Source organism: Pyxicephalus adspersus, chromosome 3 (genome assembly GCF_032062135.1).
Source record: "Pyxicephalus adspersus chromosome 3, UCB_Pads_2.0, whole genome shotgun sequence".
Classification (NCBI taxonomy): domain Eukaryota; kingdom Metazoa; phylum Chordata; class Amphibia; order Anura; family Pyxicephalidae; genus Pyxicephalus; species Pyxicephalus adspersus.
The window spans coordinates 32,742,006-32,814,094 of NC_092860.1; the positions used below are offsets into that span (position 1 = coordinate 32,742,006).

At 38.3% G+C, this 72,089-nt stretch overlaps 2 protein-coding genes across 3 annotated transcripts; one reads left to right on the plus strand and one right to left on the minus strand.

Moving 5' to 3' along the window:
- Window positions 1–14,084: 14,084 nt before the first annotated feature.
- On the minus strand, window positions 14,085–36,042 carry C3H9orf85 (chromosome 3 C9orf85 homolog). Of its 2 annotated transcripts, XM_072404159.1 has the most exons (5): window positions 35,734–36,042; window positions 34,702–34,757; window positions 22,858–22,964; window positions 18,084–18,197; window positions 14,085–15,575 (listed from the first exon to the last, which is right to left on the minus strand). In XM_072404159.1, the coding sequence occupies exons 1-5, from the start codon at window positions 35,837–35,839 to the stop codon at window positions 15,407–15,409; spliced, it is 552 nt and encodes a 183-aa protein (XP_072260260.1). In that variant the 5' UTR covers window positions 35,840–36,042; the 3' UTR covers window positions 14,085–15,406. The 2 variants fall into 2 exon arrangements, with proteins under 2 accessions (XP_072260260.1, XP_072260261.1); XM_072404160.1 differs by lacking the exons at window positions 34,702–34,757; window positions 35,734–36,042 and adding an exon at window positions 34,036–34,396.
- Window positions 34,429–59,575, plus strand: ABHD17B (abhydrolase domain containing 17B, depalmitoylase). The gene is made up of 4 exons (XM_072404158.1): window positions 34,429–34,871; window positions 47,989–48,463; window positions 55,209–55,388; window positions 57,095–59,575. Exons 2-4 carry the CDS (start codon window positions 47,997–47,999, stop codon window positions 57,312–57,314), a joined length of 867 nt encoding a protein of 288 aa, XP_072260259.1. The 5' UTR covers window positions 34,429–34,871; window positions 47,989–47,996; the 3' UTR covers window positions 57,315–59,575.
- The last annotated feature ends 12,514 nt before the right edge of the window (window positions 59,576–72,089 follow it).

Below are 72,089 nucleotides of genomic sequence, written 5' to 3' on the forward strand. Positions count from 1 at the left end.
CACTACTTGCTGAGGAGCCTTCCTAGAAGCATCTCCAAAGCATTTACCCTGAGATTTTGTGCGAATTGCAGATTTCTATTTGTTTTGAATCCCCTACAGGAGCATCTGATACCATCTGGGTGCCAACGCAGATTGACAGAGGCCATCCACGGCCCAACATCCCTGAAATGCCCTCACACGAGGAGGTAGGCCCAACAGGCCAATATTCTCCGGTAGCTCTCAGGACCAGATCCAGAGTTACACTTCGCGGCAGAGTTTCTGAACATCAGCTGCCTGAAAGAAGAAGACAAAGTAGAGGAAGAGGACGTCCAAACACCAACTCCTCACAAAGTGACCAAGGCCATTTTCCAGTCAGCCGTGGGGATGACTACCATCCAGGACCCCAGAATGACCGGACCCCCCCTGCCAATGACCAGATTGAGGACCAGCCAAGCTGCAGCATCTGCTTGATGGAGTATGAGCAGGGACAGCAAACAGAAATACTCCCCTGTGCACATGAATTCCACCTGGCCTGCATTACCACATGGCTAGGGACAAGTCGTACCTGTCCCAATTGTCGGACACTTATTCCTGAAAGTGACGATGAAGATACGGAGCATGTTTTTGTTCGTCCAATCATTCAGGAAACTGGTAACGAACGCACGCGGCGAGTTATCATTTGGTCTGAACATCTGGATCGAGAAATTACATTCGACGTCGCTGCAGAAAATGTGAGTTCACGGTCACGGATTTTCTTTTTTATAGATGAATATGAGGATCTTTATATTCAGCTGTCACCAACTCTAATCTTCTGGGTAGAAAATATAGGGTATAGAAGTACAGAAGAATAGAAAGATCTGTTGGCTGGTTCCCTTGTCTGCCATTGCCTCATCCCAATCAGGTAAGTGCTGATTTATTTGCTTTATACATAACCCTAATAAGTGGTATCTTTTTTTTTTGCAGGGTGGTGAAATCAAATTTGCCATATCCCATATTTAGATATCACTGGGCCCAGCAAAGGTAAATATTAGTTAGTCTGCTTTTGCCAGAGGGAAGGGGGTGCTCACTTATGTACTCCTGTACTCATTCCACAGGGTGAAGAGACAAATATTTGGGGGCCACATAGTTGGAATCTCATTTTTGGACAACGCTGGAACGTCCAAGTTAATTCAAAGTATGGAGTAGAATTCAAGTTTGAAATGACCAATAAGTTTCATTCATAATGGATATATACACTAGTGAGATGCACACATACAGATAAATAAATTAGCATAGAGTAGATAACACATAAATATACACATATATACACACATCAAAGCACACCCACAAACCCAATGCACACAAATGCATACACACATCTAAACACAATCTAGTTATTAAATAAGGTCTAATATGAACACACATCCAACACTAGAAGAACGATGACTAGCATCAAGTAGTGTAGCGCAGTGTAGATTAGAGTAGGTCCTGCCCTTAAGAGTCTACCTTGTCGTGGTGGGCAGGCTTGTAATCATTTGGCCGAAAATGTGTCACAGAATGGGAGACACAATCATTTCCCTCAGTGACTTTCATTTTTGGCCAGATGATTAAACCAAAGGACTCTTGATCAGGGCTGACACAAAATAGAATATGTTTATATGTTAATCATCCAGCAATAAACTTCTCAATATAACACTAAAGAAAAAACAAATCACATAAATGAATTCTTGTTTACTATGTTTTTTATTTGTTTGTTTTTTTAATTAGCTAAACTCCAAATCAAATATAAATGGTACAGATTACTGATACTTTGTATTTATTAACCCCCTAGCATTCTAATTCTGTCTGTATTTCCACACAAAAAGACTTTTTTTGCATGGAAATTGATTTTACACTGTAGGTCTATAATTCTTAGGAATAACTCATCGAAATATGTTCAATTGTTTAATAAATTTAAAAATAATTTTAAATTAAAAAAACACACAAACCTGTTTAAAAAAACCTGTAATATAACTATACAGTAGCATGTATAATAAATATATAGTCCTATAATTATAATTATATATGACTACTTTCACAAGATCCAGTTTAATATTTATTGTTTCTATTGACAATGGAGCTTTGCATTGTATTGTAGATCAGCACTTGACAGTAGAAATATGTCTAAAGAAATACCAGTGCCAAAAAAATAAAAACTGTATTAAAACTGTCATATTCACATCATCAATCAGCTGGAGCTAAATTGTAATAAATAAATGAATAAATTGAAATAAAAACACATTTAAAAAATCACCTTTTATTTATATAGCATCAACACATTACACAACACTGTACAAAATCCATAGTCATGTCACTAACCATCCTTCAAAGGGGCTCACAATTTAATGTGCCTACCATAGTCATATGTCCTTAATACAGTTGAAAATTCATTTTGGAGGGGGAGCCAATTATCTAAAGTGCATGTTTTTGGGATTTGGGAAGAAAGGGGAGTACTTGGATCCGCACAAACTCTGGGACCCTAGTACTTATATGGCATTACATATTCTATACAAAAAAATTTAGAACCCCACACAAACCGAACTACTAAAAACTTGAGACAGTAAAGCTAAATAAAGAGATTATTGTCTAATAATTGTATTGCTTTAAACAACCTATTTTACAAGATTTATAAAAAAAAAATGTATAATACCTATGCTTACTTATAGTATATACCTACCTAAGCGTTACAGTTGAAGAATAATAATATCCCCATATATAAATACAGGTATAGAAAAGAAGGACAAAGGTGAATAAATTGCTTTGTAATGAAAAAAAAAAAACTTGATATACAGCTTATTAAAGTAAGTGTGCTGCTCATGAGATAATTGTCAGTGAAGGGTTAAATTTCCCAATACTGAAGAGCTTCACATAGCTGTAGCCTAACAATCCACAGAATGAGATCACCATGGCTGCATGCAAATAATATTGCAAATACACTGAGGCTTACAAAGGTTGGTTCTCATATAGCAATTTGTATACTGGTAATGTTTAAAAGAAAGCGTGTTTAATAGCTTTAGAAAAATAAATAAGAGTGGCTGGAAAAGTGCTGATACTGAGCTCTATAGACGTGCCATGTGGTCAGTATATAAGATTGGGATCCTTTTTGCCTTGAATTTTCCTGGTAAGAGTTTTGGAGGAAGACTACCAAAAATACTTCTGTTATATACAAAGGCAGAACAGATATTATGAAAGAAGCCATTCCTGGGACTAACACAGCTATAACTATGTAACATCACTATGGGGCTGATTTATTAAAGCTCTCCAAGGTTAGAGAGCTGTTTGGCGCTATGGCTTAGGACTAGCAAAGTTGTCAAGTCAGAAGTAAGGAAGAAGAGTGGATGCAAGCCAATTCCTAGCAGTAGTGTTTATATGATCTATAAAGGACAACTCCTAGGATAACAATATAAAAAGCCATTCCTGGGTTCAGAACCATCAACATTAAGGGCTTGATTTAATAAAGCTCTCCAACGCTGGAGAGGATGCACTTTCATCACTGAAGCTGGGTGATCAAACAAACCTGGAAAGTCATTTTCTTGTCATTTTGTGTTTTCCATCCTGGACCAGATCCATTCCAGGTTTTCTGGATCACCCAACTACAGTGTATCCTACCTAGTATTGGAGAGCTTTAATAAATCAGACCCTATAACGCTCCCACTCTTCCTCCTTACTTCTGACTTAACAACTTTGCTAGTGCCGAGCCATAGTGCAAAACAGGTCAGGGCTATTTCGCTGCTGCAAGGAGCACTTATACTCTGCTCCAGTTTGTGGGTTCTATCTACAAACTTGAGTACTGTCCAAGATACTTTTTTATTAGCATTAGCAGTTAGATTTTCAGGACAAGCTTTTGTGAGTGACGCTCATTTCTTCTCAGGTCAAAGCTATGAATCTTTATGTGTCCTAAAAATTCAATGCAGTCACAAGGCATTTACAGACCAGTAATATATGACAAGATTTCTAAAAGTGGTTTCACTGTGGGAATTGCACATTTGTATTGCATGTTTAAATTACCTAGCAAATATGGACAGTTAAACAAAATAGGGAAATTTGGAATAATTTCACTAATCAAAATAAAACAGTCACCAACAAGCCCCAGGTACAATTGCCTATGGCCCCACCAGCAAAAAAGGAAGATTAGGAGAAATAAATTCTAACTTATTAACTAGCTTATTAACTGCTGTAACCAATCGTAATTCTGATCTATTTTGAGTTTATTTGAAGTCAAATTGCTGATGCCTGCTTGACTTCACCTCCATGCCTCTCTCCATACCACTGCTCAATGCCCCTCTGCGAAAACTGCACTTGGTTTTGCTTTGTAGAATGTGACTGACCAGCCCTGCTGGACTTTGTATGATCTAAAAAAAATGCTGGGAAGGGCGAAAGGTTCCATCCCCTTTTCCCTCAGGGGTGGTGCCTAGTTGTGAAACTACTACAGCTCCTGTTTCTACACCACTAGCCAAATGTTACCATGCTTCAGGGTTTTTGTTAACAAATGACACATTTATGTATTTTAATTCTATTATTTTCTTCTTGCTTGAAGAATAATAAAAACAGGCACCAAAAGTACCTTCTGAATCCTACATTACATGTGCTCAAGAAGGCCCCTACCCCTGTCCATAAAGGCCATGACTTCTGAAAAAAGTTGATGCTAAGGACCACCTCTGCCAAAGTTATGCATCACTTTAGCAACCAATCATCAATCTAATTGCAGACAAAGCAGGACTGAAAGCCTAGGTAGATAGCATTCCTGGATAAAACAATATTGGGGGGGGGGGGGTACGTTGTAGTGTGCATAGGTAAAAGTGAAGGTGCTAATCCCTAATTTCTACACCTCTATACAGTAACAATAAAGAAAACATGCATGCACAAATATAAAAGTCACATAAATAAATGTTCTTCAGGTGAGCTCTAAAAAGGAGAAATATTAGAGGAACCTAAGCTATAACAGGTTCTATTTATTAGTTTGAATAATAAAGTGTCTGCCTCATTCATCACACTGTGCACACATAAAGCCATTCGTAATATATTTAATAGAAAAGTTGCAATTTGTCTAGACTAGACTGAAAACTATTTTCCATTCATTATTTCTCTTTAGAATCTAGCATCATAACACATGGAGATCTTCCAGGTATAATCCTGGCTTTTAGTGGTAGGTGGAAAAAGCTAAAATTAGACCAATTTGAGGCTTTAGGATCATTTAGTGTCCAATCTACTTTTATTTATTTCAAAAGGGCTTTTATATTCTGCTATAAAAATGGCAGCAGAAAAATTTGGTGTTACAGTAAATGAATCAGCTGCTGATTTTACCACTGTACATAGGGTAGCTGTGTGGTTCACCTAAGGACAATGTACAAGCAGTTTTCTGCAACTTACGTAGTTGCTTCTGTATACATCCTGAAATGTCAATGCGTGCATTTCCAGGTCTTACATGACCTACTTACTTCCTGAGTAAATGGAAAAGTTCCAACAGCATCTGTGCCAGTAAATGAAGAAATATACATTAAAAAGGGAGTGCTGCCTACAGGACTGCCATTTCACATTATGATTTAACATCTTTTATTAAATGTAATCAGTTCTGGGTCTGCCTGAGTCAGCAAATCCACTTTGGTGGTTGACTGATTACCTGAATTCTACCCCTTTGGAAATGATGAGGAACATTGACATCAATGGTGCGCTTACCCAAAATGGGGGTAAGATAATGCACTGCTTATTTTTAAATGTGAGATCTAAAAGCATCTACATTAACGTTTTTGCAGTTCATCTGGTTTCTTGTCTTAAGCTTGCCTGGACCTTGCACTGTCAACACCTTGATCCTCCTTTGACGCCTGCCCCGACTTTAGTGTGTCTCAAACTTGTCTCTTGCCGGAAACCTACCCATTTCCTAATTTGTGGCCGTCCCTACACCAAAACCATCTCTTCTGCTCGCCGGTGATGGGGAGAGTCTTGGGTATGCGACCTGGTGTGCTCCCTGCAGCAAAGTAGCCTGGTGGCCAATAGGGTTACTTGCCCATCACCGCTTGCAGGGATCTCTGGTGAAAACCACGAGACACTTCGACTATGTGCCCCAGGTAATCCTACGACAACTGCCATGGGGCGCAGCCCTAACACCACCATTCCCTCTGTTTTTGAAACCCTGTGATCCACAGAGGTCAGACAGTACATAGGTCACGAAGCACAAATAAGAAAGCTTGTGCATCACATATTATCTAGATTGGGAACTAACTGTAGAAAAACAAAAAAAAAAAACCTTTTCAGGATGTCATTGTCATTAAATTTTTGGGGCAGCATTTGTATGTTTTAGTACTCTTTTCTACCTATTAACAATATTTTTTAAAGAGCTGCAAGTCATTCCTAGCCAGATTGCCATACTAACCACTCACAAGGTACTACAAATTTATAAAAATTTTTTTATATCTAATTTTTATATATTTTATATCCCAATCTTTTCAAAAAAATTCCCATTTGTGTATTAAGGTACATTATAGTCAAAACTGAAATTATGTATTTGTTTAAAGATCTTGCTTGTATCTACTGGTTATCCAGGCATCACAGAGTGTACCAATCTAACCCTTCCCAAACCCCAAATCTGGAAGTACCCATTTAGATGTTTGTGTTGTAACATGTATTGCCGTGTTGCAGTGCCATTCATTTCCAGGCATTAGAAAATCCTCATCACTCAAAGAAATTGTTTTAAAAACCCCCATTACAAGTGGGAGGAAAGACAAAAGGATTTCCCACCTGTGCCGCAACTCTCCATCAAGCAAGTTGGGAAGAAATTGCGGCAACATCCAAAATATTTTAGCAGACGTCAAACCAAATATACTTCTTGGTAAAGCATCTGCCTATCTCTGGCCTCTGTAATCATTGTAATGGGTTTTCATTTACGACCTGAAGTACTGCTATCCAGGTATTAATGAACATTGGGTCAGTGATCCACAGAAATCATATAAAATTTAGGTAAAGCAATATTAAAGCAGATTTTTTTTACAAATCCTAGTCGTCCTAACAACATCTTAACACATAAAGATTCATAAATACAAAAGTTTAAAGCCATCACCTTTGTGATGTATTAAAAAAGTAAGTTACTATACCAGTCAGTGATGTACCCTTCATTTTTAATGCCCCTAAAATACACCCTTTGGTGTGCTTGGAGTGTTGTGATGCCTTGGCATGTCATTTATTATAAATAGGTCTCCTTACCATAACTCTCAATAAAACCATAGTTCTTGGACCAGAAATCTGGGCCAGGACCTCCTTGAGGAACAATGGGAGGAAGTCTGGATGGGTTCAGCTAGATGCTCTTAAAACACCTTAACGGTGGAAACTTCTTACAAAGTTTTGTTTAGATGGTATCTGACTCCGTTGAGGCTATCTCAAATATACCCCTCATCATCCCCCTTATGTTTTCGGGGACGTGGCAAGGTGGGCTCTATGCACCATATTTAGTGGGATTGGCCTTTTGCTCGAAGATTTTGGGCAGCAGTATTCCGTTATGCCAATGTGATTTTGGGTTTATCACTCCCACACACATATACTTTGGCCCAGCTACAGTTAGGCCCGGGGATCACCCAAGAATGGTGCAAATACTGTTACTGCACATAATAAATGCGGCAAAACCTATTATAGCCAGAGCCTGGAATTCCCCCAGGCTTAACTTTGGAGAAGTCAAAGCGCATATTAAAAATGTCTCTGTGAACGAGAAGCTGGCGGCTCTGGTCCTGGACTGTTTTAAAAAATTTCAGCTGATATGGAAACCTTGGATCGACTATAATTTCCAAGGAAGGTTTGATGATCGACTTTTGTGACTCTGAGATAAAATGTGCCTTCGCCCCCCTATTTTTTTCTCCTTTTTCTCTTGCTGATGGGACAATTTCAGGGCTCCAAGGAGGCCCAATCCTAGGACGCTATGCTATAATTTATTGGGGGCACTTATAATCATACGTTAACATGCTATGAAATCTTTGGTCCACTGAATTTTACGATATGTTACTGTTCATTAATAATCACTAAAAATCCAGATGCTGTAACGTTTATTGGTTTTTGTACTTTACAACATGATTCTAAGTGATTTCCTTTGTATCAAGCTATTATTGTCCTGTACAGATTGTTTGTAATTTTCTTGTAAAAACTTAATAAAAAATTTGTAACAAAAAAACAACCCAGTCATTCACCACTGGCATTACAAGCAAATAAAGCAATGTCCCTTGTTACTACACTGAAAAAGACAAATTGCAGTGCACATTGTAAATTTGTTTTTACAGAAGAGTTGACTTTTATTCTGGAAACAGGCCAAAGTGCTGTTTTTATATTGCAATTTAAGACATCCTCAATTTCCCTCATAATTAGTTCTAGGAAACAGTTGATGATAAAAATGGTTTCCTTCCTCCCATTCACCACCTTCCAATGTAGTGGGGAAAAACAGCTATGTATGCAATGTCTGACCAATGGCAAAAAAAGCAGTACTATTACATCCTCTGATAAATCATCCAGTCAACTTTCAGTTAATGAGTTCATTTCTCTTTCTTTTAGCAATTCTATCATAGTTGTGAGCATTTGTTTTCCGTATTTAAATGAATTCGGATGACCAAGTTGTATTTTGATCACTATATCCTTGGATATTAGCCTAGCAAGTAGTGCTTGTGGTTCCCAAAGTGCACAGCCACTCTTCTTCATCCCAGAAGGTAGAGTAAGGAAGTGGTGGTGGTTTTTCCCACAGTATAAGTCACTTTTTCCTCTCCCGTGATTGACGGGACAGTTGGTGGTTCCAGTAAATCACACAGAACATAGTAATAGTCAAACTTCCTCTCATCAGATAATTAAGGGGACTACATGTGATTAACATAGAATTTCCTTTGGTCCTTATAAAACTAAAAGTCAGTGACACAAACAAAAATAAAAACTTGTGAGACATTTTAAATCCCATCTCTAGGCAAAACAATATTTACATTCATTACTCCCATCCCACTGCACCCACAGATCTTTCAGACTACATTTTGCTTATTGGAGTCTGCTGTCAAATTACCCATCAGGGCACTTCTACCTCTACAGTTCAGGTCAGTCTGGTGGTCTTGTTTCCACTCCTCAGAAAGTCTTCGGACCCAATGAAGACCTCTTTTGACAGCCCATGGAATGGGTCCTCCCATCCCAAAATGATCATGAGCAGGAACACCAGAAAATACACTATAATAGCGGTTGTCAACCTTTCAGACCTCACAGACCACTATCTTCATAATTTTAATTCCTGCAGGCCATTATTATGATTTTTTTTTTAAAAGATAAACACATATGTAAAATAATGATCTTCCTAATGGTGCCTGACAAGGACTGTGGAGGCTCTGATTTATCGACCAGCTCACGGTTAAGTGAAATATTACTATTGTTATTATTAACATTAATTGCATTATCTTTGGTATTACTAAAAAATGCAAAATATTAGTTTGCTTTTTCTAACTCATTATGAGTTTATTTCATTCAAATCTAAGACCAAACAAGAAATGATAGATATCAGAATCAAACTATTTGATTCCTTTAAATATAACAGTTAAAATCATACTTACCCAAAAGATTATCTGAGAAATAAACAAATAAAATAAAACAATCGGATGAGAATTGGGATTCATGGAGCGGGCTGACTGTTGTACTGGTGGAAACAATACTGAAGTTGCCTCATACAACTTAAGACTACAAAGACGTCACGCTGCGCCTCTCTTGTTTTTCTTTCTTTAGTACAGTTTGTGAATTTAGTGCAATATAAAGGTGAAAATTCTCATTCAGAATATAAGAATTTATTAGAATATTATTTTTGTTTTATTTTTAAAACATAAAAATTGCAAATAATGTCCAAATTTTTCAGTGGACCACCAAAATTTTCCCACAGACCACTGGTTGGCCACCACTACACTAGAAGGTAGACGACTTGGGAACTGGCTTGTTATGTGGCAGTGAATTCAGGCAAAAAAGTTAGGCTTTATTTTTTTTAATTAATAGAACCCATTCATTTTTTAAAATGTGGGGTGGCATCATTTTTCGATTAGATTTCGATTAGACAAATAGGTTAAAAACCAGGAGACAAAACATGGGAGCACAATTTATTATTTCCCCTTACCTGGGAAATGGCTACTGAGAAACATGGAAAAAGACACAATGAATTACATTATAACATCCTGAATGTTGAATGATAGGTCACAGGAGTAAAATAATGACTAATCAAAATCAAAAAAAGTTTTCCTGTTTGTGATATTGTTTAACGTCATATATGCACAAGGAACAGTTCAGCTAGAAATCACATGAGGCTAATTGCTCTTTATGACACCAACTCAGCGTCTCTGCGTCTTTCACCAAACTGGCCGGACACTGCATATCAGAGAACTCGGACAGTTGCAGACAGCTCAGTGATGTCATCTCCTTCCTTTTAATATTTTCATCTGCTGTACAATTTCCTTTTTGCCTTTGGGTACAAGACCTAATCAGCAACTATTGTATATCATGGATCTCCTGTTAGATGTAGTTGCACACACAGTTCTCATGGTGGAAGCCAAGACTTATCTATCTCCACCCGCTACAAACTGATACAGCAACCAGCTCTTGACATTCTAATTCCCAGATATGGGATAGTATATGTGAGCTGTTAGCAACCTATTCAGCTGGCTTGATAAATGTAAATTGTCTATGCACACAAAAATCATAGTTTTAAAAACTAGTATTTATATCCTAATTATCAGAATAACCTAAAATATATTTGTGGACATTTCACATTAGGCAAGTTCAGATCTGCAGTGGGAACAAGTGATCCTACCTGGTTCCCAACATCTTGCCTGCTTGACTGCGCACACTGAAGTGCTGGTTCCTAAAGAACCAGAGTCTGCAGATTTGACATTTGTACTAAACTGCTCACTGACCCCCATTCATTCTCTATTTGACTGCCACAGGGAGATACTACATGTAGCACCACCCCCAAGATGGCTGTTTACTGGCATGAGGAAGGGGGAAACCTCACTGCCAATCTGAACATAGCCAAAGTTAATTTGTCCAACAATTATTCTTGTTTATTAATTCTCGGCAAATGTACATGAATACATGACAATACAAGACAATTAGATATAGGGGAATGTACCTTAATATGCATGAAAGGAATAGGCAGACATGGGTGAATGTACCGAGAAGTGAACTGCACACAAAGCGTTATTCTGTGTATATGATTATGTGCTTTAACTTTGATGTACTAATATGTGTTTGTGATTGTAGCAAAGGCACAAGTAAGGAAGTATGCTATGTGTTCTATTCACACCGGCAGGAGGTAAAATAAAAAAAACATATACCGTAAATATCTGCATTATTTTCCCATGTTTTCTAACTTTAAAAGACTGCAAAGACTTCTTTCTTCTGGCTACGTCACCCAATCTCGCACTGTGCAGGCACAAGATGGGGTGGCGTAGCCTGCTGTAAATGGGAAAATGTCTGCTGATCTCACTGCTTGTGTGTGAGTTTCACATTTATTTTTCCCATGTAGGAAAAACTCCAATCTCGGCCATGCGCAGAAAGAGCAGCCAGAAGTTTCCTGGGATTTGTAAAGTAGGTATCCCAGGAGGCTTTGCACTTCTATTCTGTCTTTAGCACTGCGGCAGTAAGGCCAGAAAGAGAGGGGCTTCACGCTTTTTTTTAAAAAATAAAAAGTATGTCAAAAAATAAAAAATTTTGATAAGTCCACTTTAAGACGGTGTCAGCCACTCCTTTAGAAACACCCTGCTAAACTGTTTTGTATGTGACTAGAAGGAAGAAACTTTATTCCTTATGTGACCGTAATGGACAGAGATATCTACAGTAGGACATAAGCAGTAAAAAAATGACACAATCTATTCTAAACCCCCAAAATTACACTACAGTACCCTGCAACTTCTTTATATCCACTGGATCACCTGATTTGAAATAGAACTTGGAGCTTTTTTTTATCATTAAAATAGTTTTTTCTCTCTTTTCACAAAGTCAGGAACATTCCAGTAGATATTCAAGTTATACGTAGATATTAAAGGATGCTGCTTATCAGAAATAATTCAAGTGCAACTAACAAATTAACCACAAGGTGTCACTCTAAACTATTAACAGTGTAAACTTTTATTGCCAAGAGACTTGCTACAAATTATGCCCTACATATCTGACACATCTTAGAATTTTAAATATATAAAACACGATTTAACATACTCAGCTCCACTAAATATCGATTGGCCTTCAGTAGCTCCATTTACAATGAATAATGTTCATTTACAGGTACTTGACTGGGCACACATGAAAAGCTGATCAAGTTTGGCAAGGTATACAAATGCTACATTCAAATTAGCAGGTACCTTAGTTACCAATAAAAACATAATACAGGCAGTCTCCAAGTTAAGGAAATCCGACATACATGCGACTCCAATATACGAACAGGGGGGCTTCCCTGCCTATTTGTGTGCTGGGGGGGGGGGGGGGGGGGGGGGGGGGGGGGGGGGGTGCTGTTCGCATGACTTGCAGAAGAAGTCTTATGCTGTTCTGCAACCTTTTGTAACTCTTTAATGACCAAGACAAAAGCACAGCTTGAATAATTAGGCTCCATAAAGTTTAGTTTTTTTTTTCTTCTTTTTTTGTGATTAACTTTCAGTGAGGATTTTATACAGTAACTGACACCATGCCGCCTAATATGTTGAGACAAACATCTGTCCTTATTGCATTTATTAAAATAATGTACCTGTTCTGACTTACATACAAAATCATCTTTTATTATTACATAGTATTTATATCGTGCCATCATATTACGCAGCGCTGTACAAAGTCCATAGTCGTGTCACTAACTGTCCCTCAAAGGAGCTCACAACCTAATGTGCCTACTAAAGTATTATGTCATTAATGTAGTCTAAGGTCAATTTAGGAGGAAGCCAATAAACCTAACTGCATGTTTTTGGGATGTGGGAGGAAACTGAAATACCCGGAGGAAACCCACGCAGGCACCGGGAGAACCTGCAAACTCCATGCAGATAGTGTCCTGGCTGGGACTCAACCTAGGACCTTGCGCTGCAAAGGCCGTAGTGCTAACCCCTGAGCCACCGTGCTGCCCATAAGAACAAACTTAAGAACAAACCTACAGCCCCCATCTCGCATGTAACCTAGGAACTACCTGCATGTTAGATGTATGGGGAATCAGTGGATGTAGACAGGAGGTGACTCTTCTTCATTTACTACATGTAACAGCAGTCACCTCTGCAGAAACTTTAGTTCCAAATTTTTAAATAGTGGACATGTCCAAGTTAGGCTAAAAGGGCACTTAAGTAAGAAACATTCAGTTTTCTTCCACATGCAATTCTAATACTTCCAAGAACCGCAAACAAATAGCCTGATTTACTCATTGGCTCATAGATGGATTTTGATTTTGCAGCACAGCTTGTGTAATCATCTGATGTAGATTTCTGAAATGAGCTGAAGGTTGCAATGAAGCTTGGACCAAGAATGCCCACTTAGGTGAACCTACAGAAAACAATACAAGGTAGGGGGAATTTGTGTCTTGATCTCAAGCAGTTGAAGTATCTGATAGAAGACATATATCAGTAAAATGGAAGGATTGAATGGTTTCTTTCCTAAATCTATGCAGCCATAAAAACCGGAAGGTTGGCTATACCAAAAAAGTAGGAGCATTCCTTGACACATCTCCAGGAAGGTTTACCAGTACTTAAGCATTTATAGCAGCAGCTTTTAGAGTTGTTTTGGTGGAAGAGTTTTATTTAAACATTACAGAGAAAATTTTTATGTAATATAAATCTGTAACATGGTCATAAATGATAAATGAACCAAAAAGTGCCACATTATATCTGCATTGCCACAGCCCAGCTCTTCTGATGACTGCTGGTGCTATAATTTATATTCACATACCTACTTTTGGTAAGTTAGTGATTGGCATGGCCTTAGGCACATCCTCAACACCACCGCTTCACATACCCAGTCAGGTATTATCAATCCCTATAGGAAGCGGTTTGTAGTGATTGTTTGATGTATTTGCTCCCTAATTTTCAGGCAGCAACAAGAGGAAGTCTGTAACTTATGGATTTTGCTAGCTAACCAACGCCTTATTTTACCAAGTGTCCCCACACACATCTTTATTTAAATGTATTACATTATCACAATATGAAGCAATGTTTCACAGCAAAAAGTAAATCTTAAAAACAGACATGACAAAGATGTAAATATAGCATAAGAAAGCTAATGAACAGTTATGCCAATTTAATAATCTCAGTAAAACATATCCCTGAGAGGCTGATGGGTTTATAAATTATGGCTATTAATATGTCTGTCTACAGACTGACAGTCTCAGTTCTCTCATGCCTTTGAAATAGCTTCATTATTACTGGGAGGGATGTTCTGCTCCCTACCAAGGAAAAATCACAGGCAAGCAAGCAAAGCCATCTGTACTGGATGTAAACATGCATTAGTCACCTTTTTATTCAAGGGGCTTAGGGAAATCACCATACCTAGGAAGGAGTTTGCTGGTGGTAATAAAAGCATTCCTATATTCAGCACTCAGTTTGTGATTTTCATCAGGAGCAAAGGATAAGCTGTGTGTTGTGGTCACAGTGTAAGCATATGAATAAGGCTTAAAGAAAAATAAGCACCACACTATTTAAAGGGGTCCTATGGATAATAGTTCTAACTGAAAAACACAAAAAAGACATAAAGGCATTGTTTGTGTTTTTCTTTCCCGAACATATCGGAAATAATATTTCCACAGGGTAAACACCATTCTTTTGTGATTCTGCATCGTATTGATAGTGTCCTGCTAGTATTTCCTCGCTTAATTGAAGGAAAAGCAATTGGGCTTATAGGTTTTCAGTCCATGTAGAAACAGTGCAAAAAGATAACTATGATTACCCAAAATGAATCATACACCATGGTTTCATTTGTCTTTGATATGAAAATGATTGATCTGTGATATTTGCTTTTTTTTCCACTACATAGCACACATACCTTGTAACACATATTCCACAAGATAAAGGTAGTGAGTCACACTACCAGCTTAGCTCTAATTGCAGTCTGCTTCATGTAGATAATATCAGAAACTGTACAGAAGTGTTAAGTCCCAAGGTATATATCCGTTGTAAAATTACCAAAGGTTAAGTATGATCTCAGCACTGGATGTGGGTAAAAAAATACATACCATGGATGTCACAACTGCTCTTAGAGCATACTTTAAATATATGATTAAAACAAATGTTTCTACATAAAGACGTTGGCCTTGGCCTCTTGTCTCTCGAATGTACAATGGAATGTAGAAATATTTGATACTGTAAAACCTAAAATTCCATGAAATGTAAAGAGTTTGTGTGCTATACATTTGAAATGAAAAAAGAGAATGCGGCTGTTGTTGGAAACATTGTGTAACAGAGGAATTTCTTTAACTGTTAACATTGGTTGTATTTTTACATGAAGATTCATTTTTCTTTGCCCTCTCGTCATCTGAGGCATCCAAGTCTATATCAAAGTCCAAGTCATCATCTGTATTGCTGTCTTGGTCGGCTTTTTCCCCTGCTGTAGGCGTGTCTTTTTGGCTTTCGCTGACAACTCTACAATGAAATGACAGAACATGATTTATTTAGGATTCCACGATGCTACAAATCAGACAGAACAGGTTAGTTTTCCTGCAAAGTAGACTGAAAGCTCAAAACTGGGATACACTTTTATGCAAATGACAAACTTAGGGAATCTCAGCATTACCCTGCGTTCTCCTGCACCTCCAAATGATTTATAAATGTGATGGGTTGCCTCATTGGCACATTCCAAGAAACAAAAGGACAGTTTTACACCATTCTCCCCTACCTAAAGATCTGCAATATAGGCTGCCTTCAGTTAGGGCTTCAAGTGGCAAAATAAAATATATAATTGCAGTGGTACCAACAAAGTTTATTGCTGAACTTGCACCATGTGTGTGGGATTTGCTCCTGTACTCTGCCTACACCAGTACTAGAACAGGTATTTCAGGTCTTTCAGGAGCTTTTTCTAATGATGAAAAGAAGACCAGAGCTTTTACAAGTTGAATCCCAGCCAGAACAAAAGGGTTTTTTTCTGTGTCCCCACTGAAGAATTTCCTCTCACTTTTTTGTTTGTACAAACAAGGGCTGGAGTGAAACAGCAATCAAACCTACAATCCTGAGTATTATATTAAACTATCTTGTTATTATTTTCCTAAATCATTGCCTTAGATAAGGGATGCCGTTGCTTAGCCTGCCTGGTTGGATATTTTGGCCTAAAGGTTTAGTTCCGCTTTATTGAGCCCCATATTTATTATTGTATTTGAAACCTGACTGCATTACAGTAATACATAGCTAGGGGTTAAATGTGCTTTAATATTAGAAGGATAAGTATAGTTTATACCTAAATATATTGTGTGAGATAGTTTCAGTTTGACTCTCATATGTGCTGGCAAATCTTGTACTAAAATTTTAAGTGATGTTCAAAATAATATGTTCACCACAAGTCACTGCAACTCATACAAAGGAGCTCTGCAGTGGAATGACAATGGCTATTCTTCACCCAACACCGCTGCAATTAACAGACTGGAGGGGTGTCTGACCACTGGAGGGTTGGGCCGCTGTTTTGTGTTAGAGAGCTTTAGCTTGACTCCCCTATATGCTCTCAGTTCAGGGTTTGGTAACCCCTTCCCACAGCACTCAAAACAAAAAAAAATTCAATAACTGTGCAAGCTGCCTGTCTGCACAACAGTAAAAAAATAGCAAGAATTCAAATGGGCTTTAAAATAATCCAGGGAAAAGCTAAAATAAAGAAAATATAAAAGATGCTGGCTTTACCTAGGACACAATAAAGTGCAAAAAGTGAAAAAATAGATGCCTTTTCATGGCCTTCTATTGTTTTCTTCAGTGTCATAAATGCTTGTTATAAATGACATTATTTTAATCTCACTCTAGATATAGTCATAAACAAAACTACTCTACTATTTATATTAAAAAAAAAAAAAGAAAACGTTATACCCTCCTGCTTATCTGCTTATTGAGAAACTAAATACTAAGTGAATGAAATAAGCGTAACTATTCAGTTATCTTGAACTACTTTTATACTATATACTAAAATATAAAGTAAATTACTAATAATGTGTCCTCCTTTCCCTGCCTACTGAGAAATACTTGGGCAACGTGGGCAGGTTTGAAGCTCTTTACTTTTAATAGACATAGACGTCTCTCCAGACATAAAAGTGACTTCAGGATAATTGCAGTAGGCCAGGCAGTACAATGAATACCTTACCAACTAGTTTTTTTTTTTTTAACTGAAGGAAGAATCGTTTGACTCTGAACAATTAACTAATTTCACACAAAGTGCACTGGTTTCATTGAACTTGAACTGCTCAACAGACCACAAGGAATTTAAGTAATGCTATGATGTTCATGTTTCTCCAATGCAAGTCTGAGGAAGGACACAAAACTTTAATTTGACATCTGCATCACTATGCAACTAGAAAGTAGTCTGGAAGTACAAAATACAACATAAAGCTAGATTAACGTTATGTGAACTATAATTACAAAGGAAAATCATGAAAAAGGCAGTGGCAGCTTTAAATAAAAAGGGTCAAGCTTTGTATACATATATATTACCATTTCAAGTAAACATATCACAAACCTGAACAATTTACACTGGTCATATGATAAAACATGAAATGACATTTCTTAAATGGCCAGTAGCTGCAGAACTTAGCAGGCCCACTTGGTGCTGGGTCTCCTCCAGCACTGACAAATCAGTGATGGAAGAGCACTTACTAGAATTTGTTTCAAACTAAAGTTCCACTTTAGGGAACAGTTTACACTACCGCTGTGTTAAAAGCTCTTTCTTTTCCTCCTCTTTTCAAAATTAAAAAAAAAATAATTTGCCTGGAGCTTAACTTTGAATTGAAAGGAAAATTGGGTTTTCAGAAAATAGTGGAAGAAAGGCAGCCTTCTGTGAACTTTTAAATCTGAGCATGTGGTGTTAGTTCACAACAATATCCTTACTTTATTCTACACCCTATCCACCACAAGTGGTATAAAGTTTTCTCGTATTTCAAATAATTACAATGCATTACTTACGGCACAACAATGTCTTCTTTTTTCCCACATTTGGCACAAATTTCAAGCTGAATAGCACATGGTTTGCATATGATGTGATAAGCATCCCTCACTGATTTTTGTAGGCATTTAACACTGGAATGAAAAAAAGAAAAGATTGTGCTACAAATTAGTGTGTCAACCACAAAACATAATTGTAATGATTTATCATCTTTTATCATTTGTGTTTTGGATCACCTACTTTAGTGTATGTGAACCCCATAAATTGACTAAATTTGCAATGTCTACAATTGTGTTAAGCTGACATTAAATTAATGTTATTCATATAAGCAACATTAGCTCCAAGTAATTCTGTGAAAATGTATTTTTAGAAGGTATGGTCAGACTCGCTATACATTTAATATAATTTAGAAATAATCTGTGTGTCCTTGCACTGCAGTTTAGATTCCTGTATTTACATATCCTTAACCAGGTTTAATCACAATCAGTGTGGATTCTAGCTTTTATAAGTTTTGATATTCAGTACCCTGGTGTCCCGCAGTATAAAAGAAACAGGACCTAAGCCTTCTTTTGCTGTAATTTCTACAGTGGTTTATTGTACTTTATCTAAATTTAGACACAATGCATCTATATTTGTCAATCCACTACCCAATTTTAGGAAATGTAATGTAAAGCTTATAATAAAGATCTTAACTTGAAAAGACATTTGCATTTATCTTTAAAATTGGAATAATACATCAGTATGACTAAATTGGAAGCCAAGAGATTCGGATAATGCTTTGATGCCCAATCTTACAGTACCAGCAGACAGATTAATTGTGCCACATATGCAGTTAAACATTAAAAAAAAACAAAAAAAACAGTAGAAATGTTAAAATTAGACAGAGATTAAAATTTCTAATCGCGTAACACAAATGAAGCATAACATTTTTTTGGCTTCCTTAAAGATTTTAAAATGAATGAATGAATTAGAAATGATGACTTTGGGCTAAGAGATTCCTGTTCTATGAACTGAATTGTTTCAGACCACAAATAAGCTAAGGAGCATATTTTAAAAGTAGATGAATTTAGGCACATTCACGGGAGAGAGAATTGGCTGCATAAACTAAAAAAACAAGATAAAAAACATATTATTGGAAAGGAATTTTCGGAATTATTGCAAATGAGAACTAAGGATCACATATTTATTTCCAAGGTGTTGGATGTGCTATTAAAACTGTGTAATAGTGAAAAAGAAAGGTGTGTCCTCCATAAAACTCAATCTGAAATACTTAAAGGCAGAACTGTGGGAAGAGTCATGTGAAAACAGACTACATTACTACAGTAAGACCTACTTAACATTGATTGACAGAAGATATTATGCCAGTCTAAACTAAAACACACACAAAGCTTTGCATCAATGTGAGCAGAATAGGACAGGCTACGTTCACCCAGACGGTACCATGACTATTCCTGGGCAGCCAGATACCTCCTTCTGCATTTATCAAAAATCCAACAGATCATGGCTAGGCACCACCATCCTGTCTTTAAAATCTGTAGCGTTCATCAGATAGTGACCCTTTATTCCTGTTGTGTGACTGCTCAATCCCATCCAAAATAGAGCAGATTGGAAAACCTGCTCCTATCACATTCTGCACCTTCTCATCTCAGCCATCAATTCACATAACTGCATGGTGTCTTGGTACTGTTAGCTGTGGTTTTGTCAAATGCCACATGGGACCACAATGCCACTGGAGGGAGGGAGGGAGGGAGAGTGTAATTTTCCTAATGCATTAAAAACACATTTCTGCATGAAGAAAGAACATTTCAAAGAAAAATTATGTCATCTGCATGGGTTTTATTCACTGAATATAAATTATGCAAACTGGTGACGGGATATCTAAGTTTTAAATGCCCCACCTATCCGCAAACCTATTTGTAACTACAAAGACACAACTTACTCCAAGTGGATCCATTAAAAACATTTCTGGTGACAAGATGAGGTAATGGTGCTCTAAGCATCCAAAACAAAAGTGTAGTCGAAAAAAACCTTTGAAGGGAAATTTGGGGTTTTTGATTAGCAGGATAAAAACATCCTCGCTTACAACAATTATAGAAAACGTAAAACCAAAACAAAGTATTATTAGAGAGCAAGCACTGCTCAAACTACCTCTATAATCAGCTGTCAAAATAATAACCTGTGCTCAAACACAGATGGATGACTGAAAACCAGGTGCTACAAAATCTGCATCATCTGCACCCTTTAAAAGTCACAAAGGGCTATATGTATTTCGGTGAAACTGTCAAAAAAAAAAATAAATAAAAGCCCAGCTAGTTATTGGAAAATATTGTTTATGTTGTATAATCCTTACTGGCTACAGAACTGCATCCGGTCTATGTTTGGCTTACAACCAGCTTCTGCATGCTCAAATAATGAATCTCCACACCACATTAAAAATGAAAATCAAAAGAATCTTGTTTCTAAATGTGGATTTAAATCCACATCTAAAAAGGCCTAGTCATCTCAGAGAATTTATGTTACCCATGTGAATTGGCTGTATTCTTAGATAGTGTTAGCTCAGTGAGTCACTGTGACATTACATGATCAACGCATATTTGAATTGAATGGGTTCCCACACCCATAACAAGTACAATCTGCATAGTTTAGGTCTCTTATGGTGCTGTCTGGTTAGTAGATGCCTCCTAGCCTTTATGGATATTTTGTTCCTAGAAGATATCTCTACACTTTTCATGCCTGAAAGGATCTAGTACTTTGTCTTTTAAAACCTTTGTGGAACTGTGGACTGTACACCTGCCACAATGAGAATATAGGTGTACAAATATTTGCCCCCTTTTCTAACTACTAGCTGGCTGTCTCTGTTTTTATGTTTTTCAGCTACTCACCCAAAACAAGCACATAACAATAATTGATATGTGTCTAGGTGAGGTATGGTGTACCTAAACTTTACATAAAAGGGTAGACAACTCTTTTTATTAAAAGTAAAAATTTTGTTTGTGATTTTTTTTAGGCGCAACATTTAAAGGATGCCTCAATGCCCTCTTAATTCTCGATCCCCCAGGCAATCAAGAATGAATGGGAGCGCAGAGCCTCCGGGATACCTACATCTCACATCCCAGGAGGCTTTTGGCTGCTTCTTCTGTGCCCTTTCATTAATTGGGAAAAAATATTGCCGATCTCACACATGGGCAGTGAGATCAGAAAGTTTTTTCCCAATCTACTGCACAGTATGAGATTAAGTGACATAGGAAGTAGAACGCGGAAGAAGAGAGGAGAAAATGTCGGTGACTGGTGCACCCTCTGCGCCGGGCTGAAGACAGATATGGGGACGACGCGGGACCCGATAGAAGAAACCTCCTGACAGACAGACTGATCTGCCGAGTTGAAGGTAAGTGTATTTTTTTTTGTTTTGGGTTTACTTCTGCTTTAAGCAAAAAGCGGACAGTAAGGAAGTTTTATTAGCTAGAATAAAGATGGGGATTCAACATACAATTGGCCACTAAAAATCAGGTAACTAAGAAGTGTAACTCAAAATGTCTCCTTGATCAACTAATGGTGTTGTATATGCTTGAGATCCTTTGCAATCCTGTACACTTAACCTTTTTCTTCTTTTAAAAAATCTGTTTATTAAGGTATTGTAAAGGGTAATACAACAAATAATAAAAAAAGAAGAAGAAATATCTAGTAGACTCTTCTTTAGGATTAGCAGTACAAGAGTATTGTATTCAGTTCTAAAAAGTACATAGCAAACTCCAAAAATCCAGAAAAAGTATGGACATGTAGAACTTGGAAACCATGATGTGAAGTTGGGATTCCAACAAAATGAGCAAATGAAGCGAGAAACTCCCCACAGATTAAAGCTAAAAGGCCTCAGATCAGTGGTATTTAATTTTGGTCCCGTGAAACCAGAGGTTTCCCCCAGTTGTTGCTAGGGGTTCCTTGAGCAATGTCTCTCAGGTCAGTTAAAGTGATGCCAGTGATCTTTTTGGCTATCTATAAGGTGACATTCTTCCCACTGGCCAGCATTGTTGGATTTTTCCTGGTGAGCACCATGGTAATATAATGTGAGCTGTGAATTTAGTAATTAAAGCAGGGGTTCACCTGAAGACCATTGTCCTATATACTCAAACCCATAGCTAAGAAACAAAAAAAAAATGTAAAAAAATAAAAAAAGAGAGAAAAAAGAAGAAGAAAGTGGGAGTGAAAATGTTTATTTTTTTGCCCGTAAAGTATTGGTTTGGGTGTTTGCCTCCTGACCAGGGCATTAAACTTCTGTAGATATCCTTTTGTGTAATAAATTATGAAGGACCTCCTCCGTGAACAATACTGGGAGGAAGGTTACAGAAAATACATAAGAGGTTATGGTATGTTATTTTAGTGTAGTGATTATTATAGGTAATGTAATAATTGTACCGTGCAGTAATTCACATCTATTTATAAAGAAAAATCTTCATAAGCCAAATATTCTGGATAGCACGTACCATATAGCTAAAAGGATCTGTAACATTGCCTAAAGGTAAGCTGTCTTTCAGGTGTATTTCCATTTTAGGCTATGTTTAAAGTTACCACATAATCTGCTTTAATGATGGATCTCTTTCAAGAAAGACTTTAAATGCACAGTTACTGTTCCAGCCACACGCTTTATGGAAGAAGTTTCAGATTTCAGATAAAAGCTTTATTGTTTTCAAACTCATTCATGTTTTTCCCAAAGGCATTAACTGGAAGCTTGGAGAAACCTTTAGCAAATAGTTCAACTATGCATGGCTGGATGCTAATTACAGCAACGCTGTCACTTACCATTTCTTAGGCTGAGACAGTGGTTTGTACTTGCTGAACTTCACCCTCCATTCCAGTACATCCTTACAGTGTTGGCAAACTCCATCATGTAACTTGGAATTTATCTTCTAAATGTTGGGAGAAAAAGAGATAATAAAAGTAAACAATGCACACTTCAAATGGAGTTCTCTGGTCAACATGGAAAAATGAATAACACATACACAACCTGCCAATACAGGTAGTTCCCGGGTTAAGGACATCCGACATACGGACAACTCCTAGATACGAACAGGATTCCCTGCTCACTCCTGTGCAGAACAGAGGCTTGGAGGGGGGCGGTTTGCATGACTTGCAGAAGAAATCTTCAGCTCAGGTTGTGGGTGATCTTAGGCGGATGAGCTCTTTCTGCAGCCTCTTGTTACTCTTTAATGACCAAGACAAATTCTGCAGTTGTTTCTTTTTGCATATCAAAGCACGGCTTGCTGCAGAAGTTAATGAATGTCTAGGCTCCATAAAGATATATATATTTTTTTGCTTTGTTTGTGATTAACTCAGTGTGAGGATTCTATACTGTAACTGACACCATGCTGCCTAATAATATGTTGAGACAAACATCTGTCCTAATTGCATTTTTTAAAACAATGTACCTGTTCCATACAAATTCAACCTAAGAACAAACCTACAGTCCCTAACTCATATGTAACCCGGGGACCACCAACACAATTGTTATACCTAATGACAGGATCATATTCTAAGATTGATATTTTATTAATCAGATCAACAGCTTTAAGTCAACACATGTCACTTATCACTCTCTATTCTTTATTGAGTCTGTCCCCTCAAGCATATTCACATGCTTCTCACCTCACCTCTTGTGACCTGGATGGGAATACCTCAAGACAGCCCTAAAGCTATAGACGTATGAATTTAGCATTAAACTTTTGTATGGAGTCCAGGGATTGCTGCAGAGAGACTGCATTACTACTGAATTTGAAATGACAGCTGACATTAAAAAGCCCCGTTTTACTTTGGCAGTAAAATGCAGCATGCTACATCCAGTGCAATCCTCTGCCTGCAGCTAGACCACCTTTGAGAGACAATGGAAGCACAATAGGCAATCATGGGCTGAATGCAGGACTTTGCACTATAAACCCCTCACTTTTCAAGTAATTTGGCACAGTAGATCATTTTAGACTTAGCTTTGCAGGATGCTTGCCAATTGCAGAACTTAATTGCTCTTTTTTTTTTTTAAAAATGCCAGCTGCTTTGCTGTCATGCTGACCTTTTACCATCAAGAATTTGAGTCACTGACAAGTATGCAGAAAACAAGTCTTTCCTGACCTACATATTTGTATTAAGCCAGTGACTCAGAAAGATTTGAAGTAAAATAGAAGCCAAAGGGTCAACATAACTTTCAGACAAAGAATTTTCGGGAGGAGATCAGGCAATGGAAGCCCTGTTATTTTCTTTATAACAGGTTTACTTTAAATGAGATCATTTAGAGGGGTTGAGATACTACATACAAAGAATAAATTCTTCAAAATAAGCAACGTGTGGCTTCAAATGTCAGTGTACTGGCAGACTGGCTGACGTTACTAATTCAGATATGCAAATGTTAAAGATTAGCATATTGATGACGAATACAAGACTTTCAAATCTCTGCCAAGAATGTTTTTTCTGAATTCCTATTTATTCCAAAAAATTAGTGTTATTAGAAATCAAGTGATAAAACACTGTTTTTTTTATAACTTCATAAAACGAGTTATTTTTTTATTTTTGTGCCAAGACTGGTTACTTCATAAGCACCATCATCATGTGGCAGTAATTCATATACATGTGCTTCTTTTAAAGGCCATGTCTAATTATAAAGACTGTAAATCTATTTTATATTACATTTCTGATATTCCATTTGTTGTTTGATAATACAGCATCCTAATAGATTTTAGAAGAACCAAATACATGTGAATGCAGGCAGACTGACAATTATCAAACACGGATATGACAATATGTTCCTACACTTATCCCTAGATGTCAAATACTGATGCACAACCCCTTGATGCCTTAACACTTCACCTTCAGTTTATTGGTACCCCTAATCTAATCCCAGACAGGCAAAGAATCTCTGAAGCAGCATATCCAGGGCTTGAAATTACTGCACTCATAACTATAAGTAGCATGGTAAAGTGTTACTTTAGGGTTTAATACAAATGAATCTGCAGTTATGATACAAAGATTATAATATCAGAATGCTGAATGTTTTCTAAGCAGTCTACATTATATTGTTTATGCCAATTTAAATGTTTGTCCACACAAATATATTTTTTCTTCACTTTGAATAAATAGTGGGGAAGAGTTAGATGCTCTGTCAGGCTGTAACTGATCCAGGGGATTAATAAATTGAGATTGTCCTGTTCACAATGTTTTACCAGACACCAAATATGTGAAATAGACGGCAATGAACTGTATATTCGTTGTTGTGTTACAGTTCACTTTGTTTTGATTGTCAGCCTATACATTTGTGCTGCAAAGCAATTCACAATTTTGCATTTGCACTGCCAAAAAAAAATATATGTCAGTCGCAGCAAAAACACTGTGCCAGAATGGACAAAAGGCAGCGAATGTGTCCTTCTGTAAGAAACATTCTACTATATTAGCATAGGTCACAAACTGTATAAAAGTTATTAATAACGAAGTATGTAGAATAACCAGAAAGTTCTTTAAACATTTATGTCAGAAGCACCGAGAAATCACTACTTGGGTTTTTTGCAATACAAAAGAACAGACTTTATTAACCAGGTGTATACAGATAATCTTACATTTTTTAAGCAAACTAATAACTAAAAACAAAACAATAGATGGATTAACAAGAAGCGCATACTGACTTTAACACACCTAAATGACTGAAGCTACTTAATCATACATCTGAGGCTCAATAAAAGCACATCAAAAATGTATAGCGAGGGTAAGGCTTCAAAGCTTCTGGAAGGAAAAATGGTCCTTGTGTAATTATGTTTAAAAGAAGATAAATTTAGACAACAATGAAGTGTAATAAAAAATTAGGGACATTTATGGAACTCACCCTAAAAGAACAGAATAACCAAATAAATGTGATTTTCCAACATGCCTAAAGCAAGACGTTATGACTTCTGAGGAGTTAGCCAATACACCTGTTAGCTGTTGCATTAGATGCCTGAATGATTCACATCACCATGTACAGTCGGTCTTTTAAGGATAATGTACAGATCCTGTTTCCTTACATTGATTCTACTCTACAGTTGGTCATGGTCTGGGTATGCTGCTAAGATATTTAATATAGGGTTCAATGAGCTCTACTGGAGCTTTCAGATCAGCTTTTCCCACTAATGTATGTTGCAGCTCCAATGCTAGTAACTAGGGTAGTGATTCTCAACCGGGGTTCTTTCAGAGGTTGAAAGGGGGTTCCTTAAGGAATGAACAATTCAGGTCAGTTTTGTTGACACCAATGATTTTATTTTTTTCTGTAACATTGATAAAGTAAGAGGCATTCTATCTGCTAACCACCAAGCGAACGTTCTGCAAGATGTGGACATAGTAATTATAGTAGGGGTTCCAAATGGTGGTAAAGACTGAATGGGAACGCAGGGCCTCCTGGGATACATACATCATATGTCTCCCCATCCCGTGCCCGTGCCGGGACAAAAGAAGAAACCAGGACAAGGCGGTACTGAAACCAGGAGAGCTACAGAGGGATTTAAGGAAGTAAAGGTAAGTGTAATATTCTTTATTTTAACTTTAGTTCCGTTTTAAGCCCAACACCAGATACTAAAAAAACTTTATTCAAAAATATATATCCCAAACAGCTGGGATATAGGTCTGCTATGTGTGCACTAAACACCCAGATAATGCTGCACATACCTAGAGCTATGCGATCACCCAACAGACACACTCACTACACAAGGGGGTGAATACAAGATCATTCACTCAACATAAGTACAGAAAGCGGCAGTGTCAGGTCTCTATTACAGGAAGTTACTGATTCAGCCCATATTTTGAAATTGGAAAGTGAATTGGGTATGTCATATACGGAAGGGCAAGGTATACGCTCCATCTTTAGGTACACAAAACATGCCACACATTGGGAATTGTATCTCAAATTGTTACTACGATGGTATAGGACAACATACATTGTGGCAAAATACAACCCAGCTGTATTACAACACTGCTCACACTATGCAGCCACATTGGAGAGGATACATTGTCATTAGTGAAGCTGGGTGAACCACAAAACCTGGAATGGATCAGTAATGGATCAGGATTGAAAATTCATTGGAAGGGGAGAATATCACTTAACTGGACAAGGTTAAATAAATAAACATACATGGTGGGTTGGAAGGAGGGGTAGGCTGCAGTTTTGGCCCAAAGGTGACCTTAAGATTTTCTATTTTTTTCAAACTTTACAGTAATAAGGATTTCCTGTTATAGAGTGACTTTTGTCACATGGGCACCTGATAAGGTTATAAAACACACATGATGCACTGTCATCACCATCATTGGGAAACCCACATTAAAAAAAAAAAAGGGAAATAGATGAAAAATCCAACAGTTTATTAGCAGCAGTGAAATGGCACAAGAGATAGTTTTATGTAACACAAGGATACACAGCGCTGTCATTCCATATACGCAGTAAAATAATTTCAGAAAATTATGTTTACGCTTCACGCTGTGGTTTGTATAAAAGGACTGCTTGTACTTGTACAAAAATTAATCTTTAAAAAGTGTAATGCCTTCCAAGTACCTGGTGTTGTGAGGGTGACAGTACAGTAAGTGGGAGAAGTAAAGTTGTGACTAATGATGCTGCTGGAGAGGATATTACAGAAAATAGGAAAGATCAATTTACTCGATTATTAAGAGCTATTACACAAGTGACATCCCACTGTTGTGCTCATTAGGAGCAAAATTATGTTAGGGAAGAACCGCAGTATAATAAGACGTGGTAGGCGGAATGAGCTTTAATTTTTAAGAGGATTATATTCCAACACAACTGTACTAAAAAAACAACCACAAAACATAACTACCCTGTCACCAGTACAGCAATACAGCTCAAAGGACAGCTGGTAACTTAAAGGTCTACACAAAAATAGTGATATGGTAACAAAAAACAAACTTATTTATTAGACTTAGAACTATACAATAAGCAAAGGTCAGGCCTTGCATGGATTTGAGAGTTCCGATTTAGTAGTGGGTATGCCAGACCCCTGCAGAGAGACCACTGCTCCTACGCACATAGCATGGGTCATTTTCCAATGCATATTGGCAGAGTACAATTTTTTTTTTACTCTGCTTGTGGCTGTTTTTTTTTTTTGTTAGAAGTTGTGCACCCTTGTTTTGATGCTTGGGGCTTTAATATTATTATTAAACAGGATTTATATAGCGCCAATATATTACATAACGCTGTACATTAAATAGGGGTTGCAAGTCACACACAGAAAACGACAGTTTGAAAAGTTGGGTCCTGAGTGCTCTTTTAATGAAGCAGAAAGTAGCAGCAAGCTGAAAAGGATGAGGAAGATTGTTCCATTTATTTCATTATTTTACAGGGAAGCTCATTTCTACTCATAGTTTTACTGTTTAAAGTTAATCTGAACTTAAAAAGTCAAACAAAACTTAAAAAGTCAAAAAAACAAAGTGAAGAAACGTAAAAAAAAAAAACTAAACAAGGCAATTCTCAAAGCAATCATATTCATTAGTGTAAGTTACCTTCAAACTGAACAGTACAGATTGTAGACACATGCTTTCTATTGTAGTGTAGGGATTTGAAGAATGAATAGTTCTTACTACTTTGGGTGTCACATGGTCCTTCCACCAGCTAAATTAACAGGTGAATGTAAATAACGTGCAGTGTGCAAGCACTTATGGCCCATAAAACAGGTATTTTATCCACCACTATTTTTTTCACTTATTACCTCGATCAGAATTCACCTGATGCAGTTTTGAGTTTGGTTGGGCTTTCATTGTGCCAAAGCAGTAAAAATGATCACTAATGTGAAATTCCTGCTAAACAGAAGTATGTTTGTATATCAGCAGAGTGAGATCTGAGGCACTGCTGCATCTTTACTGCTTATGTCAGGAGATATGGAAATTGTCCAATAACAGCAGTGCTCTTGTGGAAGGTTCTGGCATGGTGAAGCTTCCAGGTTCAGCTTCACTTTAATGATAAAGCATCATTGTTTTGCACTTTCAAAAAGCAATTACAAGCCAAAGCCACTGTTAGGTCCATACAAGCTCAGAATACAGCAGTGGGTTAGTAATGATACTTACAATCCTAAACATTTTTGACTTTTTGGGTACATAAGGCCTGTGATTGGTAGCTGCAACAGTTTCTGAAAACATTCACTATTCTATATTCCTTTACAAATATCAATACCTTCTGCACCTATGTCCTACTTGTAACTAAGTTGCTTGAGTAGCATCTTGCAAGATGGGAATTTTTAATTATAATATTCTACGGGGGATCTGTTTTGAATACAATGTTCACCTTTTCACTTTATATTCTGCTATAGAATTTGTCCCTCTGCAAAAAGCACAGAACCTCTCTGCACGTGTGTCTCCCTACATTAATTCCTCAACTTCCCTCTACAATTATTTGGCGTTCTTTAACATTTTCTTTTAGGACATCCTTTAAACTTTTTTTTTTTTTTGGAAAAAGTTCTATGTTGTACTTAAAGCATAACTCAATATTTTTACTTTACATAAAAGGGTAGACAATCCTTTTATATATAGTAAAAATTCTAAAAAAAAAAAGGTGCAGCACCTTCCCTTTCTGTCTTGATCGCCGCAGATGGGAGCACAGAGCCTCCCAGGATACCTACAACATGCATCCCGGGAGACTCTTGGCTGCTCCTTCTGCGCATGCCCGAGACCTTTCTTTAATAGTAGAAAAAAATTGCTGATCTGACGCATGTGCAGTGAGATTGGTAATCTCTTTCACCCAATCTTGTGATGAGTGAAGAATATGGCAGCGCCCTGCGCTTCCTCTCCGCTGGGTCGAAGAAGAATACCGGAACAATGCGGGACCCAAACGGAGAAACCCCCACATGGATCTGCAGGATTAAAGGTGTGGTTTTTTAGCTTGCATTTAGTTCCACTTTAAATTCTCTTGTATGGCAAAGAACCTCAGCTTCTTGAAAACCTCAGCAGAAAACAAAAATTCTGTTCTAACATTCTGTGCTTGGCAGCAAGGAAAAAAACATCAACAAACTGGATGTTCAGCATCCAAGAGAAATAACTAAATGGTTTAAAATGTACCTAAACTCAGAATTTTTACTTTACATAAAAGGGTAGACAACCATTTTATTTAAAGTAAATATTTTGTTTGTTTGTGTTTTTTTTAAGTGCAACACAGCTTCTATAATTCTCAATTATATTATTCCGGGAGGCTCTTGGTTGCATCTCAGACACGCACAGAAGGAGCCCTTTCATCAATAGGGAAAAAGTTGCAGATCTCACGCATGCGCAGTGAGATCGTCAAGTTTTTTCCCAATTTACGTCACCCGATCTAGCGCCTGGGCAGTGCAAGATCAGGTGATGAAGGGAGAAGAACACAGAAGAGAGAAGATGTCGGCGCCCTGCGCTCCCTCTGCGCTTGGCCGAAGTCAGGTACCAGGATGACGCAGGACCCGATGGAAGAAACCTCCTGACGGATAGACTGATCTGCGGGATTGAAGGTAAGTGTGATTTTTTGGTTTTGGGTTTACTTCCTCTTTAAATCACAGCTTGCTGCATTATACTCTCCAGGAGAAACAGTACCAAGTGTCAGGGAGCACAGCCCCTGAAACTTCTGGGTTTCACTATTCTCCGAATAGTACATCATTTTCAGTGCAGCTACCAGCTGTAGAATCAGAAGACATTATTGTTTACCTGAGTACCAACTTTCTACTCCACAGCCTGGCACCCACACCCACACCACAGCTACACTTCTGCTAAGCCCCCTCCAAATGCAAGTGCACCCAGTGACTACCAAGCCATGTGTCGCCTACTGATCCCAGCAAGCCCAGTGATTCCAGGTTTGTTCCAGTCAACCCCAAGTCTCCAAATTAAGTCTGACCCCCCCCCCCCACACACACACACACACACACCACACACACACCTTAATGCAGCCTCCCATGCTATATGTTCCCGTGTAATCTGGATGGACCTTCTTGATGAATTAGACCTCTGTCTGTAAAACTTTTCCACAAGAACAAACATCAAGACTGTAAACAGGAATTGCCAAGCCGTTCACCTATAATGCTTAGGAATCTAGTGACTGTAATAAAGGTAAGATTCATTTTCTTCATCTCATCTTTTATCAACTTTGTGGAAAATTTGCATAAGTAATAAAATATTGAGCAGTCTCCCTGCAGCCAAGGTTTGTGTAAAATATTAAAAGAAAGAACAACAGACAGTACTGGGAAAGTTTTTTATGCAGAGATCAGTAGTATGTGTCTGGCTTCTATAGAACTGTGGACACGTTATATTACTGTTGGTGTTTCCTGTCCTGGTGATATACATTCCCGTAATGTCTTAAAATGCTGTTACAGGGACAGGAAGTGGGGTGAAATATCTGTAACAGGGTCATGCCTAGCAATAACCACCAACCAACATATCCAAAACTTAAACTGCAGCCTAGGTTGGGCAATATCGGTATAACTTTTACTCCAACATTAGCATAAGGAGTATGACATTTCTATTAGTATTTTTTATTGCATATAAGACATATTACTCTTTTTTTTGCAATAAAGTTTTGTTACATTTCTCTTGCAAACTTCTTCACATTGAGCTACCCAGGGATGAACAAGTTTAGCATGTATTACAGTTGGCTGAAGATTCTGAACCCAGAAGGCGAGCACACGAATATGTTTGTAGGGATAGAAGATGTCACATCACAGAAAGGGAATATTTGGGGACTTTAAAATTATCCAGTTTTCACTACCATAGTGAAAGCACCTTAATCCTGTAAAAGAAAAAATCTACTAAAATTCCACATTTAAACAATTTGAATTGGGACCGGACAGGCAACATCCCTTCTTCAATCGTAATCCTAACCTGCTTGATCGCTTTGGTGAGGTGTCAAAAACACGGAGCTTGTTTGGACTAAATAAATTCCCATGTACCTGCGTGGGGGGTCATCCCAGCCTGACCTACCCTGTTTCCCCGATTAAAAGGCACTCTCTTATATTTTTTGAAATGCCAAAATATGCCCTGGGTCTTATTTTCAGGGGATGTCTTATTTTTCCATGAAGAAGACTACAGTACACATTTATTGTTGAAAGTCACTCATGATCACTCATGTTCCATTGATTGTCCCCTTCTGATCACTCATGTTCCATTGATTGTCCCCTTCTGATCACTCATGTGCCGTTCATATTCCCCTTCTGATCACTCTATGCCATTGACTGTCCCCTTCTGATCACTATGAAATGACTGTCCCCTTCTGATCACTCTACGAAATGATTGTCCCCTTCTGATCACTCTATGAAATGATTGTCCCCTTCTGATCACTATGAAATGATTGTCCCCTTCTGATCACTTACCCGTAATTAAGTGCAGGGATCTCCATTAGTGCAGGATCAGCAGCTTGCTTCCTTGTTCAGAATCGTGTGCAGGCTTTTTACTTTCAGTTTGGCTCAGGAATAGACACGCCCTGCAGCCAGCATCTGAGACACACACGCTGCAGCCAGCATAAAGGACACACACGCTGCAGCCAGCATAAAGGACACACACGCTGCAGCCAGCATAAAGGACACACACGCAGGATCAGATATTTGGAGCTGTCTTATAAACGGGTGAGTGTCTTATTTTAATTATTTATTTAAAAATCGGGGGTGGCTTACTTAATGGGGATGTCCTAAAATCGGGGAAACACGGTAATAACATGGCTAAGGATTGTACCTAGCAATGGCAGCACTCTGTGACGGGGATAGTGGGGTGGTGCTCCACTTTAACCTCCTGGGCGGTTCATTTCTTTCTGGATTTATATGTACACTGCGGTACATTGTCTTTCATGAAAATTTATTACAGTATAATATATTAGTATGAGTATAACAAAGCTTGAAACACAAAATCATGTCAAAATAATAAAATAAATAAATTTAATAAACTTTGACATGATTTTGTGTTTCAAACTTTATTATCCTCATACTGTTATATTATACTGTAAAATACATTTTCATGAAAGACAATGTACCGCTTTCAAACATAAATCCAGTGTATTGAATGCAATACAAAATAATTTGAAATTCCCACCGCCTTCCCAACACAACGGCCGCACACAGGACGTCATCCTGAACTCCCTGCGGAAGGCGAGAACAGTCAATGGGGGATCGTTCAGAGGAGGCAGCCAAAGGATGGGATCGGACGGGCAGAACCAGGTAACTCTTTAATATTTTTTTAGCTACCCCGTGTGACTCGGGGTTACCGATATCAGCTGTTTGTTTTTACCGCCCAGGAGGTTAAGCTATGTCCACACATCAGATAATTGTCTACAGAGATTAAAGATCATGATCATTATAAGCAAAAAATTGATTAGGAACTATTGCTGTGCAATTTATTGGAGGAGATTACAGCTGGGAGCCTCTCGCTCGTCCTCCCCCCTCCATAGAGCAGAACAGGGCTCATCTGTCACCGCGACCAAAGGATTGTCACATTGCGCCAATCATCAGACATTCATTGGACCTCTATTAGTTCTGAATTGAATAATGTATTCAATGTATGGCTGCCTCCAGCAACTACAGAACTTCATACCCAGAAGGATCTCCTCCTATTGTGTGATAATTCCCCCTCCTCCTAGATTGCAAGCTCTTCAGTACAGGGTCCTCTCCTCTTCCTGTGTCACTGTCAGTCATTTGCAGCTCCTATTTTTTGTACAGCGCTGCGTAATATGTTGGTGCTATATAAATATATTAACATATATACTAGGGGAGATCCTCATGGGTCACCCCTCCCCCCTGCAAAAGTAAATATAGGATCTAACACGGTGCAATTGAGTTTTTCTTTAATAGTGACGACAGGTTGACTTTATATCATGCAATATCACCCCCTTATTATTATTGAACACAATGCCCCTCTCCCAATGTGTCTTCATGCTGTTTGATCAGAAGCTCTGCTCCCTGAGGCTAAGGCAGTCATGTGTCCTCTGCCAATGGCTGCTACCATTAAACATTACTAGAAGAGTTGGCTCACCTTAGTCCGGGAGCTGCTGTCATATTTATCATTCTTATATACTGTCGCGTTTTTATGTTTCTGCGGCCTGGACCGCTGCACGTTGCCTCTCTGAGAACTCATGCTGCTGACTTTGACTCAATGAGGCACCCGTACTAAAGTTTCCCATGCTCCGCGATCCTATCGGAATGCGACTTTCTGATTCTCCTTCTGTCATTGGACAATACGCCTGCTTATCAAACAAAGGACCGACCTCTGTACTTTCGCTACACTAGCCGACCCCATCAAGACCTCACAGGTAAAGTCTTATCTGATTGGAACTCATAAAACAATACAGTGATGCGATTGGTTCGTCCTCTATCATCCCGCCTCTCATTTGCTAAAGCACACCTGTGATGTCACACATCTTCTCACGCTTCAATTCGACAGCCTAGACGCTAGTGCCCCGCCCACTACTAAGAGCAGCGCCTGGGGACTCCTCCCCGCACTCCCCCCCGGGTTACTCGGCGGTGAGTCGTGGTGCTATTTGTGTGTCGCTCCGGTGCTCCGTAGTGTCGCAACGCCTCGGTTGGATTACATTGGCCTCTCCATTTTACCACTGAAACGGCACGTAGCCGTGACTTCACTACACAGCCAGTGCCTTCTTGCCTGAGTGTTCCGGGTCGCGGAGCCGGTGCTGGACATTACCGTGTTGTGTTCATGTCGGAGCGGCAGCTGTCCGGGGCATGACGTGTAGAGGAGGGCTACAAGAGAAACGGGAGTGACGTCATTGAGTGTGTACGGCGTGACGTCACGTGAAGCCCCCCGCAGAACCCCAGAGGCCGAGGCTCCATCCCAGCTGTCCCCGCACTGTGCAGGTCAGTGTCTGTAGTCACCATGCAGAGATCTGTAATGGGCAGTCATTGCCATGGCAGCCAATTAGTGACTTCATCTACTATAATGGGCTTGTTTATAAGACCTCAGCACAGGCTGTATAGGGGGAGGGGCGGTGTGTGCTGCCCAATGTGTAACCCCCTCCTACTAGATTGTAAGCTTTTCGGGGCAGTATCCCCTCCTCCCCCTATGTCTGTCATTTACAGCCCTTATGTATTGTACAGCGCTGTGTAATATGTTGGAGCTTTATAAATCCTGTTTCATAATAAGAGTCAGGCAGACCCCCTCCTGGACCCTTCTCTATCTACGTGGGCTTACCTCACCTGTGACTACTTACCTGCCTTTTCCATGCCGTATTTATAGCATCAGCAGCCTCTGATCCAAATCTTTTCTAATCATGAGGTGTAAGTGCAGCCCTTTGGTTCTGTATTGATCAGAGGAGGGTTAAACCCCATAAATGTATCTATGTTCTGCTTGGGGGATTTTCATTCACTTCCTGTGCTAAAGACACAACAGGAAGTGGGAAATTATCCCCAAAGTGAACCGAATTTCCATCCCATAGTTGTCCCTGGATCACACCTCCTAGATTGTAAGCTCTTCGGGGCAGGGTCCTCTCCTCCTGTGTCACTGTCTGTATCTGTCTGTCATTTGAAACCCCTATTTATTGTACAGCGCTGCGTAATATGTTGGTGCTATATAAATCCTGTTTAATAATTGTATGATGGATTCCCTATCACTTTCTGTTATAATGACGATGATCACCGCGATATCCTGGGGGGTCTAACTCTTCCCTACTTTATCCAAAACCAATTCCTTTTCTGTGTACTTTAAGCTTTATACACTTACCGTACATAGCACTGGGTGATCCTGCCATCATTGTACTTCCTGTGCTGGTGGATGGCTCCCAGTTGTGTTGTTGCCGCACACAGGCAGCGGCTGCTGTTGTCCCCATCGGGATGTCTCATGTGATATTGTCAGTAGGAGATTGGAGGAAATAAGGTGTATTATAAACACGAGTGCCATGGCATTTGTTTATAGTACATACTGCTTTATATACAGAATGCTGGCTGTACATAGATACCACAGTGGTCATAATAACGTCATACAATGGAATGAGGAGCCCATTCCTTCAAGCTAGCCAGCATGAAATGTCTTCTGTCCTCTCTGTCACTCCGGATCTCCATTTCCATGTTTTTCTTCTTTGTTTTGTACCCATCCCCCGCCTTATCTATCACTAGTAATCCTGGGAATGGTGGCTATAGCCGGATCCCAGGACCGGCCTTTGTCATGTAAAAGTCTTCTCCCCCCAGCCTGGTCTGACTACAGCGCTCCAGGATCTACACATGTCACGTGCTACAGGACCATGAAATTGGGTTACCTCCATGTGACCACTGGCATCTATCCAATAAAGCTCAGCATTTATCTTCCGAGGTTGCTTCAGGTCACGTCAACTTGTACACAGCGGCTGGAAATGACTGCCAAGTAACAATAAGTATTGTTCAGCTTCTTGGCCATTACCATGTGATGATACAACAATGCAATGTATAAAATGTACAAACTGTGTCCATGGGAAGTATCCTTGTCCCCCTCCCCCATGGTGCTGCTGTGCCTGGTATTAGTATCTGCGGATTGGGATGAGGGGGCGGACGTGGTGTAGGTGGTAGGCACAGACTGATCCACCCTCTCTCCTTATGTCTGGATCCCATCATGTACTGCAGCCATACCTCCAACACCATCCAGCAACACTTGTCTGTACACCATAGGATTTATCACACAGCCTGACCTCCCATCACATATAGTCCTCACTACATGTGTGCTATACAACAGATCAATGTAGGGTGAATATTGCATCACATATAGTCCTGACTTCATGTACTATACAACAGATGAATGTAGGGTGAATATTACATTACCTATAGTCCTGACTTAATGTGTGCTATACGACAGATTATTGTAAGGTGAATATTTCTGGGACACAAGCTCCCTGAATCTCCAACCATTGCTGTATTGTAATCCCACTGAATGGGCTGCAGATATGGTGGGACATTTAGTAATTTAGAGGGATAACGTGACTCCATCCTGGGGAGTGGGAACACGGCAATCATGGCTTCTGGCCTCTGTCTCTATAATTATTACACAGTATTTATATAGCGCCGACATATTACGCAGCGCTGTACAAAGTCCATAGTCATGTCACTAGCTGTCCCTCAAAGGGGCTTACAATCTAATGTCCCTACCATAGTCATATGTCTTTATTACAATCTAAGGGCAATTTTTGGAGGAAGCTTATCAATTTAACTGCATGTTTTTGGAATGTGGGAGGAAACTGGAATATCCGGAGGAAACCCACGCAAACTTGGGGAGAACCTGCAAACCCCATGCTGATAGTGTCCTAGCCAAGAGTCGAACCTGGGACCCAGCGTTGCAAAGGCCTGAGTGCTAACCACTGAGCCACCATGCTGCCCCCGTGTATGGCCACAAGTACCTGTAACTTCAAAAGTGTTCTACACTGATCATTTATAGCATTTTTCTTTACAATAGTTTAATGGTAATCTAGTGTACCAACCTTATTTGACCATACATTGTACTAGAAGAAACACAAAGTCAAATGCATTGTTGTAAAATCATACTAGATCACATATATATGCCTTGGGTTCCTTCAAACAGCAATCCAGCCCAGCTCTAAAAAGACTACGCAAAACACCTGGAAAGCTATAGTGATATCAGAAAAACTCTGAACAAGTTCTTACGTATTACACATATAGATATTATTATTTGATGTTAGATTGTTCCATGAGGATTGTAGACCCATTCCAGCAATGTCATTCTTTTCCTAGTATTGGTGGTGCAATGCTTTTCCATCAGAGCAGTGGTAGCGGAAGCTGATATTTCTGACGTGATGAGTTCACATGACTTACAACTGAACTTTAAACCTAAATACATAGGTGGAATGCATATGTGAGAGCTGTTTTATTGTATTTGTCCCTTCAGGTCTAAAGCTGGATACACATGTGCAGTAATTGTTGTTGGAAAGGATCTTTCACGATCCTTACTAACGACTGCACAATGCATGAATGAGTGTTGTACATATAGCACCGCTCTGCTCTATGTAGAGGGGAGGGGGACAATGACAGGGCACCCACCTGCTTTCTTTCCCCCTTTACTTCCATTATGAATGTTCATCATCCATGGGTCCGTTAGGACGGTCTTTTGATGATAGACGAAGAGCCCTGCACACAAGCAAGATTCTCGTCCGATTATCAGATGAGAACCATTGCACCTGTGTACATAGCCTACGGACCCCTTCCCTCTTTGAGCTGCATTGTGACAAACCTTGGTTGTTGTGGTGCACTGGGCAGCCCTAGCATAATGTGCATGGCATCACAAATATAAGTACAATGTGCAGTGCAAGGCCCTGTGTTGTGCTGTAGTGAGTTGGTAACGTTCTGTATGTTGTGTTATAATGGAAGCTTAACACCACTAATAGGGAAAGTTCCCTTCATTTTAAACAGCTCTTCTCCGCACACTCTTGGTTTTAACGCTAACGTATTGCCCTCTGCTTCAGGTTACTTACAGGTCACACCTCAACCCTGCCCTATGACTAGACAGTAAAAAGAGAAGCTGCACACATTCGAGATTCTGTGCTCCTCCACTTTTGCTGTTATTAGCATTCTCCTGTTCTATTTGTATTTTTCACTGTACAGGTGTCCAGTATAGCTGCAAGCTATAGGTCTGTCGTCATCAACTCTGTCTGAAAGTAATATTTAGGTAAAAATGAAATCAGGATAGGACGGCTTCTCTAATATGGAAAAGACCTGGGTACCTTCGTGCCCACATGACGGCTTTCTGCTGGGATAAGGTGCTTTGGGCCCAGCTTGAACCGCTTATTGTACAGTTATGTCATATAGAGACCGCCATTAAAGATGGCTGGATGATAATATAATGGAAGCATTACAGACCACGTAGAACACGAAGGGACGATTGCAGCGCTGGAGAGGTCCTTATGACCAGTAAATCTGCCATGATCTGCAGAAACCTGGGTCCCCCAATATCTGAATCCGTTTACTTCTGCTTCCCAGACAAATTCCAGACAAATAGATTTTTTTTTTTTTTTTTTTTTTTTTTTTTTTTTTTAGGTAAAACCAAATGGCCCGGCCTTTTTAGCCAGTGTGTATACCTATGTAGAAAGTATGCAGAAGTGAGGTCTGTTTTGCATTATCAGACGGCCTTGCTAGGGCTGGAGCAGAGACCAAGGCCGGGTACACACATGCAATAATTGTAGTTGGAAAGGATCTTTCATGACTGCACGATGCATGAACGAGTGCTGTACATACATCGCCGTTCTGCTCTATGGAGAGGGGAGAATGACGGAGTGGCACCCCGCTGCGCTCTCTCTCCTTCACTTTCATTGCGATTGTTCCTCGTTCGTGAATATGTCCGGTCGGTCCTCTGGACAACTAGCTCTGTACACACACCAGATTCTCGTCCGATATAAGCCCTGAGATTGTCGTACGAGAATAATCTAACCTGTGTATGTAGCCTAAGACACGCGAACATCATGTCACCTGCTTGAAGGCCGTAGTAAGTGTTTAACTGCATGATGAGTCCATAGCCTTTATGTCACATTGTTGAAGCAATCTTTCAATGTTAAGATCTTAATCACTAGTCTGAAAATCAATGTGTGCAGCAAGTTTCAGGCACCCGGACCATATAAAACGCTTCATCTTCAGACTGGGAGTGTGGAACCTAGCTAGCAATGCTGACTGGTTTTCTTTTTACAGGCATCCCTGCCAGTAAGATTTGTGTTCTGTATTTCTAGACTGAAGCAATAGAAACTTGACGGTTTTAAACACTTGTCCAATCTACCCAAAACTATTGTACATTATTTTGGTAAAGCTGATGTCACACCATTGATTCTATCTGCTGAAAGGAGAATGCTAATAACAGGTTTTGCTAAAAAAATATGCAGAGAAAACCCTAAATTGTACATGTTTTTCTGACGCTCCTTCACTGACGAAAGTGTTGAAGAATGATAGTTGCAAGTGAGAGAGCAACTAATGCCGCCAGCCAATGCACTAGTGACATAAGCTGCCAAGGGGTGTTTTAATTCTCTGTTCTGTCCTTCATACAGTCCTGGAAAGTTATGTATGGGAAGCTGAAAAGCTTGTATGAGACTCTAGATCAGTGTTTCCTGACCTTTTTAACATGCGGGAACCCCTTAAAATAACTTTCAGGGAACCCCTGCTATAATTACTATATTCACAGCTCACAGTATTAGTGCGGTGATCAGTAGGAAGAATGTTACACTTACAGATGGAAAACACCAATGATCTTTTTGGCTAATTTGCCCTTACACACTCATGCCACTCTGCCAATTTAGTTGTCAATCCTTGATCTGGTATAATAGGCAGGGTGATTCAAGTGTGCAGCTTTGCTCTGTAAGTTTCACTGACCAATTTAGTGACCTGTTTCTTACATGCAAACTAGAAAAGTGAGGAAGTGGCTTATGAAAGTTGTAAATGCAACAAACAGACTTTTGCAAAATCTGTGAACAAAACAAACCGTCAACCGCTTACAAAGGAAGAAGCTTGTTTTAAAAGCCAAACTGGCCTATTGTGATATTTTGCGTTTATTTGTGTAAAAATCTACTTTTAGCTTTCTAAATAAGGGAAAAGCAAAAAATGTTTTACACATTTCCATTGCAGCTACCATTAAAAAAATTGTGGTCATCCCTAATAAAGTTACTTTCATGTTTCTAAGATCTCAATCAGACAGAGATGGTCTCAAAACTCCACTGTTATGCTGTCTTTTTTCTATATAAGTAACATTTTTATAACTAAACACATTTTGTTTGTGTCTAAGCCTAGCTGAATTTTTTAACATATGAAGTAAAGTATGTGTCATTTCTTAGACGTAGATTACTGACGTGCATTATCAGAAGCAATTTTACTTGATGGAATCTTCCCTCAGGATAACAGGTGCAGCCTTTCTAATAGTATCGGAGACAGGGTTTCCTTTACCCCGAGTCCTGTACTAGTCATACAGACTTACAGAACAAAGCAGTATGTATAAACATTCTGTGCACATTAGATGACCTTTTTATTTGGCGGTTTCATTTTTATTCACACTACATAAAAGATAATTTCATTTGAAGGGCCTTTTTTTCCCTCGTGCCCCTTTTTAAATGAATGCAATTGTAGTTCATATTTTAAACCAGATCGTTCATGGAAAAAATATTATTCCTTCAGCTCCCTTGCCTAATCGCTGAAATATGGGGATGTAAAGGAGAGCAAGCACACAAAATGCCCTTTTTACCTTCACTTTTAAATCCATGGTCTTCTGTTTACAGGAGTAATGTTCCGTCTGGTGCTCATATCATGGCATTCATGTGAACATTTCCCTCCTTTCAGTGGTGGGGTTCTTATAGGATGCGGAAGAGCTAGCAGTGATTTTCTGTTCCTCCTTATAGGGAAGGTGGGTCATTTTCCCATCCCAACACTTGTTAGAAAGAGACTTCAACAGATCTCTGCATTTAGTTCATCCTACCTACCTTGTACTTTCTTTCCTATACCCTCTTATACATATAGAAGGCTGACCTTCAGACAATGTTTTTAGTGACTTCTCAATGCATTGTTCAGAGCCCATATTTTACTAGCTTCCCCTTTAGGGGTTGTGTTGTTTCCTAATATGATCATTCTGTTCCAGAAATGTCTGTTGTACCAATACTTTGGCCACTGCTGGCACAACACACGTTGCGTTCTATGCTCCAGACTCCTGTCTATTGTACACCTCCATTCCATCTCCACTGCAAAATATACGTTATGTTTTATTACAAAAATGTCATCAATCTTGCCTATTTTATAATGGACACAACATTAAGAGAACAATTAAAATATATATATGAGAGATATCTAATTTATACATTTAGTTTAAAGCAAACATTGCAATGATGACTCTATCAAATCTATTCTTTTGATATGGAAGCAGCCTACACCTCCCAAGAAAAGTAGAGAGTGAATTAATAACTCTGCTCTACCTATGTATCTGCTTGCCTACCTGAGCCACAACTGTCCTGAGAAATGGTCTCTATGGATTGAGTCTAATGGTGACAAGTTCATTTTATAAAGTTACAGTAGAAGGTCTTTGTTCAGTTTATGCCTGAAAAGTCAAATGAACTTCTAGTTGGATTTTTTTTCCTTCTCCCCGATTATCTTTTCATTAGTTTAAAAAAAATGTTTTAGCAATGTAAATTAGGATGGTTTTACTTAAGAACTTGACCAGTGATTAAACCCTTGACCCTGATATCCTAAAGCTTATGTTCTATGAGGGGATTAATTTACAGTTTGGATTATCACCTTGTGAAGTGTCCTGAAGCACAGCTGAAGTGTAATTCGCTCTGTGTTTTGTTTTGTTTTTTTTCTACTCTTCGCAATCACCTTAAGACTTGTATTGTGTTTTTTGGAAAATAATAAGTTTTATTTAAAGGTGTGCAGGAGTCTGATATGAGAAAGTGGACTGAAAGTCCCATAAGCACTGCTGTACCTCCCTTTATCAGCAGGAATGCCCCCTTTTATTCTGGTTGAGAAAGCTGTAATTTACTTTACACAAGTGAAGTACACTGCAAAAGGCTTAATGAGAAAGTGGGCAAAGTGTAGCGGTAATGGGATTGGGAATATTAATGAAATGTCAGGTGATATGTCGCTTGCAGCTAAATGGTGCTCTCACAAATGAGGTCTCTGCATCGGTAATCTGTGTCAGTGGAACCTCTACATATTTACTATAATTGTTTAATTTTGAGTACTATGTTTTAGATTTTGTGATTTATGATAGTTTTTTGATAATGCATGCATCTTTGTTTTATTTAGCACATGCTAAAGGTCTCCCATAGGTAAGAAGGTTTAAAGCCACTATGTACACTATGTAATTTAAAGCCTATCAGCACATGAAAAAATCGGCGACAGTGGAGGTTAAGTACCCCAAAACCATAGGGAAAATAGTAAATTGAATGCTCCACGTTCTGCTAGATCCTCTTCTAGAAGCACAGAATATAATATTAAGGAACATCCGATTGCCTCAGTGAATCAGGAAGGATTTTTTTTTCCCTGCTGGAGCAAATTGTACCAGGGTTATTTTTTGCCTTCCTCTGGACCAACTATGTCCATAAGGTTGTTTATCTGGGATATACCTATTTCCCCAGTGGTTGAACTTGATGGACTTCTATGTAACCTTAAAAACTCTTTAGGCTTTTTCACACTTGTGGTAATAAACAGCATAGTAAGCTGTTCCTGGATTCCTAGCATAATACTATGCACCCAGGAGCAGTAAACTGCACCACAATGTATTTTGCATGCGTTACTTTTGCGTTTGCAGTGCCGTTCCTCCTCCTCCACCGGAGAAAAGCAGACGCGCAGCCAGGAACTGTGCTGCAAAGTGACATGTCCTTTAGGGGAAACCAACCACAAGACAAGTGCGTGAAAATGTGGTGCAATGCTGCAAAATGGCCTTTTATGCATCAACAAAACACATTCTATATCATATTTGGTTTGAATGGCTACCTAGAGAGAGATCATTGAGGTCTTTAGGCAACTGTACAGGTCACAATCAAACCCATGAGAAAACATCAGGTTAAAAAAAGACAAAGGTGAGAGTAGTAGGAAAATGGCCGGAGGACCTAACGAATGAAAATATAGACTAAACATGAGGTGGGTTGTAGAGGAGACCACCAGGTTCTAGTAAGTTCAGTAGTATGGAAGATAACGGAGAAGATGTGGCGCTTAAGAATGAATTTCAAAGGTGAGCACAAAAATGGAGAGAGGAATGCGGAAGTGTAGAGCAAGAAAGGAAGTATTGTATACAACTAGAGGACATGAAGGTGAATGTGTGCAAGAACTGTGTCCTCTGGTATTCAGGACATTCCATATTAAATACTGAATAAACACCTACAATGGTGGGGGAATAAAGATTTTGTACTTAACTTGCTAATACTTACATTGAATGGTTTGTGTTGCACTTGCTTTTACAAAAGATTATTTGTAAGGGCATGCAAGGCAAATACGTCTGTATACAGATGTGATGCAAAAAAAGCATAATGATATCTGATTCTAAGCTGTGGTGTGTGATCATTATATACAACGATATTTCATTTTTTTTCCTGTAATGTCTTGAAATCATTGTTTTTCGCACCCAAGCAATGAAATCATCTTCCAAATATAGTTACTGCAGAAAATACAGTTGTGTTTGTGCAGCTCAGAGCTGTAACTGAGCTCCCTCTGTAAGCGGCAATTATTTGCAGAGTCCGTGCTACACATTACATTCATTGATCAGACCCTTTGCAAGAGACAAAGCCCGGAACAGCATTATTAATGGGTATTGTACTTTACCTGGAATGATGTCACTGTTAAAAGCTTTAGTGGCTATTTTTCTCCCTACTCCAACACATTATTTTTTGTTAGATATAAATCATGATTTCCTACCCCATTAATCAGTTAGAGGATCATCTTCTCATAAGATCTGGGATTTTGTCAAAAGAATGGCAACATCATCCTCCCCTGGATGATGCAGAGCAAGGTAACTATATTCAATTTTACTAGTGGGATTTTTTCTGATTTGGTGCAGCGTTTGACCCTAATGTTTTATTGCTGCAAGGTCCACATTAAATTGAAGCTAAAACTTAAAGCTGAACTCCTGGTGCAAGCAACTTTTATTTTGAGTCTGTTCTACCTCCCCTTTTGCCAAACTAAGGTCATTGTTCAAAATTCATTCCAAATATGTTCAATCTTCATGTTTACTTACAGGAAATAGTTGGACTGATAGTAAGGTATTGTAGTTTTAATACACAAAGTGTGGTGTTTTGTACAACATACTCCTAGTCTGTGTCCAAAAGGTTTTTGGCTAGAGTTGCCCTTTATTACAGTACTTCACCAATACCTCCTTTAATATTGATCTTGTAAAGCGTAACCTTGGCGTTCAGTGTTACGTATTTTCAATGACCAACCTGTGTTGCCATTTTACAATGCACTACCATGCGCTGTGGTACTGTTACAAAACGCATTGGCAACCCATCCTAATAAATAGGCTTTCTTAAGCTGCGTACACACGGCAAATTTTTCTCACCCGATAATCGGTATCGGGCGAAAATCTGCCGTGTGTACAGTCGGTCGTCGTCCATCGTCCGACGACCGTCCTGGCGGATCCATGGACGATGGACGACGACCGATCCTAATGAAAGGGAAGGGGAGAGCGCGCAGCAGGGTGCCGCTCCGTCGCTCTCCCCCTCCCCTCTCCATAGAGCATGAACGGTGCTGTATGTACAGCATCGTTCATGCATCGTGCAGTCTTTTCTCGTTGGAAAGGATCGTGAAAGATCCTTTCCAACGAGAAAAATTGCAGGTGTGTACGCAGCTTTTACCTTGAGCATAATGCATGTTATCCACGCTGCAACGGATTAGCAGCGAATGTGGCTTTAGGCTTGAACTGTAATTATAGAACTTCTGCTTGTATTTTGGTATAACCAGTAAACATTTTGTTTGCTACACAGTAAACATTGGAGTATAACTTGTAGATCTGCCCAACCCCTGGCTGTATAAATAATTTTTACTTATTGATCCAAATACTTCCTAATTCTCTACTAAGCAACTCTAGCCCTGCATGTCTGGCCCTAGGTTGTACCTAGTTCATTTGAAGCACAATGGGTTTTGAAAAGAGTCTTTTGTTTTGCTCCATTGTCCTTATTATTTTTTTTTCCAGCTTTTGATGTGTGCTCCAAGCAGATGTGCAGTGAATGAAATAATGGTTTATACCACCCACACAACATTTTGGTTTATAGTAAAAGTAATCTATAGCTACAACCAGTAGATTTAGTAATTTAGGACAATAGTTTTGTATGTGGAATATCTCGGAAAAGGTAAAAAGGTACAGATTAGTTATATATGATATGTATACGAGGCTTTCAAGTTTATGTGTCAACAATAGGATTGTTTTTGCAAAGTGTTAACTTCTAGGAACAACTGTGTAGGGACCTACAAAAATCACATGCTAAAAAAGCATAATTAGCTGGTAAACACTTGCTGTGAATGAAGAGCAAAAAGTGTTGTAGCCAATAAGGTGTGTGTGTGTGTTTAGATTTTCCGCCCTTTTGTCTAGCTATCACAATTTAGCCATTGTCCTTCACTGTCTACCTGCTGCCTATTACATCCCAACTTATTACAGGTGTCATTGTTACGCAGTATTGGAGTGTTATTCAGCAGTTTAGCATTTTGGCTGACTTGTATATATTCACAAGAGCTGAGATTTGCATTTTTCCCTTCAATATGGTGCAGCTGACTTGCTTAGTTTTCCCAAAAAATTACCATGGTTTCCCTAGTGTGTGCTTAAGAATTTTGGCAATTAAGACCTTTTTATTATGCAACCAGGCTACCTTGGTCCAAATGACAGAGAAGCGTTTGATATTCTATTTTTATTTCCATAATCTGTGGAATTTGGTCTGCACAATGTTTAAAATATAAATAAAAGCAGAATCCTTAGTGGCCATGGTAACCAGGCCTCTGCTGAGCCAGGCCAACCCCACACATTAACTGGGGCTCAGAACAAAGCTGTTTTCATAGATCTGCACCTTGTTAAATTCAGAGCTGCAGCACGTTTCAGCAGTTTGGAATCAGACAGTTTGTTAAAGAAATACATGTCACGTCTAGGTAGACTAGGCGCCTGAATCGCCTTCTTATTTCAAAGGGTTTTACCATTATGTTGTTCAGTAAAGTGGCTGACCTAATATCGGTTCTTAAAACAATCCAGTAAAATAATAATTTCCTCCTATTTGAATATAGGGTGGGGCGATATAAAGTTGTTTTTGCCCATGGCAAGGGTTTATAAAAAAAAAAAAAAATCCTTTGCCAGATTAATTTAGCAATATGAAAGGAATCTCTTGTACAATGAAATCTTTACAAAGCATTGGACCCCTATTCTGCTGCTATTTTTATATAGTATGAATACTGAGACCAACCACAAAATAATTGATTCCCGATGGGGAATCTTGCTTTAAGTTTGTTTTATACCAAAGGGGGGAGTTCCCAAGAAAAGTAACAATAAAACAGGGCTAGATTTAGTATTCAATGTTATTAGACTTTTTCCATAAATTGAGGTTTTGCAACCTAGAATTAAAATGGATCTAAATAATTTAGAGAAAATTAGATTAGATTAGATTAGATTTTCCTGGCACTAAGGACTATAGTTTTTGGCAGGACTTCTAACCAGTCTCCCCGTTGCGGTCATGATGTGGGTTTGGCCTCTGTACTAAAATTGAAGATCCTGGTCCACCCTTGCAATCGGGAGAATTAGTACAGGTGTATTGAAGGGGGATGGGTCTTCCAAGTATATAGCCAAAACGTTTTGGGTAAAGCAGTGAGTTAAACCTCAGTGTCCCTCCTATGGAGTTTCACCCCCTCTTTCTGTCCTCTTGCCATATTTGTTTTGTGGACAACTGTTTAGGAAGGGTATTTTTCGTTCACTTTGTATAGACTTTACTTTATGCCTGTGACGGACATTGAAGGGACATGTCCCCAGCCAGGACACTAATTAACAAAATTAAACTGATTGTGGTTTTAACTTCCTAATTCTACTCCTATTTTGCCACAGCATACCAGTCCTATGGCTAGCAGAAGACAAAACAGACTGCTACTCTGAGACAGTTGGTTTTTCTCCAGTGATCTGGCAACACACTAGACAAGGCAGACACTTGTCAGATTGCTGTAAAGAGAATTTGGCTCCTACACAATAGCCAACATTTTATGTTTGCATGCACTATGGTGCTCTGTTCATTAAAAAGAGGAAATGGTTATGGATTTAACAAAGTATACAAGTCTGAAAAGATCAGAACATTTCTGTTGCTCTGTGCAGGAATTAAGTTTTTATTTTTCCATTACAAAGAAGGTCAAAGTTTTTCCTGGCCATTGGAGACTAGTAAATTTCTTTGAAATAAACCATCTGCTTGTTTTCTATCCATTCTCTTTAGGAATGTATTTGTCATTTAAGAAACAATTTTGCTGTTAGGAAAAATAAAATACAAGTATTTATACTATTACTAATTAATCTGTTTTCTCTTCCCAGGAACCAACATGAATAATCTTTCGTTCAGTGAGTTGTGCTGCCTCTTTTGCTGCCCGCCATGCCCAGGGAAAATTGCTTCTAAACTTGCCTTCTTACCTCCTGATCCCACCTACACTCTTATGTGTGACGAGAGTGGTAGCCGCTGGACTCTTCACTTGACAGAACGAGCGGACTGGCAATATTCTACCCGTGAAAAAGACGCTATAGAGTGTTTCATGACTAGAACCAGCCGTGGAAACCGCATTGCCTGCATGTTTGTACGCTGCTCTCCCAATGCTAAGTACACACTGCTGTTTTCTCATGGAAATGCTGTAGATTTGGGGCAGATGAGCAGTTTCTATATAGGACTTGGCTCTCGGATTAATTGTAATATATTCTCCTACGATTATTCTGGGTATGGCTCAAGCTCTGGAAAACCATCGGAGAAAAACTTATATGCTGATATTGATGCTGCTTGGATCGCTCTTAGAACAAGGTCAGTGATTTTTGTGTTTAGCAGTTTGTAAAACTTTATTTGTAATGTTGATCACGAGAAGAAATGCTACTTTTAAGGTTGTCCCCAGAACAAGAGGTAAGGGCTAATCCTTTAATGGGGACAACTGTCTAAGAGGGGAGTTCCACTTACTTTCTAGTATATCTCTGTGTTAGGAAATAAAGGGAAATTTTTTTAATGGTATGTGGGAAGAAGAAATTTAAAGATTTAAAACCTTTCCCTACTCTTTTTAAAACTTTAAAAAAATGTTTGACTGTACCTTTAGGTAGAATTACAGAATAAACATTTTTACTTTTTTTGCTTTCTTTATCCCTGTTGCACTGGCTTTTTTTTTTCTTTACGTCCATATCCAAAGATCACCATGATTGGAAGTACAGAGCAATCTCTCCAGTAACACAGCGTTTTTTGTGAGTGGACAAGAAATACAATAGAAAGATAAAAGTAGTAAGGGTTTGTGGTTCCTTTGAATATTTACTTACATATGAGTTTTGCCACCAGGCGCACATCTTTCTCTTTTACTCCCAGCCAAATCCCCACTCTGGCACAGACAATGTGCCTCACTTCCACATTATAAGATAATTTAGTTGTAGGCTCCACCTTATCCTCCGCTTTATCAATAGATTTACCTTCATAAAGAGTCATACTTTACTTACCTACTTGCTTGATTGCTCTCTTCCCCTCAATAAGCCTATAGGGTGATCTATGTACAAATACTCACCAACTTGCCGATTGGGTTTATCACATTGTAATCTTCTGTGATCGTTTGACAAAAAATAAATACACCTGCCAAAGAAAAACTCTTTCTACCTCTACATCTTTCTCTTTTCTTCCTTGTTACATAGAATTATACATACATACTGACTTGCAGATAATAGGCACTGGAGCAAGAACTTAAGAGAAATTCCTTTCAGAGGTTTGCTCTCCTTTTTTTTTTTTTTTTTTAACACCAAAAATAAAACAAAACATCTTCTACTTCCTTCTTCTCTAACTATTGCTCACAATAATTTAGACGGGTTTTGAGTTTTGCTAATGACATCAGTTTGACATCCATTTCAGATGCTTTTGATATTCTGGATTTACTGACTGGTGCATTTGACCTGATCCAGACAGGTTTTATATTCACCTACAAGTCTTTGGGAATTCAAAACCAGCTAATTAAAGTTTATTAGCATAGGTCCATATTCTGTTTATAAGAAATGTGATATATATTGTGGATGTACTGTTGATTTCTGTGATGCTCAACTTAAAAAATAAATGCCAAATTAAAGGGATATTTTTAAATATGCCCCAGTTGAACATATAGTTTATTCTCTCGAAGACTCCAGATTTGCCATCTCCTTAGCACAGTCTCCAACTTTGTTTCTGACTGCCTTAGGATCATGGTTGTTCCACTAGTTGGGTGTTCCCATTATTCTCTTTTTGAATTCTCTCTCATATAAATTAAATTACAGATCTAATGGGTAAAGTGAAATTCCATATGTGATTGCTGCAGCAATTGCTTGATGTCTACTTGGTAAAAAGAAAGAGAGAGATGTGTTTATGGGATGAATAAAAAAAGACACTAACTACATGGAGGAAATGGCTTACTTCTCTAGGGATTTCTCTGAATACAGCAGTCCATATGTGACCTCTCGGTTCCAATGCGGAACTTACAAAATTACAAGTTTATTCCAGTGAAAAAGCAAGGTCAGCATTTGCTTTTCTAGAGGGAGATCAATATAGTGTTCATGATAGGTTTTCCAAAACAGATCCTGTAATTGCCGTCTGCGGCAGTGCACCAGTCCAGCAGCTAAAGGTAGCAAGGATTTTGTGCAGCTTTGCTTAATAAAATATATCCACATCTAGCAGGCTATAAAAGTGTGCTTCTCTCTTGTTTGTACATTAGCAACTTCAAGTCCCATCATGTACTACTAGTTTCTCTTTTGTAGCTCTGAAATACAAGTTAGAATGTACCCTGGTATGTATGGTATTTTAAAATGGCAGCACGGTGGCTCAGGGGTTAGCACTCTGGCGTTTGCAACACTAAGTCCAAGGTTCAAATCCCAGCCAGGGCACTTTCTACATGGAGTTTGCAGGTTCTCCCGGTGTCTGTGTGTTTCTTCCGGGTACTCCGGAGGTTAATTGCCCCCCCCCCCCCCCCCAGAAAAAAAAAAATTGACCGTAGTCTACATTATTGACATATAACTGAGATAGGGACATTAGATTGTGAGCCCCTTTGAGGGACAGTTAGTGTCATGACTATGGTCTTTGTACAGCGCTGTGTAATATGCTGGCGCTATAAAAAATTTTGTGATAAAATAATAATTTAGGTATTTTGGATATACATGTACAGCCAGTCTTGGTTGAACCGTTCGGTTTGAAAACCTCTAGGTTTCAATGTATGTTCAGAGTCTGTCAGGGAAGGGAGTGTAAAAATGTCCTATCTGGGAGCTTTATCTTTACTTGTGTCAGAAACACAAAATGGAGATAAAAAGGACATTTTTCCAAAGCAAGGGGAAACTCGGAATAGATTTCACCATTCAAGCTCTCCACTCCTTAATGAATTTTCCTATTAGTGACTTGGACAGAAATAAAACTTGGTGGAAGTTCTAATCCTTTCCTTCAATATCAAAAAACTTTACATAGACTTTTGGAGAATAATACTTTAGGAGAAACAACCTTCTTACTGTGATTTTTCAGATCTGCTAGCCTATAACAGAAAGTGTGTTTATATCTGTAATGTTTTTATTAGTTTTGGACTATGAAGGGTTGGAAACCTTGTCTTGTTCCTATAGGAAGATATTCACCTTCAGGTTCAGTGCTTGACCATTGTGTAATGGCATATATCTTTTAGATATGATCTTACAGAAACTCTTGGAATTCTTTCTGAAACTCTTGGAATTCTTTCTGCTATGGAAGAAGGAGAGTGTTAATTTGTGGTGAGCAATACTAGGCAGGTTAGATAGACTTGCTCACAATTACCAGAAACTCCTGCGCTAGGTGGATGCGGTGTGATGACAAACTTCCAATCCAGAAGAATAGGGGTGATGTAGATATGACTGCTTGGAGCAGTTGAAAAGCATTCAGCTTAGAAATAAGATAGCACCTATAGACTAGCACAGATGTGCTAGTCAGTCGTAGAAAGGTTTTTTTATTGCTTTATTGTTGATATGGTACAAGCAGGTCAGACTGAATCAAAGGTTAATGCAGAGCTGAAGCTAGAATTAGGATTTAAATTGTTCATTCCTGACTTGGGACCTCTGCCAGGTAATCATAGACTAAAGTTTTTATTTCCTGTATGATTCAAGGTAGTATCCACTTCCTGAGAATGCTGAATGTGTCAGGTAGTGCAAGTCCTTACACGGTAGGTTCAGGTTCATGTAATAATGGGTTGGCTTTGTGTCTCCATTCTGAAAGACAATTCACATTCATGAATCATGCATCTGGGATGTGTAATGAACTCACACATAACATTGGCACCTCTTTAAAAAAAACCCAGAGGAGGATTTACTATTAAAACTGATTTATTTTATTTATGTAATACAACATTTAAAAGGGGTCCTGTACACCATAGCCTATGCAATTCAATATGTTTTAACAGCCAAGCTTTAGTGTATATTACAACAACTTGAGCTACTGTTATGCACATACATTGCTGCTGATTGTGCTGGGGTGCCTTTCCATGTGTTAAGCATGTCCAGATCCTGTTTAAAATAATTTGGTTGCTATAACACAATTTGCACCAACGAACAAAAAACACCTAAATGGTATGCTGTGAATTGGTCCTTAAGGTAATTTCACAGTACTGCCATAGTGTTTGTTTGGTACATAAAAGTAACTAGGTCAAAGAAAAAGAAATTCCAGAGTAATGGCATGTATAAATGGCTTGTAGGACAGGAAGTCTACACATACCAGGTACCTTCATGGTGGTGTCATTCCATTGTTCCTCCTCTTTCTATTCGTCTGTGTGCTCATAGAGAAGTGACTCAGAGTATAGGAAGTATTAAATGCTGACTCATCATACATGTGGAAGGTTGGGAAAGATCTGCGGTGCACATCACAGGGTTGGCACGATGCATAGACTTGAAGTAACTGATCTGTAGTAATCATCACATCAGTTTATGCAACTTCAGCCCATTGGCACTACTGGGTTAATAGTGGTAAGTTTTGGTGCTTTCCTGGGCCAGTGAAGGAAATGTATTTAGACCGTATTTTGTATAGACTGTATTTATGACCTCTAGTAGTATATTTTTTGGTTTGGTCCTTTACACTAAACTACTTGTGCAGCAGTGTTGTATAACATTTCTCCAGTCCATGTCCACTTCCTAAAGCATGGCCCCAATTCCCATCAACTCCTACAGACCTGTTCTTAGTCCCTGATCAGCTCCTGCCACATGTAAGGAGCCTGATGGCCTACTACAGCAATTTAAAGCGTACATAATCTCAACATTTTCACTTTAACACCCCTTATGTGTAAAGGGAAAATGTTATTTATTTTTTTAAAGTGCCACACCCTTTAAAAAAAAAAAAATATATATATATTATATATATATATATATATATATATATATATATGGTGCATTACCCCCCCTTTCAATCTTGATCGCAGAGGCAATCAAGACTTAATGGGAGCACAGAGCCTCCCAGGATACCTACATCTCGCATCCCAGAAGGCTCTGGGTGCTCCATCAGCCCATGCCTGAGATCTCTGACATGCGGTAAATGTAAAGGTAAATGTAATTTTTTTTTTGTTTTTTTGTTTTTTTTGTTTTTTTACGGTTTAGTTCCGTATAACAGATTTATGTGCGGCACTTTGGTAATGACAGGGTTGGTTGGCACTTGAAGCAACTTAGACTAAATCATTTTTTTTGTCCACTTTTCCATATTGTGCTTTGTTTATTCATTGATCGCTTTATCAAAGTTTCTCCTTTCCTCCTATATATTTGCCACACCATTATTGCTTCTAGGAACAAAATCCTATTTAAAAAAAAAAAGTATCCAAAATGGCCGAAGAGTTTGCATTTAACTTTTTTACAGGGTAGCAAAGCTATCACAGTACAAAGGTTCCTTGTTTAGACCTCTGGTAACTTGAATACAGAGTCAGAGTGGTCAGCCTACTGAGATGTTATTGCCACGCTCCCCAAGATAAATAATAATTAACCTGAAAGTTCATACAACTTTGAAGCTGGATCTTCAGAAACTTTTCCAAGTGTTGCATGCAGTTTGAAGATACAGCACGCATTCTGATTTAGCCATGTATATGATAAACTGATTACCTTGGTTTGTCATTATTTTGTATTCATTCATTTAGTAGTACGTGGCCCAAGTATAGTTTAGTTGAATTGTGTGCCAACATACGCAGGAGCATGTTATACATGTTTATTTGTCTTTACAAAGTAGCTACAATTTAGATTGTTATAAGAATTATCTGCTGTATATTTTCCAAACCTTAACATGGGGAACCCTTAAAATACTTTTTAGATCTTGGGGAACCCCTGCTATGGTTGATGTATCCACAGTTTATTAATGTGGGATGAGTGGATTTTATATTGGCCAAAGGGAAGGCTGTCGCCCAAATTAAAAATATCCCTAGTGTCAGTTATACTGATCAGAGAGGTACCCATTTCTCATTGTTCAGGTCATCTCTAGCAACCTCTGGAAGAACCCTGCTGGAGAAACATTGATGAAAAAAACATGCAGTAACTGTACAGACATTTAGTCTGTTGGTCATTAGAATAATTTTAATATACTGTCTCTACTTTGATTTGGTACATGAGCATAGCAAAACCAGCTCTGGGTACAAGAAAAAAAGATTTTTTTCCTAATGATTTTCATATTGCTGTAAACTTTATTAAAATTCAATTACAGCTCATGGGAAACGCATGATAGAAATTAAACATTCTAAATCTACAATAGGGGGCATTTTGGCTTTGGAAACAAAAAGCTGATTTTTTTTTCCTTAAAGGCTCCTAAAGCATGAAGCTGTTCTCCCAGCTTCCTAAATACCTATTGTTTCACTAATTAAGCCATTAGCATTTTCTGTTGGTAATGCAAAGTACATGCATAGCTGCTGTTATTTGATACACACATTTCCCTTACTATTCTTCTCTGGATAGAGATAAAAGTAAAGAATTTTTGAGCTGCTCTGTTTGAAAAGGTATTTGTACCGCTTGCAAATGAATCAATTAGTAAAATCCAACTATGATATTAAAGCTTTCAAGGAAACCTTGCAACTGTGCAGAAATTAATTTACCCCCTTGACTCTTTTTATGCTTTGGGTCATTTTTATTTTCAATGGTTTCTAAACTGATGTTTTAAAGTTTTTTTTCCCCTGTATCTTTTCAGTTTTTGTTTTACAAAAATCAACATTTATTACCTGTCCACCCTTTAATAATCAGGGTTAGCAACACAGACATCACAGCAAAATGTACCTTCTTTAAAGGATGCTTTGTGCAATAGAGACCTTGGTCTGAGGCACTCTAAAAAGGTTTACTCATTTGGACTCATGTATTGGTGTGTGTAACTTGCACCCTGAGCTATTAAGCTGTGTAATTGCCAGGCTTTTTATAATGATGATAGGGAACCAAAAGAAAATACAATGGTATATAAAACATAAAGCCCTGAATAGGGAGACAATTTTTATTCTTGTATCCATGCTTTACCTGTAGTCCCCTTCCCATTGTGCTATTTGCAACAATAATTTTAAACTGCTAGCAGATTAAAATACATTTTTGTCTGTTTATTTTAGGTATGGCATACGCCCAGAGCATGTGATCATCTATGGCCAGAGTATAGGAACTGTCCCATCTGTGGATCTGGCTGCTCGATATGAAAGTGCTGCTGTGATTCTTCATTCTCCTCTTACCTCTGGGATGAGGGTAGCTTTTCCTGATACCAAGAAGACTTACTGTTTTGATGCATTCCCAAAGTAAGTATTTATTTTATGATTTATTAATGGACCACAGGGGCCGCTTCTGATGCTTGCCCTATCCTGGTAACAACAAAATTTCAACACTTGGTTGCTTTTATCCAATTGTAAATACTTGTTTTTTTCTGGGGGGAAAGTTATGAAATTTACAGCATTCACCTAGGAACAATTCTATTACATAAACAGAGTGACTTGTAATAAATTGTGATAACATGATGCAGTAAAAATAGTCTTTTATAAGTCCTATGTTTTCACAGGGCAAAAGACTGGACTTCAGCCTTGACTGTATCTGTACTTGAGTAGTATAGCCAGAACCCCAAGCTACATCCTTCTCTCCTTTTCAGCTGGTACAGCTTTGGATTTTCCATATTGTGGTGGTGTAAATGTGCACTCCTCCTTTAAAGGACAGCTGTCCTCTAAACTAGTGGTCGCCAATTTTTTCGCTCCGATGGACCACTAAAATCACCGGCTCCCAAATGCTCATGCGCAGGGAGCTGTGTGTCACTTAAAGGGGGAGAAACCTCCCCCAGAGTGACGTCAATATGACCGACCCCGGCCCACTCTCCCATCGCAGATATGAGCCTGCAATGGGAGAGTGGGTGGGTTGTGTCCTGGGATACAGCCTGCCCACTTCCCCGAGCCTAGGAACTGTACCGGGGACGTGGTCCGCGGCTCTAGCCTGCGCGTCCCCCTCAGAGCGGGGTCCATCTCCCGCTCGGGGGTGCATCGGCCAGAGCCGTGGGCCACCAAAATCTATTTGTGGACCACCAGTTGGTGACTGCTGCTCTAAACCAGCCATTCTTGACCTTTTTAACATGGAGGAACCCTTGAAATAACCTAGAGGTCTTAGGCTGCGTACACATGCTCAATTAGTGCCTTTGGAAAGGATCGTTCATGATCGATTTCACGACAAACTGAAAGATGAAAGGAATGCTTGCTGTACGTTAAGCACTGTTCTGGTCTATGTAGAAGGGAGGTAGGGGAAAGAGCAAGCAAGAGTGGTCGTTCATCGCCAATTCTCAGGACAGATCCATGAATGTCGTTGGACGACCACTGTACATGTGTCAGATTCTCACCCGAGACAAGCCTGACAACTATAGGGCGAAAATCATCTGACGCGTGTATATAGCCTTAGGGTACTCTGCTATAAATATTATATCCACAGCTCGCAGTACATTGGCTTGGTGGTCAGAAAAATTCCTCCTATATTGCTGGCCAGAGGCAAGAATGTACCCCTTACAGATAAGATCAAAGATCATTGGTGTCAGTGGTAACTGTCCCTGAGAGACAAAAATTGATCATTGCTTAAGGAATTCTTAGGGTTACACAGAACCCCTTCTCTAAACAATTATGAACAATAACCTTAGTGTACAATAACTTTTCAGTTTAAAAGCAATGTTTTTTTATTGCGCAATAGCCCCGAGCGCATATGTGAGCTGCATGGTGCAGTGGTGTGCAAGCACATTGTATGTCCTCCTTTGGGACTAATGGTATGCTTAGCGTTTATTTGTCTTGGTGCTTGGCTCACATATTGGCAGCTTGTACACACCATTTTAGAATTATGTGTACAGTGGGGGAGGAAACGAAAAAAGGACTTATTAATTGCCAAAAGCTACAGCATGTACTCTGCTTTTGTAATTATTCCCTGAAGTAATGAATTATTTTTTTTACAGCAGCTTGTTTAACATACTTTTGTTTCCTTCCAGCATTGATAAAATCTCCAAGATAACCTCTCCAGTGCTGATCATTCATGGCACAGAAGATGAAGTTATTGACTTTTCCCATGGGCTGGCACTGTTTGAGCGTTGTCAAAGACCAGTGGAACCCCTTTGGGTGGAAGGAGCTGGACATAATGACGTGGAACTGTACGGACAATACCTTGAACGGTTAAAACAGTTTGTCACACAAGAGCTTGTAAATTTGTAAAGTTCTACTCTGTAAAAACAATCTCCCTGCGGCAAGGAAGGTTTGCGCCGACTTTCACAGCAGTCCATTGCAGCTCTCGCTGGCCATCAGAAAGTTTAACTGACCATGTTCTTTTATTTTACTGGACTGTGAGCCATAATAAGGTCCTATTTAAAACCTGAAGGTCTGTTTTGCAAAATATATTGGTTGCCTTAACAGATGTACAGGTAATGATTTGTTAAGGGGATAGCATGTCTAGAACAATTTCCCATCTATTTTTTTTTTCAATCTTCTGTACAGTATTACAGTTAAGATTTCTTCTGTTCTGCCACTTGTCAAGCCAAGGTGTATGCAGGTATTCGGTACACAGAATCTGAGAATACTAAATAACAGTAGAAGGTTAGAAGGCTGTTTATAGGTAAGCTCCACTAAATACTAACCTTCAGATAACCTCAGGTTCTCCTATCTGCTGGTTCATAACCTCCACTATGTGTCATAAATGATGGAAATGCACAACATAGTACATTAAACTAGCAAAATGGGTTTACATTGGCAAGTGCTCTACACGCTACAGACACTTTCACCCATTTTCAGCTCATAATGCAGTTACGCTATGTATACTGATAGTCATATGGAATACAACCAAATCAGTTGCTGACCAAATCCCTCCCCCCAAAATAATGATGTACTGGTGGTCATAATGGAGCATAACAGGAATATGTCGCTGAATTTACTGCCCCTTTAACATCAGTAATGAAGGTTTTTATACCAGTATTAGAAGATGGAAGTACACTAATATGCTGTCAGGCTTTTGTTCTATACTTCTGTGTAAATTTCCTTATTTGTGTTTTTTCTTTTATAAAAGAGCTCTTGAACGAATCAGCTCGTCATATCAGCATGACACATCCATAAGTACTGTATCTAAAATGAGCAATGTGATTACATGGCAAGAAATGATTGTGCAAGTCCCCACTATTGTTTAAAAGGATAGTTTTGGTTATCAGCTGCCCAGAGATGCAAACACTCGCAGTATATCCGTTTCTGATGCATGTTGGCTTTTTGAAATGTCCGATCAGGCATTTCATGATCTTGTGGAATATGAAGCATATCAAGTGAGCAGAATATTGTTGCCAAACACATTTAACTATTTCCTTTTCAGCTTCTCTGAGATTAAGCCTAGGAAGCCCTGCAAAAATTGCAACAAAACAATGAAATGTTTGGGATTCTGATCTAGAAGCTGTAATTTCATACACTGAACCATAAACCACTATATACACATTATGCACATAAATTAATGAATCCAACCAGATTCTTTTTTTCTTATGGGGAGTATCCATGTACAGTAATATGATTGCACTTTTTACTGGTGTACATATTTGCAATGTCATACAAACAATATTTTCTTAAAAGGTATTGACAGTTTTTGCAAAAGGTGCAGCTGAACACCATCATGTCTGTAGCTGCTGCTATTCTATACTTCTTTGTACATGTGATAAAAAGGGAATATTAAATCTTTTGTTTTCTGTTGCGGAGCAACAGCATGCTGGACTCTAAACTGACAGAACAAGCTTCAGTGGGGGTTACAGGCAGCCCCTTTGGACACACTGGGCTGGATTCCACATATTCCAAAGTGGGCCCCTTGGTCTTGGTGTGTTTTTTTTTTTTTTTTTTTTTTATTCTTTTTTTCCTCCAAAGCTCGGTATTTCCTATTTTACTAAATCAATCTTTCACTGAATACCTACTCAACACAGGCTACTGCTTTAGTGCGAGTTAGGTTGTGTAATATTGTTTAAGTTCTAATACCACTGAATACCACTAACTGGCCAGTCAGCTCAGTTACCTTTGAAATATTAGTTTATTCTGTTAGAATACAAGAAAGTCTTCTTCTGACCTTGATGACTTAACATACTATTGTGACCCTAACAAGACTATTTTCTTTCTTGCAGACAAACTGCATGATTCTAAAAATTATGGAAGACATTTAGTTTACAAGATACTTTATAATTTTTTTTTTTGTATGCAATTGTGTTTTTTTTTTTTTTTTTTTTTTAAGTTGCCTGTCCTTCAGTTTAGGTGGGCTTTGAGTTTCAATAAAGAATGCAACTGCAGTTTAATGATGATGTGTAGTACAAATTGTGAATGGATAACACTGTGGATACTTATAAAGGCCTTATTTAGTGTCATAATTGTTGTGGCTGTCCGGGATTGTATAAAGTTAATTCATATATTATAAAGAATTGCATTGGTTTAGATGTGACCCAGTAAAATCTATAACAACTTTATGGTGTATTTGTTTTTTGTTTCTTTGATGTATTACATTGAAAAGCTTCAGGTTTGTTTTGTAGGGGCGTTTTAATGTGTGTGTTTGTTTTATTCTGTATAAAAATATACACAGTGGAATATTCACACCGCTTTCACATGGTTACACTAATATGTCAAACTAAAGAGGTCTGGTTCTGTCTGGATACATCACAAAACTCTTCACTGACTCACATTGTTCTCTAATGTAAAGAATGTCTTTAGTGCGTCAGAGGAGGCTCTAGTGGGCTCTCGGCAGATGTAAATACAGCAACATTCCTGTAAAAGTAACCTTTTCCGTTTTAGAATACCTTTTTTTAGAATTATTATCTGATGAAAGATTCTTCCTAAATGCTAATCTAAGGATTACTCATATATTTTTTTTTTTTTTTGTCTTTTTATATGTAAACACATATAGTGCATGCAGGAGCAGAGAATGGATGTATCCAGACTACAAAAAGCATTGTTACTCATTAGGAGGTTTTATTTACATGAAAACATTTTTTGTTGGTTTTTAGTGCCATTTACCGGTCCCATTGTAGGTCATTAATAATTTGGGTAACAATCTTTTGTTAATTTCTTTTGTTAATCTCCCAATTAAATTTTAACTTTAGTCCAACCTTTACGGTCTAATCAATGGTCTGTAAGTAAAGAGGAGAAATAAAGAAAAATGTGATGTGTCCTGCATGTAATCTTCTCTACATCCGTGATCCAACTGTACATCTTACTATTTGTAAGACACAAACTGAGAAAGCAGAAGAAAGCTGCCTCCTGTAGGTCATAGAATCAAAGAAATGTGGGTAATCACTGCAGAGGCCTCAAGATTTTCTTGATTGCATCACCATCAAGTCCATGTCTCAGTCCGGCAAGTACCTGTTGACCATTGTTAAATAAGGGTTCTTAAAAATGTTGAAACGTTTAGCATTGGAATTGGCCCATCTCTTCTCACTCTGTGTATATATATATGTATGTATGTATGTATATATATATATATATATATATATATTTATTTTTAAAATATTTATGTATAAAATATGCTTTTTTAATATTATTATTATTATTATTAAACAGGATTTATATAGCGCCAACATATTACGCAGTGCTGTACATTAAATAGGGATTGCAAATGACAGACTAATACAGACAGTGATACAGGAGGAGAGGACCCAGTCCTGAAGAGCTTACAATCTAGTAGGTGGGGGAATTTCACACACAATAGTATGGGAGATATGTAGTGCTGGGAAGTAGTGATGGTTTCAAAAGACAGAAGAAGATGGGTAGGCAAGTTTGAAAAAAATGGGTTTTGAGCGCTCTTTTAAATGAGCAGAAAGTAGGAGCAAGCCGAATAGGACGAGGAAGACCATTCTTTTCACCTAAGGCTGCATATAGAGGTTAGACTTTTGTCATTGGAAAGGCTCTCTCATGCTCCCTCCCTTCCACTTGCATTGCTGTCGTTCGTCGTTCATGGATCTGCCAGGGCGGATCCGTAAACTACATTGCATGACCACTGTACACACAGCAGATTCTCATCCGATACTAGCTCTGAAGCGCTAATTGGATGAGAATCATCTGACGTTTGTCATAGCCTAACAAATCTAAAATATTATACTATATTATTCACACTAGTATGCCTGAGATGTAAACAGTTTGCCACTTAGTTATAGACGATAACACGAATGCGGTTTGATCCCAAATGGTAGGACAAATCAAGAGAAGGTGGGGTTAAAAGGGACAACAAAAAAACAGGTATATGCATTTTTCAAATCTGACCTCTTCAGATGGTGAGTTGACAACTATGTGGATAACCGTTCTTGGGCGTTTAAGCTCAGCTGCACTGCAGTTGGAAGCAGTGAGGCAGGGAGATGCCATACAATATTTGCATTTATAGAAATGCTGTGGTAAGCTGTTGAGATTCCTTTGCCACCCAAAAGAATCAGGGGTCACCTGATGGCCTTCAGAACACTGGCTGCTATGTGGTTTGATAAATGTTTCTTTTCAAGTCTATGTAAGCAGTGGAGCAACGCACCACTTTGTGATACTACAGAAAAGTAATAAACTGCATTAAAAAAAAAAAAAGTTTTCGACTGCTCCTATTGGTTTGTAGTGATATTTTTGGTGGTTCAGTGGTAGAAGCACAACTGTTATTCATCCACCATCTGAACCTAGCTCATGAGTGAACACAAAATAAAAATAAAAACTGGCAAACTTGTGAAATTTTCTACCATTAATCGGAAGCCTAGAGATAACATTAATGTGGTAGTGCTTAATGGATGTAACTAGAAAAACACAAAGCAGGATTAAATAATAAAGACCAAATTCAACTCTTAACTAAGATACCATAAAAGATATAGAAGTTACTTTGCCAATGTGATGTAAAATGGGCTATTTAGAAAACTGTAACAGATTGCTGGTCTAATTTTCTAGAGGATCCAGATCGTGCAGTGTGGATTTTGTCTGGTAAGATGCAAATCAGTCCAAATCAGTAAAGATTGAAACTGTGACACCAGAAAATGAATCCAAAAGTATGAATCTGACTCGATTGGATAACTTAGTTTGAATTATTGAAATGGTTGAGCTTCCACATTCTGTTGGATGGACCCTGGTGAGATATCAAATAATTAGTAACAGAGTGGTCTGATATTGCCCTGGCCTGAATTTGTACTGAGTTTAAATATGGAAGTCGATCCATAACAATGTATTGTGAGTTTTTGAATGGAAGGTTAAATTGGGTAAATTGCCCAGTACTTCTATGGCTTATCAGCCAGAAAGGACATCAAATATGAATAGTTCAAAAAATAGGTGTAAATGTCTGTGATAAAGATAATAATATTCATCCAGGTGAAAAGGAGGAACAAACTGAAATATAACAAAAATACAACAAAAGTCTTGCCAACAAGACTTTAAATAGAAAGAAATGTCTGCATTAGTCCAGTTAGGTGCAGTCATACATTCAATTCAGTAGAATGGAGGTAAAACCAATCTAGCTACCTGGTTAACTACAAAGTCACACATATAAAAGTTAGACCAGAACACCCAGGGGACATGAAATGGAGGAAAACCTAACAGTAGGACCAAATATATAAACATAAAAATTAAATATACTGTATATATTGTACATAAACAGTTGTAATCTTTCAATAAAGTAGTAACAGTAAGTGAAATGTAGAGGGGCTAGGTATAGCGAAAATGTAATGTATGCCTTTTGAATACGGGCAGTTAAAATATTAGGTTTAAAAACCTTCACCAACATCTGGATAGGGAAGACATTTGTAGTCCATAAGGTGATAAGGGAATTGCAACTGAACGCTGAAAAGTAAAACAACAATAAATGTTCGTTCTCTTGCAATCAAGAAGTGCGGTGCTTTTTAGAGATCTACAGCCATCCAAGTTGATACAGGCATAAAAAATAAATGGGATCCTCTTTAAGCAAATTTTTTTTACTCTGGCAGGGTAATACATGGAGTATTAAATCCTAAAATCAGACATGTTTTTGTACCTCTTGGGAGAAACAGGAAAACAGCTAAAATTTTAGATACAATAAAAGGCATACAACAGGCATTCCAAAATAGAGCAAGGAGAATTGCGAGGAGGGTGCAATATCAAAGCTTCTCCATCCTATGTGACCACTTGACCAAAGTGGAATCCATTATCCATGTCACAACTCAACTATCTTCCTGTGGACCTGCAGTAAATATTGTTCAAAAATTGATCTTGTTGCAAGTTTTACAGCACCATCCCTCCACCAGTCAAGTACAGAATCCCTCAGCTTGTTACCCTGTTCTGCCCCCCTATTTATACTCTGCACACTTGTAATATTCCTTATAGCTTCTAAATTCTGTGTCTTGAATATATTTAATTGTGCTATCGTCAGGCATTGTTGATGTTTCCTATACTGGTTGCAGTGTCTTATTCTCTCATTAGTAATACTGCTTCAGCATGTTTCTCCTTTTCACAATACCATTAAAAGCCAATGGCACCACACTGCACCCACATGTGAGATAAACTCTTCCATGGGCTGTGGTAACATTATTATTATTATTACACGATATTAATATAGTGCCAACATATTACACAGTGCTGCACAAAGACCATAGTCATGTCACAAACTGTCCCTCAAAGGGGCTCACATTCTAATGTCCCTACCATAGTCATATGTCATTAATGTAGTCTAGGGTCAATTTTGGGGGGAAGCTAATTAACCTAACAGCATGTTTTTGGGATCTGGGAGGAAACCTGAGTACCCGGAAGGAACCTGCAAACTCCACGCAGATAGTGTCCTGGCTGAGATTCGAACCTGGGACCTCTGCAAAGGCCTCTGCTAACCCCTGAACCACCATGCGGCCCTGTTACTACATATGTAGTAACAGGCACATTACCACAGCGTATAGCTCATTTTAAATAGCACCCCAACACAACTTTTACAGTGCACTGTGTTTCACCATCCTACAGTGCAGGTCTGACTTTTGGACATGTATGTTATCCATGCACAGTGTTCTCCCCAGCCCCTTTAAGCCAGGTGCACCACCTAGCACTTTTCAGTAGGCACCCGGCTGTCATCAAACCACATAAACTACATTTTTTTGCACCTTGCCTGTCCATTTTTTGACAACCCAGTTTCTGTGAAGAACACTGATGCATATGTGTTGCTGCAGCACATATTTGTGAATGGTCCTACATTTTTTTGCCAGTTTCCTATTTCAAGTCATCAGTCTGACCACATCACAAGAATTCATGACATGGGGAAACTGCAGTCTGGTTTTACAATGCTAGTAGGAGGTGGAGCAGATCAGGGAACTGAACCAGGGCAATATCTCTAGCATTATGAAACAAGTCATTAAGTAACCTCACAGATGCTTACCCATGCTTAAACTATCAGTTTTATTTGCTCATACCCTTAGTTGAAATTATGTGTTGATTAGTATACTATTTCTTAGCTAACAAATTCCTTTAAAATCATTTTAGAATACTCTGCTGTTGTACGTGGGATTTTAATTTATTAACCTGAACCTATTTTGGCATTTGTGTAGATTTGTACAACAGTTTTTTTCCTCTTGTATACTTTTCCTTGCAGAGTTTTATCATCCTTGTCATTATGATTAGATGCCTAAGTATTATTTGCATTACTCTTTAGTGATCTTACAAAAATAAACTATAGTGTGTTGAAATACAGAGAACAGTTAAATAATCTGACCACAATTTCTCCGTACTTACATCATCACCACTAGTTGTGCTTTTCTGCTACCCTTCTCTCTTATTTCTGATTTCTTCACCATTTCTGTGCTAACCTGAAAAAAAATATAATCTTTACAATCTGTCCCTCTCTTCTGATTGAATTATCATCCTGTTACATTATATATTATATAACTATTTAAAAAGCAATAGTTTTTTTCTAAATCTTTCATCCAGCATCTAATTATTCCATCTGTTATTTAAAAAAAAAGTAATTGTGAGAAAAAGCACTTGTTGGCTTACCCATCCTTTTCTTTCTTTGTATAATAATTTTTATAATGCAGAAAATGGGATGTGGTAGTAATGTGTTATTTTTTTCTACATACTAAAAAGTGTCCACTTCCCTATATCAGAAATTCGGGAAGTGTGCCAATCTTTTCCTAAGAACTTTGGGAAGTTTACTTCATATAAGGGTAGGGCACATTTGTGTATATTATATCCTTTTGGTATTCCATATCTCTGCCTACTACTTGCATAACTCCAGGTTTTTAAAAGTATATATATACATTAATTAGCCATAACATTACCAGTAGCTGCCTAATATTGTGTTGTATAGGTACTCCTTGTGGCTCTGAAGTGCCAAGGCATGGACTCTACGAGACCTCTGAAGCTAACCTGCGGTATCTGGCACCAAGGTGTTAGTAGCAGATCAAAGTCCTATATATTGGACTACTAGCACATCCTACAGATAACATCCAGATTAAGATCTGGGATATGTAGTATCCAAGTCAACATCATGCACTCTTATCATCTTGCTAAAACCATTTCTGGACAATTTGTATAATTTTCAGAAAATACTATTACCATCAAAGGGTGTCCATGGTCTGCAAGAATTTAAAGGTAACAGGTACATGTTAATATAATATCCACATGAATACCAGGATGCAAGGACATTGCCTGAAGCTTCACACTGCCTGACAGCCTGCCTTTTTCTCCTGGGGTATCCTGCTGCCATCATTTACCCAGATGAATGATGCACATTCACCCAACTATTTACATAATCCACTACAAATTATGACTGATCAGACCAGGCCACTCTTGCATTACTTCATGATCCAGTTCTGATACTCAGATGTTTTGTGACCAGCATAAGTTTTACAGTTACTTTATAGGATTACACCCTATGGCTGGCCTTGACCCATGAGCAACAATGAACCTTTGATTCCCATGACTCCCATAGAAGGTACCAAACATTGCATTCTGAGAACATTCTACAGGATATGTTGTTTTAGAGATGTTCAGAACTAGTCTTGTATATCTTGTTCCTGCACTCACATTCCTGCATGTGAATGGATGAAGTCACTAGTTTCTTAAAAAAGTGGTGGGTGCAATGAAACAAAATATTTAAAATGCCTTCAACAATGATGCTTAATTCAGGGCACCATTGATGCTTGAGAAGGTGAATGTGCATTGATGCCCAGCAGGGAGTAGGGGAACAACTGTGCCAAATAAATAGTGAAGGGAACATTATTACCAATCTAGGGGGAGAACAGTAGTGACCAGCAGAGTATTGCAAAGAATAACAGTGCCAAGCAAGAGGTGGGGGGAGAACCCTGGGAAGAGGGTTTGGAGGAACAATTCTGCCTAATAGGTTTAGGAAAAAACAGTAGTGTCCAGCTAGAAATGGGCGAACAACAGCCTTGAACAACAGTGCCCAGTGGTGGGTGGAGAGATACAAAGTGTGTGTTGGTTGGGGGGGGAATGGTAAAAATTGGTGTTAGTGGATCATACTATACTTTCACAGAAGTCTAACTAAAGCTCATCTTCTTTCTGTCGGGTATGTATGGATTCTGTTGGACAGGAGACCATATCACCAGACAACCTGCATGGAAATGAAGTCTTGTGCTGGGACAAGGACTCCAACACTTCCAGACACCTGTGGATCTATTGGGACGCTGTTATGTGTTGAAATTTTACATGATGATATATAACTTGGATATTGTTGTGAGTATGTGATAACAACATGTGTCCTGCTGATTCATCTGAATTTTTAATAGGTGCTCTAAAAAAATGTATACACTTTTTATATAATAAATTATAGAAGAACACTGCACTACATTTTGATCATTACATGTTTACAATGAAGGTAATGTTTTTCTTTAGACTTTGACATATCGAGAGGAAGGGTTACTGCATTTCAATCAGCAAGTCACCTAAATGTGAATTTCTGTACCTGTTTTCTTTAGTTACCAGTTTTGTCATGGAAAAGCTGTTTTGCCAGTGGTGTGGAAAAAGCCTTGTGTTGTAAATAACTAATGTAGACAGGTTGTCTTTGTTTTCTTTGCCTTTGTCTAGTCAGGTAGCAGCTGTTCATTGCAGTGTATTCTCAAATGCAATTGTTTTCATAGGACGTCTTTCGGATGTATAATATGTGGATCTTAGTAGCATGTAAATGAATATGAATATGTCCTCAAAGGAAATAAAAAGATAATCATTTATAAGAATAAAAGGAAAATCCACATAATACATTCTTCTGAAAGTCAGATTGTGAAAAGCTTCCACGTCCTGTTAGTTTGATTGCTTTAGAAGTGTGTAAAACTGGCCACACAGCATGAAATATTTTCAATAGATTACTACCATCATTTGATGATAATGTTAAACTCGTACAAAAAGACAATTCTTTTTGTAAACAATTTTTTTGATTTATATTTGGGCAAGATGTCAAATACAAATTGAATGGGAAAGATTTTTTTTTTTCTTTAATTGGTTATTCATTATATTGAGTTCAAACTACAATTAATATTTTGATTTGATAGAATAGTAGAATTGATTATAATTTAGATTATTGAACACGTGGATGGTACAATAAATACTTGTGGTTGATTGCAAGAAATAAAGTTAAATCAATCAGAGAATTCATCAGAATAGCAATCAAAAATACATAACATCTAAAGAAAATCGCCTAGCATACCATAACCTTGATAAATATTTACCCTTGTTAACACTATGTGTATATAGCAAATGTACTCCTGAAATGACCGAAATAACATCAGATAGTGAAAGATGAAAAACCAACTGCCCTTTTTCCTTCAAAAGAACAGTACCATGGTCCTATGATTCCCCATGGTTATTGCAATAGTCCACCATAGCTTCACTTGTGATATCACTTCGCTATGATAAATTCTGCTTCGTTTAGTAGCTATTGACTTTAAGCCCAGAGTATAAAGAACTGTAAATATTTAAAGTGAAAAAGTAGTAAAGTGGAACTGAAGCCAAACTGTTTGGTATAGGATAGAGTCAAGACTATAGGTTAGAATATTCATTATGTCTTGTGTTTGAGCTGCAGTGCTTGACATGTGTATGCAGAGGGTGTTGGCGATGGCCATGATGGATGGTTCCATGCAGAATTTACCAAGGATAATCACCAATCCCTAATACATTTGTTTGGAATCACATTTGTTAAATCCATGTCAATATCTTGGTTATATGTTTCTGATTTAATTACCATAGATAAGCATTTTTTGCAACACATAAACAGATTGCAAACAACATTTACTGAGCAGAAAAACCCTCCTGCTGCTAGCAGACAACCCTTCAAAAAAACTAGACTTTCCTCTTCTTATCCACAAACCTATCCAGAAGGGTTAACCCTGATTGCTGGCCTAGGAGAAATAACTGTAAGTACTTAGAACCCATATACATCAACCCTTTGGGCTTGTACCACACATTCTTCAGCTAATTTGTTTTCAGTATTGTTTCCCCTGTGCTTCCTGTAATCTTTGTATGACATTTATATTCCAAACAACTGTATAACATCCTCTATTGTTTTATTTTTTAAACTATGTTTACTTGTCTTACCGTCATAAGGTTTAAACATATCTAAAATTTTTGGTTCCTAATGGATAGCCTAAGAATTACCCCCAACACTCTTTTCATCTCATTCTTCCTTACTTTTTCTTATCATTTACTTTCCTCTATGTAATTCTTCTCTCTTTTCTATAAATTAAAGAAATATTTTTCACAACCTTATATTCTTGATACATGGAAAAACTATAAGAATGGTACCGTCTTTATTTTTTGTTTTACACATACATTTTTTTCCATTTGCCAAAATTTTTGTTTGATGTTTATTGTTCATGGATCTGTCACTATTGTTCTGTTATTACAGTTGCAATCAAAAATGTTTATGCTAAAAACTCTGACATGAAAAAAAAAAAAAATTTGAAATTTAAAAAAAAGCCCTGCCTGTACCAAGATGACTGCCTCCATGTGGAGGCACAGTGCAAGCCATAGTAGGTCAATAATTGGGAGGGACAGAGTGACCACATGCAATATTGGGGACTAATCATTTAGTCCCCCCCTGACTTTTTTGGGGCACAACTTTCAGAGCTGTCAAATTGCCAACCAGTGGTCAGGAGAAGGACCCCGCTGATCATGTCCCCCATAAGTGTCCACAGCCCTGCACTACTGTCCCCCCAGGATGTTTAGCAAGCAGGTCTGAGCCTGTGATGGGAGAGTACACGATTTCTGCGATTATGACGTCACTCTGGGGGCACTTTCTTCCCCCTTGACCTATTCAGGTGCATGTTGGGCGATGGACATCAGCACAGATTGTATCAGTGTTTCTCACCCTTTCTAACATTGGGGAACCCTGAAAAAGTAACTAAGTTTTTAGAAACTCCTGCTATATTAACTGTTTTTTACAGGTCACAGTACATTAGATTGGTAGTCAGTTGGAAGAATGGGCAAGTGTGGAAGAATGGGCAGTACATTGCAGGCAAGTGGGAAGAATGTCACCCTTACAGAAAGCCAAAAAGATCATTGATATCAATGGTAATTGACATGAGGCACAAACTGCTCATTGATCAAGGAACCCCTAGCAACCTCTGGAGGAACCCTGGTTGGGAAAAACTCCTAGATGAAATTGATTAATACAGTTTATGGTTGAATAAATTCATTAAAAAGTTTTGCTAAATGATCAATAATAATGCATTAAAAGAGTTATGGCTTGCTTTTAAAGTGGAATTCCAGTCATTACTTTTGAGTCTGCTTTAGTCACAAATATTAGATTTGTGGGGTAAAATGCCTATTTTACAAAATATAACTAGTGGCTTAGTAAATTCCCCTAGGAAATAGATTTACCATCACCATTGCAACCCTGACCTTCAGCTCCTGTCTGTAGATTGTCCAGAAAGGATCCCTGGAGGCATTGGGGTGTCAGTCATAGGCCTCTTCATATGCTTAAAGAGTACATAAATCCTAACAGTGAATTTACTTTCTTTGATTCTTTTGGTCCTCTAAATATACAATTAAAAGTGTTTTATAATACCAATTCAATTCTGGCTTTGCCAGAAATTACTGAAAACTTCCCATGATACCTGCCTGTACAGGGGAAGAGGTAGGAGATCAAGAGAGGTATGTGTTCTTTGTAATCCATCAGAAATAACATAGGTAGGGTTGACACCATGTACAAATTGGCTGTTATGTGAAAGTGGGATCATACTATAGGCCTGATTTATTAAAGCTCTCCAAGGTTGCAGAGGATATATCAATGAAGCTGGGTGATCCAGCAAACCTCTAATGGATTTCTTAAAAGTAATTTGCTATTTGCTAGCAAATGTTTTGAATCCTGAAACAGATTAATTCCAGGTTTGCTTGATCACCCAGCTTCACTGATGAAAGTGTATCCTCTCCAGCCTTGAAGACCTTCATTAAATCAGGCCTTATATGTCTGGCACATCAACAGGTATACTTCTGTGGTTGTGCTGTGTTTAAAGGAATAAAACATGGGAAAATTTGAATTAATTCCAAAGATTAACTCAAATTTTTTTTTTCTTTGGCCTTGTCATTGATGTTTAGATATGGAAAACTATAAAAACATTGCACTATTCAGTGCCTAATAATTTATTGGTGTATTGTTCGTTAGGTTTAATGAATTTCCTGTGCTTTTGAAAAAACTCAAAATCTTCAAATACTTGCAGTTTTTTTATTTATTTTGTATTAAAAAAAAAACTTTGGTTATGCTGCTACTAATTGAATGGTGACTGAAAAGACACTCCAGACCTGACTACAAAACTTATAACAAGTTGGATAGAATTGCATGTTTATGCCTATGGAAGAAAGGTGGAACTTGATCATCTTTCCCTTAGTAGGTCTTGCTAGGATGACTCACATAGGATTTTAGAGGTGTCTACAAACATATGAATGTTTCCTAATCTGAACACAAAAAGCCAGATTAGGCTAACATTCCTAACATCTGTTACTTCAACATTGATAAAGCAATAGAAGTAAAGCAAGCTAAGAAGCTGTATCCAAAAGGTGTACATTTAGTAGTCCAGTGAGTGCTATAAAATGTTATTGCAAAGTAATATATCCCTGCATTATAACCATGAAGAATATTTCTTGGGGTTACATATACAGCAGCAACTTTCAGGGAACACTTGTTTTATGGATTTCTCTACACAGACATAAGTCTGCTCAACACATCAATGAGTTATTACTCATTCATGAATCAATATGTTTCTGGGAATCCCGACAGTTGAAAAATCAACTCAAGCCCGCTTCTTGGTTGGAAACAGACACCTAGGGGAAAGCTCTGTATTAGATGATGATATGACTTCTGCACTGATTACTCATTCTGGTTGATTGACAACTTCAGTATGGGAGCACTAAGTAAGTATTTCATGTCATCAGCTGTGTACAAATATTTGGAGATAAAAAAAGAAACCCACAATTGATTAGTATTAATGCTATAAGGACCAATAAGGAAGTGAGCAAGTTATATATATATATATATATATATATATATATATATATATATATATATATAGAGAGAGAGAGAGAGAGAGAGAGAGAGAGAAAGGGAGAAAGAGAGGGAGATTCTATGTTTTTGTTAGGGTAATAGTGATGTATGTTACATTTCTGTTTTGATACACCAATAGAATATTGTTAGAAAATGCTTATCAAGCCGGCTATTCCGTGCTGTGTGCCACTGCAGTATCCCACACAGCCTTTATAATCCAGCAATGTCACTTGAAGCAGCAAGGAGAATAAAGAAATAGCAGCAGCCCCTGCTTCCCTTTAGCCATGCAGCCTAATGTATTTTTGGCATCCCCAGCACCAGTCTGTGGAGCTGGGCACAACTGAAGGGGATTTCAGAGGCAATTAGCTCCTGACTCAGTCCTGCACTGCCATTGGCTGATGGAACTTTATAGCCTCTCTGCTCCCCTTCACCAGTGCGTGTTGTAGCGTTAAACTAAGCTGACTTACTGCTGGTGGGTATTCGTGTGATTTACTGTTACTTTTGCCTGTTCTGTTTCCGACCCTGTT

Coding starts and splice junctions, on each gene's coding strand:
- ABHD17B (XM_072404158.1), top strand. CDS start 47,997: ATGAATAATCTTTCGTTCAGTGAGTTGTGCTGCCTCTTTTGCTGCCCG. Junction 48,464..55,208: donor TGGATCGCTCTTAGAACAAG/GTCAGTGATTTT, acceptor TGTTTATTTTAG/GTATGGCATACGCCCAGAGC. Junction 55,389..57,094: donor TGTTTTGATGCATTCCCAAA/GTAAGTATTTAT, acceptor GTTTCCTTCCAG/CATTGATAAAATCTCCAAGA.
- C3H9orf85 (XM_072404159.1), bottom strand. CDS start 35,839: ATGGGGACAACAGCAGCCGCTGCCTGTGTGCGGCAACAACACAACTGG. Junction 34,758..35,733: donor ATCACCCAGTGCTATGTACG/GTAAGTGTATAA, acceptor TTTCTCTTGTAG/CCCTCCTCTACACGTCATGC. Junction 15,576..18,083: donor AAAGAAGACATTGTTGTGCC/GTAAGTAATGCA, acceptor ATTTCATTGTAG/AGTTGTCAGCGAAAGCCAAA.